The following is a 72,089-nucleotide window of genomic DNA, read 5'->3' as shown; positions in this document are numbered from 1 at the left end:
GTTATCATCTTTCCTATAAAATGTAAACTTCTTGTAGAAGAACGAATTACACACATAAAGTAAGTTATTAGTACACATGGATATGTCTATTTGAGATAAGATAGATGGACTAAAGATCTGAACCAACAACCTATAATAACACCTCTAAAAGCAAAATAGCGACTCCGTATGTGGCCCTTTCTTGCTCTTTTGTTGGAGGGGTGGTTTGAGCTGGTATCTTCACTTAGTTCTGCAGTGGCACGAAGCCCATATTTTGCCTGCCACTAGCAGTTTGGTCACTAATATGTTCAACTGCCACAATGTCAAAAATTAGATTACTTTACTCTAGTGAGTTAGGAGACTTCAGTGATGGCATTTTTCTTGCCGACAATAGGCACTGATAACTCCAGTAGGCTGTAATTTGTGTTGCCTGTTGCATTTCCCACAAGAAGCATTTCACCTCTTCTTGCTATTTAGACTCCCTGGGCTCTAAAATATATGATTGTCCGCAACCATGTATCTAGGGAAGCTTTATATATTCTATGGTTAGCTTCTGCAAAGTTAAGAGTAGGAAGAAGACTTCTAATAGTATTGCTGTACCTTGATCCTACGGTTACGCGTGAGCATTTCTTGCCCTTATATGCATCTCCGTCGGGGAATGTTCTTTTGCAGCATTTGGTGCAAGCTAGCTACCACCAGTTTTTCTTAGTGAAAAACTCAGCAAGTGTAACATTTAGTCTGTAGCGTGCTCCCTCAAACTTGCTTTTTTTTAAAAGTGAGTGGAGAAGGTTATCTGACCAATACATTGAACATAGGCAGGTAGGAAAGATGGAAGGCACAAAATTTCTTACCATGGAATCATCTAGCTGTTGTTCATTTAGGGCACAGAGTGTAGTGTTGGTTGTTTCATTTCTTCAGCGCCTTGATCCTTGCCATTCAAAATTGATGGATGATGTTTAACAATGGAACTGAAAATACTTGTCCATCAGGAAAGATGTAGATATGTTTAGTACTGGTCTAATTTTAGCAATACACTATACCTCTGTCAGATTGCTGTCATCTCTCGGACAGGGATAGTAAAGTAGTCCTGAAAGCGAGAATGCCTGAAATAGTTTATGCATTATTCCGGTAAATAAGATAATTTATTGGATCAACTAAAGTTCACCATATGCTTATTTACACTCTAAAATAAAAAAAGGTCACCAAAATAAGCCTATAAAAGGATTAAACTAAGGAAATTGGATGAAAATTTGATGAACCTGAGAATTAGATGAAAATCATATGGAAATTCATTCAGTAAATGTAGTTATAATCATTAAACTAAAACCAATTAGGAATAACGGAATTAAGAATGGATTCAGCTTGCTGACAAAATAGTAGAGTAAGAGGCAAATGATAGAGGACTGCAATGAAACAAAATGATCATCAATAAAAGATTAGGATGGATAGCAAGAAGAGTGCAATATTGTTGGCCTAGCAAGGGACGCAGCGGGAAAGCGAGCGGGCCAGGAGGTCCTGACCTTGATGTTGCCACAAATTTTGGATCCTTATTTGAGTGGAGTTAGCAAATAAAACTGGAAGTATATCTGAATATGACGATTCAAGTGTGTAATGTAATGGTACAGAAAACTAATAAGAAAAATGCACTATGGCAGCTGTATCAAAAAAACTTGAATCCATTATTCGATGATACAAAATCTATATACGAAATATAATATTTGTTTACATAGATTAGTTCGGAGAAGCTGAGTGTTCATTATTTCTCATGCAGTAGGAACTTGAAATACTGATTTCCCTTCCTACTACTTTTTCAGAGAAGAAAAGATAAACATGACGATGTGCTAATAATGGTTGTAGCTAAAGCATATCGTTAAAATCGTTGGCCATGTAGACATGGCTAACCCGAATGGTCTCCCATTCAGAAGACTGCCTTTCATTGTCAAAGCTAACAGTAAGTTTCTCTAAAGAACACGTGACTTATGAGCATGGGCATAGCTGCTTGTATGCAAGTAGAAGCAGCACACCTGAAAGTCACATACAAATCTTGAGAATTTAGATACACAATAATGAAGAACATCCCTACAATCAACAAGAACCTGAATGGAGGCTGAGTTTGTCCCTATTTTCTGAAGCTAAATGTCCTTTTTTAAGAGAACCTGACATAGGAGCATTAGTGTAGCTGCTAGTACGTATGTTGGTACAAAAGTCAGAGTTAAATGTCACTTACCAGCAGTAACTTTACTAATACGCGTACCATAATTTCCTCCCACCTGACTGAACAATAAACATGATAATTACTCTGAGGAAATCCCTTCCATTACTCTGAGGCATGATTACTCAAGTTAACAATTTGTCAAACACATAAAGTGCATCTTCTTAGTAAAGTAAGATAAGGAGCAGTGTAATTGCATAGTGATTAAACCTTGGAACAGATCAGGAAAGAGGGAGGAGCTGCCCGCGTCAGTGAGGAATGGGTACGATAGAGGAGCCGGGGATGGGGCTGGCCTTCAGCTCACAGGAGAGGAGGCCGATGGTGTCCTGGTGCATCTCACAAGGGGAAAGGACTTGGGGGAGGAGGGAGACGACAACCGACCTCTCCGTCGGGGTGTTGTCCGATACCGGTGGAGGAGCAACGTGGGAGGAGGTATAACCAGGAGATGGAGGTCGGGGGAGCCCGTCTGGCGCTGATTTCGCCCAGAAAACAGCGAACACAACAAAGCGGCGGCACCGGCCGAAGGGATCCCAGCAAGATGTGCCCCCAAATCGATGAATCCGCAGCTATCGCGCCACGCACACACGCATGTAGAGCCCAATCCCCCAGCAGCGACCGCACAAACTCCCACCCAAGGCACACAGAACACACCAGTCAACTATCCCCATAAAAACTGAGAGAAGAACGGAGGGCCAGCTCAGATAATCAGGCACGACGGGGAAGACCGGCGGGCACAACGACGCCGCTAAAGAACCGCGCGCTTCGCTGATGAACCGCCTGCCGCCGAAGCACCGCGCTAGCCACCGCAAATCCACGCCGCCGCAGCACCGCGCGCTGCCACAAAGCCACGAACGAAGAGGAGAAGCATAACAGAGCCAGTTGAGGAGAACTGCTGCCCCAAGAAAGAAAGACGAAGTCACGGTCAAAGAACCCCGAACCGACCCGCAGCCTCTTCGCGTCGTCGACACGTAAACACCTGCTAGACTCGATCCTCGAGGCGGCATCGTAACGACACGGACGCGACTCGCGACCGCGGGAACGGCGCAAATATCCTCCACGCAGACGCAGGGCCCGCGATAGCGATGGGCAGATCCATGAGAAGCGCTCCCAATACTGGGAGCTTAGGGCATCTCCAACGGGCGACCCATCCCGCGCCCGCGCGTCCGGATGGGTCCAGCCGGACAAAAACCCGGCCCAACGCGGGGACGCACCGCAAAAGCGGACGGCCGCGCGTCCGGGAACGACGCAAACCCGGCCCAACCCGGCCGGGTTTGCGTGGCCGCGGATGGCACGCGGCGTCCTCGCGTGTCCGCCCGTCCGCGTGGCTGGCCCACCTGTCGGTGCTCGGTCCCTATTAAATGTGGATCGGGAAGTGGACCGTCCCTATCCGGTCCCCACTTTCCACTCCGGCCGCACGCGCGAGCTCGAAGCTTCCGCGCCGCCATGGCCCCGAGCGCGAGTTCTCGCCATCCGCCAACGACCACGAGACCGGCGAGCCGGCCGGCCGCCGCGCGGCGCCGTTCGCCATGGGGCCGCCGGCGACGCCCGACGCGACCGGATCTACGTCCACCGTAGCGGTGGCGCGGATGTTCGGGACGCCGGCGTCCCAATGCCGTGGGGGACGTGCACCTCCCCACGGCCGGCACCCGAGCCCGGATCGGGTTCCGGTGCCGCCCATCCCGGCGTCGAGCCGCGCCCGCTACGCCGAGATCCGGAGGCGCGCGCTCGGCTGCCGGCGGACCTCCGCGAGACCCCGCGTAGCGGCGACGCAAGTCCCAACTGGGACTTGTGGTTCGAGGTGGAGCACGATGCGCGGCGGCGCACGTGCTTCACATCCGCGACGGCGCGGCCTCGCGCGCAGCCAGGCACAGCTGCTAGGCGGGCTGGCCGCCGCCCCGGCGGCCTCTACATCAACGAGGCCGCGCCCCGGCCCCAGCCCCGGCCGCGGCCGCAGCCCCGGGAGGAGGAGAACGACCCGGAGCCGCAGGCGGCGCTCGCGGCGTCCCGCGAGCGGCAGGACCTCGACGAGCTGGCCAAATGGCCGCTCCTCGCCGAGACGCTGCGCACCTCCGCGCTGGAGGAGGCGGCCGAGAAGGCCTGGGAGGACGCCCGAGCGGACGCGTGGGCCTTCCTCCGCCGGCGCGCCGTCGGGAGGAGGCCGCTACGCGTCGGGCGGCGCTCCGGGAGGAGGAGCGCCGGGCCGCGCGCCCGGCGGAGGAGGAGCGCCCGGCCACGCAGGGCGGAGGAGCAGCTCCGACAGGAGTCCGCGCGGAGGGCACGGCTGCGCGAGCCGGCGAGCCCGCCGAACGCGCACTCCGCTCGGGAAAGGGCGCGGTGGGACCCCCGGCCGGAGTCCCCGGTGCCCTCCGGCGTGTCGAGCCGGAACGGCGCGTCGCCGCCGGGCGGCGTCGTCGTCATCGACGCCGACGATGACGAGTACTACTGGGGTAGTATCGCCGGCGGCCATCGCGAGCTCGCAAACCCCGGCTAGGGTTTGCTTTTTTTTTAGTTTAAAGCCATATAGGGCTTTCTTTTGTGTAAAATTTGCCCAAAATAGGGCTAAGTTTAATGACCAACTAGTTTAAATTTATGTTTTGTTCTTTTCCTTTTTTATTTTCATTTCTGTTTTATTTTATTACCAATGCGCTGCGTCCGCGCGTTGGGCGCGAGCGTGCGACCCAAACGGACACGCGGACGCGGGCCGCTGTCCGGGTGTCCGTTCGGCCACGCAAACGGCCCAAAACGGACGGCCCAGCGCGTCCGTTTGGGTCGCGCGGTTGGAGATGCCCTTAGTGCTCTTAGAAGATGTGGAAACCTCAAACCAAAAGGTTCACACACCGTTCAACATGTGGATACATGGAAAACGGTAGCAGCAAAATACAGTCGTTTCGATTGGTGACGCTCATAACTATTAATTGGATACATGGAAACTATTAATGTGAATTGCGTAAACCAAAAACTTTGTTGCTCCAATTACACTACGTCGATAATGGATACCAGCCGAACTCCTCCATCATGCTCGAGATTGTTGCATCTCGCCACCGACTCCTCCATCTTCCACGTCCCAAAGAATACAAAAAGTATAAGAAAGCACCAATTTTTCTAGGAATTAATAACTAATTAGAGCAATGATCTAGAAATGCCTAAGTAAGTGGCACATGATCAATAATCTAATAAAATCACGTAATCTAGATAGAGAACATGAAAAATAATCTATAATTTTTTTCCAAGCGATCTCACTGGATCAAATTTCATTATCATGAGATAACGAAACACATCGTCACATGCTCAAAAGCCAGGAAAGCTGGAGGGGGAGCACCGCTTACTGCTAGCGTTCAAGATGGACTTAGAGGTTTTATATATTTACAAACTACATCAAAGCACCACCGCTATCTAACAGAATTACAGCCCAACTTTTCTCGCTAGAGTTTTTTCGCGCACCAACACTTGGAGCAAAACATCAACCAACATGTCGAGATAGGTGTATCAGGCGGTAGCATCCTCTTGTTCATCCTCTTCCATTGCCCTGGATCTCTCTTCATTTCTCTCTGTATCCATCAAACGGAGAGGGCGACATCGATCAGCCGTCGAAGAATTCCCATCAGTGCTGGTGGTAGCATCAGCAAGTCTCAGCAGTCCATCAGCTCCTGCTCGGATATCCTCTACATCTTTTCCCTCATGCAAACCTGCCCAATGTTTCATAAACATTGTACAATAGCTAATTAGTTCGAAGGAATTTTTTATCAGCTTGTGTTCAAAACAAGCCCTGTTTCTGAGCTTCCATATAGCCCCATATAGCAGCCAATCCAGCAATCTGGATATTTCTGCTGGCAGTAATGAATTGGAGAAACCACCAAAAGAACTGAGTGAAAGAGATGATGCACCAATTGCTTGTCCAACAATGCTCCAAACAAATTTAGCAGCAGGACAGTTAAAGAATAAATGGGATATAGAGTCATTTCCATTACAGAACTGGCAAACAGAGTTCCCCTGCCAATTGTGTTTCAGCAAGTTATCTTCGGTGGCAATAGCATCATGCCAAATAAGTCATAGCCATAATTTTATCTTGAGAGGAATCTTGCTCTTCCACATGTGTTTGAAAGTTCTGTCCATCCCACAGCCACACAAATGCTTGTACACATAACTGACAGTGAACTTCTAGAAATAATCTATAAATGCTTAATTAAGTAAGAAAAACTTCTAGAAATTCATCGGTAAGCAGCGCACGATCAACAATATAAACAAAGCACATGAACAATAATCCTGAAATGCATAAGTACACACATTTTCTGGAAATGCATAATATAAACAAATCATATAGGTTCAAACAAGCACAATAATTTAGTGATGCTTAATCTTAAAGAGGGCACAAAATTTAGAAGGACTAGGAAAAATGCCCGTGCGTTGCTACGGGTTAATTTTTACATAATTCAATCTTTTAATTACGAATCTTGAACCACATCACAGTAATAATCCATTACACGAAGTAGAAGTGGAAGCATACATTTTTGCTAGATTAGAAGGTTAAAATAAAGAAAAATACATTTGTCTAGAATCAGACCTTAGAGTAGCTTACTCCAAATGTCATATTGATGTATAATAACATGCAATTTGATTATAGCAGATGCATTCTACAACAAATATAAATTTACATAGTCAAAGATTTCAGTGTTGTGTTGATAACCACTGGTGCAAGTAAATCTTCAGTTTTGAACATGTACATCATCCATACTTGGATCTACCTTAATAAAGATAGTGTTGAGAAATAATTTTGATGCCAAAACGTTTTGATCTTTTGAGATGCAATAAGATGATTCCCTAGTACGATGTCAGGACAAAGTTCGTAAGTGAAAATGATGGGAAAAATAGAGAACGATTCAATTTTGTATGCAACATAATTGAAATCTCACATCAGAATTGTGCTTGTACTATTAAAACGGCATGGAGCACACACATATGTTTCTTGCATATTGCCATATACATTGTGTCTAGCCATGATCCTTACTCATGGATAGTAGGTGCTAATCTGATTTCGTCCGTGGACGCACAATTCCAATTAAAGTGACATGAATCCAACAATTAATTAGACAGAAGTCCTAAAGACACCATAAGAAGCATCAACAGGGCATTTGCATCAGCATCGCATAAGTGCACAACAGTTGGAGCTGCAAACAGAGCAATTGGAACCAAGGAATTCCCTCCCGCATGTGGAGGTTGACCAGCAGAACCAGCTTCTGGAGACCCAAGATGCTCATTCTGGTGCAATTTATGTTCACAAGGGCCATGTAAATGCGATTATGAGAAGCATGTCTTCACTTGCCGCCTGCCAGCATGGGAGCCATGGCCGCTAGCTCGGACGATTTTCATCAAGGCAATCGAACTTCCACACAGCCATACAGGCTACAGCAGACCGCATGGGACCATAGACATGGAACTCCACTAACCCATCAAAATATCCATGAGATAAATCCATCCGCCTGGTGGGCTGATGGCTGAGGGGAGGATCGAAACTCTACTCGTGGTGGCGTCCTCTCACTGGATCAGGCAAAGGATTGTTCAGAAAAAAAAAGGGAGGAAGTGGTGAAGCCAGATCAAGGAGCAACTCATCTTCCGCCTACACTCCTCCAGCATCCCATGGCACCATGAGTCCATGACCTCCACGTTGTTCCTCAATCGCCTCCCACCGGAGCACCTCCAGAGCAGCGGAACACCTCGGGACGGACGCACGTGCAGAGTAGCAAGGGCCGCTGCGCGGGTTCCTCCCAGCGCCCAGCGGCGGCGCGCGTCGAGAGCCAGCGGCGGCGCGGGAACAAAGACACGGGCGAGCATCGTCTTGCTGGTCCCGAAAGAACTGACAAGTAGGAATCGTTGGGGGACGTTGATGCTGCACTATCCACGCTCACTGCGCCTGCCCATGTTCGCGTCCACGTCCGCGCGAGGGGCACGACCGCAGGACGGGCCGGATCTCGGGGGCAGAGATAGATCGACGGCGGATGGTCTTGTTCCTCCGGCTGGATGTGTGAGGCGCCGCCGCTGGACGGAGATCGATGGGTGGCCGGGGATGGGGAAGACCCTGTCGAGCTCTGCTTTTTCTTTTTCATTCAGAGAATTTGCTCGATCGTCTAGGAGGAAAAATAGCGAACCGTTTTTTCTTACTCAGCGGTGGCAACTGTTGTAATTTAAACGAAAACAAAGGGCAAAAATAAAACGGACGAACAAGAAGTCTTATTTTCTTTATTATTAGGTATAGATAGCACATAAATGCCCATGCGTTGCAACGGGAGATTAAAAAAATGTATTGCATTCAGACGCCGTCGCCACCTCTGCCCGCCGCATTTATATTTGTTATTATGGCGTGGCATTAAACCAGGACCGTCCTATGGTAGTTTTGATTGTTTTATATTAAAATTCGAACCTCTGAATGATTCAGATACATGATATGTTGATTTGAAACAGAAGGTATAAAAGGAAAAGAGAAAGAAACCTAGAGTTAATTATTTGGCACAAAAGAAGCCGGCGATAGAAAATCCATGAAATAAAAAAAATCCAAGATCCAAGACTATTTTCTCTTTGTTGCCTTCTTTTTTCCTTGGACGCCTATAATTAGTGCACACGTTATAGATTTCCATAATCTGTTGATGGTGCACTCTGGATGTCATATTCTTCATGTGCTTTTTTACTACACTTAATGACTCGTCTCGATCAAAATTCTCTTAGTACCAGGCAAACCCCATCGATAATTATTTTTTTTGATTTTTTCATGCACACATCATAACCGACATGAAACCAAGTACTCAAGGCGAGCATGTAATAGGCAATTAGGATGGCATCCATCTGAATTATTCTTTCGGAGTTGCTTAATTAATTTTCCAGAGAATGTCCACATGACAAAGAATGGTATTGCAGCAAACTGTATGCAACTGCACGTTTTCAAACATACAGACGGAAATAAGATACTGAGACCTTCTCCCCGATTGTGGAGCTATCTTACCAGTAAAATTTCCAGATAATAAACTGAGATAGCATACAGATGTTAAAATGACCGCATTGGTCACTTTATACAGTGTTGTAGCCATTCGCTGCTGTAGACTCGAGCCTAACCAAGACCACCCGTCCTTCCATGGGGCGTCCTTGCCTCTTGCACTCCTTCGCATCTAGATGATGCTCTGCCGCCAGCATCCTTTATTCGATTCCCAGCATATCAGTGCTTCCCGGATCCCTTCTCTTCCTCCTCTGAATTCACATCCCACGATCTCGATCTGCTCCACCGTCCTGGACCTCCCAGGTCCCTCAGCTCCAGCGCTGGGCTGTGCTCTCTCTTCCATCGCCATCGGTCCATCAGCTCATGCAATTGCTCGCTGATGATTGGAATTTCCGAGCGTATATAAACAAGATGAAGCTGCTATAAAAAATCGATGTGGGACTATTCAGCCGAAAACATCAATACACCACTTCTGTTACTACGTTCTTAGGCCGGGAACCACCCTCGTTATTTTTAAAGCCCAAGTTTAGCAGCCAAATTAAAGCCCAAGGGCGCTTCCTCGTTTGTGGTGGGCAACCCAGGCTGCCTTTTCTTGTTCACGATGGACCGGAGCAGCCCGTCAAGGGCGCCGGGAGCGCGAGGTGTTCTCCTCTCGATGCGCTGCTACAACAAACCGTTTCGTTGACTTACCGGTGGCATTGCTTGTAATTTGCAGTCAAACTTAAGGGCAATTTTAAAACGGACGAAAAAAGTGGGGAGAAACCTTACTTCCTTTATTATTAGGTATAGATTTAGCTACGTATAAGCAAATTATACTAGTAACATGGTGTACATTATATAAATTTAACCTGATATAATCCGTAACTAGATCGTAACTTGTAACTGCAAATTTAACTAACTATATACAACTAGTAACTACGTATATCTTAGCCGTATAATTTATTAATACATCAAAACACAATTGAGGAAGAGTGAGTGGACTGAACATGCTCCGTCGTGCTGGCGTTCTGGCTCGTCGTGGACGCAATCGGCCCCGTGCTGCTCGTAGCGTCGGCAGTTGCAAAAGAACGGCTGTTCGTCGTCTGGTCACTTGTCAACGAGCGCCCACCGGTGCTCGAGGTGCCAGCAGTCGACGACGTGTAGTTCGGCCCGTAACCTCCGCGTGGCGGCGCGTACATCGCCACCGGTGGGAGATCCGGTGGCGACGCCTCGAACTGGAGCACGCTCATGGCTTGCCTGATGGACGGCCGGAAGCCGTAGTCCGAGTGCACACACCAGAGTCCGACGACCAGCGTGCGCTCCATCTCCGGCGCGTCGAAGTCGCCGTCGAGCCGGGCGTCCGCAGCGTCGAGCAGAGTGCCCGTCCGGTACAGGTCACGAACCCAGTCGACAAGCACGACCCTGTTCTCGTCCTGCAGCTCCGGGACGACGGGCCTCCGGCCGCAGGCGACCTCGAGGAGGACGACCCCGAAGCTGTACACGTCGGTCTCGGCGCTGGCCCGGCCGGTCACCACGGACTCCGGGTCCATGTACCCCTTGGTGCCGGCAATCATCGTCGTGTATCCGCCCCGGCTGTGGTCGACGAGGCGCGCGAGCCCAAAGTCCCCCAACTTGGCGTTGAACGACGAGTCGAGCATCACGTTGCTCGGCTTGATGTCCCTGTGCACCACACACTGCTCCCACTCCTGGTGCAGGTACATCAGCGCAGAGCCCATGCCAACAATGATCTTGTACCTATGCATTTCAGCAGGCAAATGTCAAAAGCAAAGTACGTGACGCAAGATATGTTCAATAGTGACTCGTCTAGATATGCTACGACCAAAATGTTATAAAAAAATCTTAAGTTTCATTTAAAGACTCCATCCATACACGAAGAAACAAAAAAAGATCAATCAAATCGGTAAATTGTGTCACTGGACAATTCAAAATTGTTGGCTCATCAGCCTAATTTTTCATTTTTGTTTTGCCATGTTTGTTTCTTGAGCTTCCAACGGAAGTTTGGTCTTGAAATTGTGTAAGCTGCATCCTGTATAAAATTGAATTTCCGTGGTTTTGTGGTTGCATCTAGAATGGTTGCTAATTGTTGGGCCACTATTGAAAGTGTGGTGTTTGCTGGTTGTGAGTTGTGACCTATTTGTCATAGACGATTTTTTATAGGTACTTATTTATGGACATGGCGTTTCGGCTCAGAGGTGTAGATACACCTATTAGGAAAATAAATTTTAAATTTATTTTAAAATGGTAAAAAATTTAAAAAAAATCTCAGTGTGCATCCGGAAATCCTATATTAACTCACAAGATTTTTGCAGGAAAGAAACATTTTATATGGCCTATGTAAAAAAGACAAATAAATGTCTCGTAAAAAAACTTTTTTGGAGCACCAGAAATTGTCCTTTTTTACACATGCCACAAAAAATAATATTTTTTCACGACACTTTGCATGCAGGCATAGAATGTGTGGAAGTACACCCTGAATTTTTCTTCTGATTTTTTAGACATTTTAAAATATGTTTTTTCAGCAAAAGGTGCATCTACACCTATGAGTCAAAATGGATTTCCCCTTATTTGACCTCTTCTTCTGTAAGATTGATACGTCTCTCAAAACATATCACTTTTGATGGGTTGCAATTCATGAACCCTACACTTGTACACGAACATTCGTGCAACTTTTTTTACACGAACATTCGTGCAGCTTTAGGTTGCACATAAAATTTAGAGTAGCACATAATTCATAAAATACCATTCGAAATATTCAACTTAAAAAAACAATTCGGCTAAGATACAAATACTCAATTTGATCATACTGTGTACCTGACTTGCCATGTTAGCATTTTCTTGGAATCGTAGAGATGGTCGTTGAGGCTGCCATTTTGCATGAGCTCATAGACGAGTAGGAGCTCCTCGGCCTTGTGGCACCAACCGATGAGTTGGACAAGGTTGCGATGCCTCAGTCGGCCGATGGTGGTAACCTCCGCAATGTACTCCCTCCTTCCCTGGTTGGACGTCTTGGAGATCCGCTTGATGGCCACATGGAGTCCCTGTTCGTGTAACAAACCTCGGTAGACTGCCCCAAACCCACCTTCGCCGAGCTTCTCCTTGTCCGAGAATCCTTGTGTCGCCCGTGATAGCTCGTTGTAACTGAATCTCCGAGGCCCATTGCCCGCGAACTCCTTGTCCATATCTTGGTCGAGAGGGACTGCGTCCGAAGCTTCTTGCTTGTGTATACCCTTTTTTTCCAGGTATTGGCGATAACTGAACCATCCGGCTACGGTGAGCAATAGGAAGATGCTAGCGGAGACTAGCCCGGCTATGAGACGTATGTTTTTTGTCTTTGGATATGTGACATCTGCCAATAAGGATACGGAGTAAGTAATCTCAATGTGATGCACAGTAAACTTCCCATAATAAACATTACAAATATCTCCCTAGAAAATTATGTACTCCCTTTCACTAGCGGATCTTGGCAAAAATGTTGGGCAGGCCAGCCCAAAGAAAAACCTATCTCTTTTTCTTTGATGGCCTATTTTGGCTTTCATCCTTCATTGTTTTGGGCTAGGCAGGGTGGGTCATGGTCCGCTTTTGCTTCAACATAGATCTGCCCCTGCTCCCTTTGCCTTGGTAGGCCCGAGAGACAATTCATCAGGACTACTTCTCACGGGTCAATCCTTCACTCTCTCCTAATGTGAGCATTTAAAGTGCAGCCCGGTAGTGTATGCTCCCCTCGAACGAAAGACATTCCAAATATAAAAAAAGTATGAACAAATTAATAAGTGTAAATTTCCATATCTTATGAGACAATAGTCTTTTAGTCATGAAACTTTTCATACATGTTACAGAAAAAAAATGTCAACAACTTTTAGGATGCAACGTTCTCGAATTTAGAGCTCTTTCGAGAGACGCCATTCTCCAGTGGAAGTCATGGAATAACCGTTAGAGCTCATTCGAGAGACGCCATTCTCCAGTGGAAGTCATGGAATAACCATGTGTGCATGCGTGCTTCAACATCATCATTAAAATCTGAGTGGTCCATTCTTTTCCAAATTAGGTAAAAAATTATTTTCCAAATTATATACATTTATAGGTTATTTCTCTATAGAGATACAATTATTATTCTTACATATTTCACATTCATTGGCCATATGTACTCTTTTTTTAGGAAACCATGAGTCATATGTCTGCACATATCCATGCAAAAAGTAGATATTTGCGTTTAGATATGCAAGTAAAAAAACCACTAAACCAAGTTTAGTATACAAAATTTAAGCACAACACGGTGAACAACTATACTATTTACTTTATATATATTTTCAATATAATTATGTTAACAACTAAAATTCATTTGGTAAAATTTAGTCATAGTACGCACAAAGTGTTTGCACTTTTGTTGAACAATAAGAGCTCTACGTGTTTTACTTTGTTTTCAATTGCGATTAACATGACATGATTAAAATAACTATATTTTGATTAGACGTGCCTCAAAAGTTTCATAAACTTATCGATTCCATTCCCTGCAACATCAACATTATTGCTCTGTCACATATATTTCCGGCAATTTTCGCAACAACGCACATAGTGATATTCTAGTATACCAAAAGCTGCATACACACATGTACGCTGTTTTTATGTGTATTAATTATTCAAGTTAACAGATTTGTCAGTACTTCTATTTTCCTTAACCGTTATATAAAAAAATTAAAATTTATGATACTACGCTTCACGTAAGAAAGCCATTATAACCATAGGGTAAGAAATAAGGATATACTCCCTCGGTTCCATAATTCTTGTCGGTTTTAGTTCAAACCATAACAATAATTTTGGAACAGAGCGAGTATTTGTTCGTGCATAGATATGGTAAAGAATTTGAAGATAGCTATAAACACGTGAAGCTACTTACCGGCCAGAGTGGAATTGAACGACCAAGAAAGAATCTGATGCTCCTCGACGAGGTCCCCGATCGCCGCCGAGAATCCGATTGACACATTTTGCGGCAGACCGACCTCAGCTCGAAGGTCGATATTTGCGTTGAGGATGTGTGCAGTCTCACCCGGTGGGTCGATGAACTGCAGGGTGGCTGAGAGCGTGGTTGCTTTGGCGTCGTACTTGATAGATACTGACATGGTCCCGTTGAAGCTCCCATCCGGCAATGGCGTGTACTCTTTTGATCTAATGTCGTTGACGTTGATGCCAAGGTGGTTGTTGGTACCATTAGGATCCCATTCGTTATGGAATGCATCAAATTCCACGCCGAGCGTAGGCGGGAATGCGTTTCCCTTATTGTCACGGTTGTTGAAAAGCGCGAGGAAGCCCCCGGTCGCGTCCATCGGCATAGTTGATGGGTAGGGCTCCACAAAGAATGCCATTCCATCACCTCCCTGTAGGGAAATCAACAACCCTTCAATTATTCTCGTTCGCTGATTTTTCCGTCTACCACAAACAAGATGGTTAAACCTAATTTGTAAAGGCACATGGAACATTTGTATGAATGTTCAACCGAGCAACTGCATATTTTTTGCTGGTTTCCTTGATTTAACCGCGCGTTGTATGGTTTTTGGGTTCGATTTTCCTTATTAACTTGATCAATTTTCCTCTTCTATAATGTAAAGGTAGAGCTCCTGCCGTTCGCCATAAAAAAAAACTTCATATTTCTTCACCCAAACAAATATTTGCTTTTCTTTTGTGCATCGATCATCTATCTTATACGGAGTAATGCACAACTTGATCGACTTAAAAAAAATAACATTTCTGCAGCGAAATTAGAAATACAAAAAGGACTGGTACTAAAACGCTGTCCATGCATCATAAAATTTCTACTTGCCGGACTGCTGCTGTTGACGGGCCTGACGAGGAAGGTGAAGTTGGTGGTGAAGCTGGCGGCCCTGCCGGTGCTGTCGTCCCAGAGACTCAGCGGCTGCCCGTGGGCTACCCGGCCGGTGCTCCAGCTCCTGGAGGAGTTGGTCAGGTCGATGCGGTCGATGGCGGGGGCAGAGTCGTTGAAGTACGTGAGGTTGGCGCCGGCGAGGATGTTGGGACCGGAGAAGTTGTAGTCGAAGCTGAGCGAGGTGACATGAGGAAGGCAGCTTGATATGAGTAAGATCAAGTAGGAGAAGCCGAGGAGGATAAGGCACTTGCTGGCTCTCTTCATCACCATGGCCATGAAAAATATATTTGCAAGCTCGTGGAGGTGCACATTGTGGTGTCTACGCTATATATATGAGCACTGCACGAGGTTCTACGAACGTGCCGAAAAAGAATTTGCGTGGAAAAACAGATCCAAAGGGCTTTGTCAATTGGAGAACAACTTCCTTTTTGAATTGCAATTCGACATTTTCAGCAGTGGCTGATCGGCAATAATTCAGGTGGCAGTAAATATGGTCGTGATAGACCTCGATTGGTACTAAACCACTGCCCTGCTTTCGTGGCAAAAGGGACATGGACAGTTGGTCATGGCCGCGTGTTCAGTAAGACGTATGTTTCCGGTGGTGGCAAAAACACGCCAAGTGAGCTAGACTAATATATAGAATTCGTGTCACGTCGTTTCAAAGAAGACTATCCTCCTTGGACATGACTCGCTGACTCTACCAGGCCGGGCTCCACCATGGATACTCTTGTTGGATACGGTGGAGAAGTTCTGTTGACGGCGGCTGAGTCGTTCGAGATCAACGCTGGGGTCATTTCTTCCAAACTCTACACTACAGAATGCTCCTCATTTTTACCTGCACCATCGAATCAATCATGCATATTGACCAGACTGTTTATCCACCGTGACCCGCAAGCTGCGTCTCGTTCGTCCTACCTGAACTTCTCGCCTGGACGTCTCAGAGCTCAGATGTGCACCGGGCAGTTTCACCCCCACTTTCTCCTTTCAGATCAAGCCAGACAATTCAGTTGCAGGGACTAGTGACGACAGAGACGGGGAGGACATGTCTTGAATCCAGATAAACTCTCAAAAAAAGGTTGTTAAGGGCCTGCTTGGATTCCGTGTAAAATCCGTGGGTTAACCGGTATTTCAAGTGTGAGCTATATACTTATTTTAGCTGACCGGTATTTCAAGTGTGAGCTATATACTTATTTTAGCTGACCGGTATTTCAAGTGTGAGCTATTTTAGCTGACCGGTATTTCCAAAAAAGAAATATTTAGACATATTTGAGCTGTCTCGCCTCTGCTCCTTATGGCCAAAAGGCGGCCCTCCTTCTTCAAACCGTCGGTTTCGTCCCTGGCGTCGGCGGCCATGGCGTGGAGCTCATCGACTCATCGTCTTCATCGGTGGAGAAAGATCGGATAGCAGTTCCTAATATTGCTGTAGGGTCCTTATTGTAATGCTTTGAGCCTTGGCTGTAATTTCGTTTTCTTGTAAGGGCATCTCCAACGCTGCGACCCAAACGGACGCGTTGGGCCATCTGTTTTGGGCCGTTTGGGTGTCCGCGCGGACACGCGGACAGCGCCCCGCATCCGCGTGTCCGTTTGGGTCGCACGCTGCGTTGGACGCGGCCACTCATTTGCCCATTTGACCTATTTCTTTGGGAAATATGCCATTTGGCCACACATACTTATAAATAATATCTTAAAAATATAGAATAATATCTAACAAATATAGAATAATATCGAATAACATAAAATTATATCAAATAAAATGTAGCATAATGAAGAAATGAAATGTGCCATAGTTTGAAAAAATATAAAAATTACAAATTGAGATTGTCAACTCAATTTGTGCGCTCTAGGATCTCCTTCCGCCTCTTCTCGAACCAAGCTCTCTTCGCCTCGCTCACGGTGGTCAAGTCGGCGTTCATGATCAGGTTGTCCTCGGCTTGCCGTTTGAGCTCAACTTCCTTCGCCTTCAACTCCACCTCTTTGGCCCTTGCCATTGCTATGAGCTCAATTTCTCTCTCTTTGAGCTCAATTTCTCTAGCTTTGGTCTTGGCCTTCACCTCTTCAATCTCAAGCTTCTTTTTTTGGACATCGAAGTTCTTCCTGTCCTCTTCTTTCTCCCGGCGCCTCCTCTCATCCCTCTTGTCCGTGGACACCTCTCTGTCAGCATGCATCTCCTTCAAAGTGCCAAACAATAGCATGGACGAAACATCACACTTCATGTCGGCTTTGGTTGACTTGTGGCCGCGTGGACGACTTGCACGAGAAGCGGAGCTACCGCAAGGCTTCCCACCATCAAGGTCAATGACCGTGCCATCTTTGACGGTCTTGTTGCCAGTCAAGGTCGCCATGTACCCGTCGTACCCCTCCTGAAACTTGGGGGTGCCATGGAGTTCCTTCCAACAATGAGGGAAGGCAAAGGTCTTTTGTTCATTATTACTTTTGTAGAATTCCAAAGCTTGCCACAGCTAGAGCAAAGCGAGACAACAATGATAAACATATGTGCAAACACCGAATGAACAAGTTGAGGTTAAGAATCATACCAAATCCTTTATGCCCATGCCGCTAACGGGGATCCGCTTTGAAAAGTTGTAAGCTATCGATGAGTAGGGGTATGGATCGCAAGCTGCGTCTTCCAAACTCTACACTACAGAATGCATTTTTTCATGCATATTGACCAGACTGTTTATCCACCGTGACCCGCAAGCTGCGTCTCGTTGGTCCTATCTGAACTTCTTGTCTGGACGTCGCAGGGCTCATATGCACCGGGCAGCTTCACCCCACCTTCTCCTTTCAGATCAAGCCAGACAATTCAGTTGCAGGGACTAGTGACGACAGCGACGGGGAGGTCATTCCTTGAATCCAAATAAATTCTCAAAAGGTTGTTAAGGGCCAGCTCACTGGAGGTTTGCTCAAAACGTGACATGAAGCTCAAAATGTGCATGAATGGTGGAGACTTTTTTGTGCAAAAGAATGGGCAATCAAGAAGAGTCATGGTGTCCCTAGTTATATATGCTTATGTCTTGGGTAGTTTGGAAGAAGAGAAATGGTCGTGTAGTTAGAAACCATTCGTCCACCTTTGTTATAATTGTTGCTAGGAGAAAAGAGGAGGTGGCTATGTGGTCTTCTCTGTCGTCTCCCCTCTTGAGGGCAGCGTTTTTGGAACACGAGATGCCTGTAGGGGGTCATCCGGCGGAGCGGTGTTCCATCTACTACATCGACGTTGGCGGATCTCGGCGGCATGGTGTAGTGCGGCCACGACAATGGACGCGGCTAGATGGACTCAAGCAGGTTGGTGGTGTTGTCTAGCGTTATGGTTGCGTTGATGGCAAGTCTAACGAAGTGTATGCAGATTTTTAACTTGAAGATGGCTTGGTGGATCGACGGCGGCGACGTCTTCTTTAACGTGCATCACAAAGGTGTTTGTTGAGGGTCTGCTGTACCGGATGTGAGCTCCCATTTCACCTAGAGGGTGGCCTGTGGTATGCGATAGTTCTTGGTACCTAGATGATGGTTTTTTTTCGTGTTTTCAGGGCACAAGGCCCCGATGACATGATCTTCTCTCATTGTCACGATTATTGGTGTTGAGTGGTGGCTTCGGGTTATCTTGATGTATGCTCTTCGTAAGACTTTTGCGAATAATTTAATAAATAAGGCCATATGCATTTTTTCGATGCAGAGGTTAGGGGTCATCCTCCATTTCGAAAAAAACTAAGGTCTTTGGTCGGAACCAAATCGTTGAGTCTTGTGATATCAAGAGAGTAGTTTTTGGATTTGGATCTTGTCTTCTTGCCTTGATCGGTTCGGGTTGTACCCTTAAACCTCTTTTCTATTAACAAAAATGGAAAATTATTTTGCCTTGTTTTTTTTTAAATGATATGGGAGAGGCATCCCCATGTATTTGATTGGGACCAATGTCGTGCGACATTGGAATATTTGTAGGAGGTCATCAGCATCTTCCACCTTGCAGCGACCGGGAACAAGTTCACTTCTTATTCAGGTAACTTCCAGAAAATATGCGGGTTTGTCCTTCGCCCATAACAGAGAGAAGTTCAGGTGTGGTGCGAGTATGGTACTCTCCGGCCCATAATCAAATAAATGATCCTGAAATCTTACTGGCTTGCGCGTGCCAGAACGACGCGCCGAGCGGGCGGTCGCGAGGCCACCTGATCCTTTTCAGGTGTTTTTTTGTCCGGGTGGTGCACGTGGGTGAGTTGTTTACTAACCGTTGCTTCTCGTCGTGGGTCTCACATGTCGGTGACTGGGTTGGTGGTTTTCCTCGTGAGAAAAATAGACAACCACCGCTGTTCGAATTTGGGGGATCGTGCCCACTTCTCGCCCTCCGCCCGCAGTTTCCCCATTCCCCTCTCTCGGCAGCGGCGGAGAGGCTCCCCCAGCGACGGCGATTGCGCGGCGATTGGTGGTTGCCGGAGGCTGTAGGGGGTCGGCGGGGTGGCGCTCCGCAACGGGGGCGACTGAATCGGAGACGCCGATCGCGGGATCTACTGCCGCGGCGAGGAGGCGGTGGGGAGCGATCTCAGCGGCGAGTAAATCAGCGCCGAGGAGGTGTTCCGCCGCCGTGTCGGAGAGAAGTTCGTGAGCATCTACTACTGCCGCCGCGCCGCCGTGCACTCCCGTGTCGCGGTAATTACCTCCTCCTCCCCTGCAGCTCTCTACCCGCGATTTGCTAGTAGTTGGTGTCTACCCGCGGCGAGGTGGCGCGGAACTCTAGGTTGAGGTCGACCGCGCCGAGGTGAGGTCAACCGCTGCGAGGTGGCGCGGCGAGGTGGCGCGGAGAGGTTGGGGGTGCTCGCCTCCCCGTTGATTTTTGCGATGACGGTGGGCGTGATGGCGATGACGGGCCTGGGCGGCCCGTTCCCGCGGCGGCTGCTACTGCGCTGCGCGGTCTGGACGGCGGCGAGGATGTGGTGGGCCTTGAGGAGCTCGCTGGGGTCGGGGTGGTGGTGATGGTGGTGGTGACGGTGGTGGTGGTTACGGTGGTGGATGTGGTTGTGGTGGTGGTGATGGTGGCGGTGGCGTTGGAGCTGACGAGCGTGAGCGGCGGGGTGACGAGCGAGACGAGATGTGTGGCGGGGTTGAGTGGCGGGGTGGGGAGGAAGAGGAGGAAGACGACGAGGCGGGAGAAGCGGAAGCCCACGGTCATGGATGTGGCGCAGAAGAGCGTGTGCAGGATGAGCCAGGTGGTGGGCAGCTACGGCTTGGCCAGCTCCGGCGCGGAGTCCGGCGAGGCCGCCGACAGCGGGAGCTTCATGTCGCCGGGCGGCGAGATTTCCTCGTGGCTGCTTCGGCCGGCGCGTGTGAACTCTGAACCGCTCAGCTTGCGAAGTGATTGCAGGTTGGGTTTGGGTCAGGCGAGAGGGGTCGAGGGAGTTTTGAGGTTTTTTTCTGGATAAGTTGATGTTGTAGTTGCTTTTTGTATTACTGTTATTGCTAATACAGGTGTGCTTGTTGCCTGTAGTGGTAGGAAACTTGCTTATGCACTGGTAGAAAACATGCTTATGCAGTTATGCAGTTATGCAGTTTTGCATAGTTTGCTTTTATTTGGGTTGTTATTGCTCAACTTTTCTATGTTTGTTGCCTGTAGTGCTAGTAAAGTTGCTATGTAGATTCAGTTCTTCCTCTTGTAAATTTTCATGTTGATAAGGTTACCTACTTATCATTTGTTTTTTTAGCAAATAGGTGTGCTAAAATGGTAGGAACTGATCCGTCTGAAGTAGCTGGGTCTTCTTCAGGTCACCAGCAAGTTCAGGTTAGTTTCCTTTTTTTAATCTCTTTTGTTTTTTTGCTTTTCTGCAATTTGTATTCACTTAAATGGTTGGGTCCTTTTTTCTCCTACAAACTTTTATATGTGTTTATATGTGTGTTGACTCCCCAATGCAGCCTACCAGTCATATTGCAATGAAACAGAAGGCTGCAGCCGGTAGAGGGCATCCTCCAAAAAGGAAGAACATCAACAAGGTGGTACCACAAAAGACTGGGGATGCTGGAGTTCAGAAGAAGACAGCAACGAAACGAGAAGAAAAGGAAGTTAAGAAAAAATGGATAGCGCGAGATGTAAGTTTACTCGTACTCACGATGCATCATTTCTTACACGGAGCATTTTTGTATAATTGTACTGTTCTTGGTAGGTTCTTTTGTAACATGCAGTAAATTTAAGAGTTGATGGGACTTTTAGGAGTAACTTTTTTCTTTTTCTTTTTCTTGTGCAACTTGGCTATGCAGGAAATAAGAAACAGGGCATCACCATCCCGTTTCTTTGCTCTAAATGGTGATCTTAATGCTGATCAAAGGATTGCCATACTTAAGATGGACTTAGGTGGTCTTCTCAACATCGGTGCATGCACTATGCCCGTTGATCTCAGCCAATGGGTGATGAAGTGTTATGATCATGCGAAGTCAGAGTTAGTGATACCCAACAGGGGGAAGATACCGGTTGACGCTGAAAGTGTTTCAAGAGTTTGGGGGCTACCGAATTCCGGGCTCAAAGTTTGCTACGAGATGAAGACGGACATCATCAAAGCAATCAATGAGGAGTACGGTTTTCCTGGAACGAATGCTCCTGAAAAGACTGCATGGTGTAAGATGATAAAAGATATGAAAGGTGCTTCTGATGATCGATTTCTCCGAGCTTGGGCTATTGTTGCTTTTGATTGCTTCCTTGCGCCGACTACCGGCCTTAAAGTTAGCCCACGCTGCTACCCTGCTGTAAATAATATCAAGCTTCTTCCACGGACAAATATATGCCAATTTGTTGCTGATCAGATCAGGGTTGCTTTCAGCGCATTGGGAAATAAGAAGCCTGTCTATTGCTGCGTATTTCATTTGGTGGTAAGTGTATTTTTTTCCTACGATGAACACAATACAGAGAATAGCATATATGAGGAAAATTATTGTTTACATTCAAACATTTTTAGTTGCTAGTTTTTGAGATATGACCAGCCTGTGTGTTAATTCATGTTTTCCACTGTTTTTAATCTCTGCAGTTGCTTTTTTGGTACATACTTTTTGCACATGTACTGCTGTTAGTTGCCTTGTTCAAGTCATAAATTGCCTCCCAACTATGTATTGCATAATCCACCAAGAGCTCTTTTTTGGGTTTTATCAATGAATTTGTTGCCTTCAATCCATATTTACTTGCTTAGAAATACAGTTTTTTAAGTTGCCTCACATGTAGTTTTTTGCTTTTTTCTATCTATGATGTTTTTGTGAGCCAACAAGATTTTCAGGTAATTCAATTCTGTTTTGTGAGCCAAAACAATTTTTTTCAGATTTCATATATATGTTTTTGTTGCCTATATTAGTTGTGAAGTTGCATGAATAGGAGCTGTAGTTGCCTATATTAGTTGTGAAGTTGCATGAAAGTTAGTACAAAGTTGCTATTCATTTCAGATATTTTTGATTATGAATTTTGCATGAAAATAGCTACTGTATTTGCCTTGAATTTTGCAGTCACTTTATAACCTCATAAAAATAGCTACTGTTTCTTGTTTCTCCAATGCTTCCTTTTGCCCCCTCACACATCCTTTTTTTTTAATGAGCAGATGTTGTACCTTGATTCACTAGAAGTTGATGAGGTTATAAGTGACTGCAATCCTCGTGTTGATGCACGGGACAGCTCATTAATTAGCAAGGTGAAGAAGAAGGATAGGATTAGCCCTGGAGTTTTCGTCAAATTACAAGTATGCAATAGACCATAAACTTCTTTTTAATTTTGCTAAGATAACTTTTTCATTTCTTAGAAAGTTCACGAGTCTTCTTTTTTTATTGCCCTTACATCGATACATTTTTTCCAATTTTCTTTTATGAATTTAAAAACCAGCTGAAGGAGAAGTACGGGGACACTCAACGGGGTGGTCTTTTTGGAGGATTGCTAAAGGCTGAACAGGTTCATTGCGTCTAATCTCGCCACGAGACTACGACCAAAGTGTGAGCACCTAAAACAATACTTATTTCTTAGTTATAGCATAGTTTTTATATCATTCTTTTTCCACAGCTTATAATTGTTAAGAATTTGTTTACTGATTTCAATTATTACAGAAGAAAAGGAAAATTTCTGCGTTGCTTTATGGTCTGTGCTCTGAATTTGAAGAGTCGATGGCAAAGTTTGTCCAGGGGATTGGCAATCTTGAGCAACGTCATCGTCGCTGGAAGCACTACCCGTGCCAATGTAGTACCGAAGGAAAAAACCACAGAGGCCAACGAAGAGGCAGCGTATGAGTCACGAAGAAGAGGCAGCACTTCAAGATGATACTGATGACTCCGCAAATTCTGATGACGATGAAGCTGACAACGTGGTATTGAATGATGATGATAGCGACGATGACAGAAGGCAAGTAATTATCAAAACTCAAATGCAAAACATGAAACATTATAACAGGCAACTTCATGATCATTTAGATGCAATTTTAATTCCTATTACAGGCAACTAAAAGTATAAAGCAGGCAACTTCATTACCATCTGTAGCAATTAATTTACCAGTACATGCAACTAGAACTGCATTTATCTGCAACTTTCCCAAATTTATTTTCCACTGCAATTATTTTTGTCTGCAAGTAAACTAATAAACACAGGCAACTTCATGACCATTTTCCGGCTATTTTTTTAATAGCCATTACATGCAACTACAACTATTCAAACTGCAACTTTTACCAAAATAAATAATCTATGCATAGTTTTTTGATTCCCCTTTTTCGTGTTAACAGGGAAGAAGATACCGAGGATGACGAGTGAGAATGATAACAACGATGACAACCGAGCTGACGCTGAGGATGATGGGGAACAACGTGATGACGCTGATGAGGAGGAGGTTGAAGGGAATGGGGACGATGACGAAGAGGAAGAGGAAGATGAAGAGGAAGAGGAAGAGGAACAGGGGAGATGATGATGAATTTGATGGTAAAGGAGGTGATGACGGAGATGATGACGAGTGATGGTGATGGAGGCAACAATGCTGCAGCCGGCGGTCGGGGGGACAAAACGACGATATGCATGATGACGAAGCTAGTGACGATTCTTTGACCACTTGCGCAGTACTATCTTAATACCAGGAGTAAAAGGGGCAGTACAGGTACGGGTGACAAGAGGAAAAAGAAAGATGATGCCGATGTTTTGCCAACAGCAACAATGGAGGAAGCATCAGTGCCTGACTTGTGCAGATTTGAGAAAAAGAGTAAGCTTGCAGACATCCCTCCAACGGAAAAACATGTTGTTCTTGAGGAAAGGTCACATAATATCAAAGAAAATGTGTCCAAAGAACATTCAACCCCCAATGCTGCACATGAGGATGGATTGGCTTTCATCAATGCTATGCAAGGTAGCCCGGGGGCATACATGGAGTTTCATGGTCGAACTCCTAGTCACAGGACAGAAGATGAGCAACATGATGAGCCCACATTGGGTAAACATGCAAGTGCCATGAAAAACATCAACAAACAGTCAACTACTGAAGCTGTTCATGCAAGTTTGCAGGGAGAACATTCAAATGCCGGACTGAAGGCAACATCAGTCACAGTTGTTGCAACTTCCAGTAGCATACATGCAACTAATGCTGGAACTGAGGCAACTACAGCTAGGCCAGAGACAACTGCAAATCCAAGAGCCTTTCAAAGATCTTCGTCAGTCCAGCTGCCTCATCCACCACATCAGGCAACTCCTACCACCATGCAGGGGAATACACCGAGATGCCGCGCAACTCATGATGCCGGGGAGGCAACAACACCGGACCTCGTTTGTACCTCACCAACCGATCATGCAACAAGTGTTGCAAACAAGGCAACTACCGAGTTCACTTGCAGCAACAAGCCCTTTGGAACATGCAACTCCAGCCCTACGAGTGCCGGTTGTGCCCAGCAATAGGGTGCGGTTTAGTCCTCCTACACGTCAAACATGCCCACCGCCATCTCCACACACGGCTCCTCGAGGGTCTTTGTCGCGAGGATGAGGTATACGGTTTGATCAACAAGAGCATCGCGTCACCGGTCATGCCCCAGCATATGCAGCGCAGCAAATCTGCTGAAACAAAGGGGAAGGAACAAAGCAATTATAAGATGAAACTCCCGAGGACCAGGTGCGGAAGTGAGCTTCTGGAAGGGTATTGCAACGCGCCAACATTCAATCTTGGCCTGGAATTCGATTTGACTGAAAATCAAAATGCTGCAACATGTGCTTCCGCAGATGAAGAGTATGATGCTTTGGAAGGAATTGATCCCGCAGAGATTGAGAGGATTTGTATTGCTGCCGAGCAAGCACGCAGACCTGTGCACGAGCAACAAAGAACTGAACAGAATTCAATATCTCCAAACAGCTTTCAAACACCTATGAAAGAAGCAGAGAATGTTGCAACTGAATCAATATCGGGTGGTACGGGAAGCTCAACGGTTCCTCATCAATTCCGGAGGAGGATAATCAAGCTTCCACCGTGCAAAAAATCTCCTTTTGTCAATGTTGATAGCACCAAACAGTTCCAGTGCTCAGCTGAAGTGAACAAACTGTATGCTATGGTAATCCAGTATGCAGGAAGAAGCACTAGGCAACAGAATTCAGATGACAAAAGGTTTTCTCCTACCTACAACATGCACTAGTTTTTCTTCCATGAATCAATGATGCATGCTTAGTTGCAAACACTTTTTTATTGCAACTTATCTAATTTGGGGTTGTCTTTCTCCCTTCAATTTCGTTTACAGCCTTCATATCGTGGACTTTGGTGGATACCATATTACGGCCAAGGAACTCGCAAATTCAATGAAGCCAGGTGGTTGGCTACATAGTGCAGTTATGGAAGTGGGAATTCAGGCAATCACAGAGAACATGAAACCATCATCTAACAAGGTCATCATGCCACTGAGGATAGGAGTAAGTACAAGTCATGTACAGTATGAGAAACTTTTTTTTGTGTTGGACATGAAAATGCTGATTACTATTTTTTGTTTTTTTTTTGTTTCGTTTGCAAAGACTTGGTTGCAGAACCTCGACTTTAACCGCCATGAAATGAAGGAGCTGTTCAGTTATGAAAGACGTTTAGATAAGAAAGACATGGTATAACTTCCTTTCTTTTTCTCTGTATTTTTTAAATTTTTTATTGTTTGCATTTTTTCATGGTTGGTGCTAACCATGCAATTCATGCTAAAAACAACTTCAGAAGCAACTTTCTTTACATACAAAGCAATTTCAATCCCATTCCAGGCAACACTCTACTGTTTAAGAAGCAACTACTTTAGTGACTCCAGTATTATTTATCACCAACAAAAACATTTTACAGGCAACATTCTTTTCTTTTTGTATAGCAAATACTTCCAAACAATAAGTAATTTCAAACCATACCCATCCAACATCCTTTATTACTACTACGTGTAATTTAGAACCAATTCAAGGCAAATACAGTAGCTATTTTTTCATGCAAACTCATAACTAATAATTTATTTTTTAAACATGTTTGTACTTCGGTGTTAAGATAGAATGAATAGAACTTTTGTACTAAATTTCATGCAACTTCAAGGCAAATATAGGCAACTACAGCTCCTATTCATGCAACTTCACAACTAATACGAGCAACACAGCCCATGTCTTCTCATGAATAACTTTTTTTTTACTAAATTTTTCCTCTGTTTTTATTTTAAGCTCTGACCAAACAGTAATTATATATGTCAAACTACCAGGTCATGATACCTGTCTGCGAACCACTAAACAAGAAGACAAAAAATGAACCTCTCGTTAACCACTATTGGTTGTTAACTGTGAACATGAGGGACAAGAGGTATCAAGTGCTCGATTCATGGAGGACATTCAATGACAAAGCTCTAAGGGAAACTTACAAGAAGATCCGCACTACTTTGTCCATTCTATGGGAGGAGAACTACAACAAGTCTAAAATCAAAATAGACGATTTCATGTTGCAAGAAATAGCAGTGCCAAAGCAAACCAATAAGTAAGCAATACCACTTGTTTTATAACCTATGTTTTTATGCTTTCTTTTCCACTTTGTGTTTAACATTCCATGGTCTTTTACTCACTGCCTTTTTATTTTCCTTGTTCTTTCTTTCTGTCGCGTCTTATGGTGTTGCAGCCATGATTGTGGGGTTTGCACGCTCATGAATGCGGACGGCTGGGGAGGGAGATTGCCACCAGAATATAAAGCCGAGGATATCCCAAAGATAAGGAAGTTGCTGACGCACAGTTGGGTTACTTCAGAAGATAACAAAGGAAACTGGAGGCAAATTCTAAACATTTGAAGAACAAGTATGCAGACATCAATTCCTTTTTATTGGTTTCTACTTTTTTATAAACTAGCATTGTGGCCCTCGCAAATGCGAGGGCATCACATGTAGTTGACTTTTAGCTCATGTACTTCAAATTATGCTATAAAAAAGAATACATCATATAGCCACCATCTATACATGTGAAATATATATCACATGCATAGAAGACATCCTTAATCATACTTCATTCATGGATGAAAGATTATTAGTGTATTTTCAGAGGACATGCTGTTTCTGCTTCCGGGAGCACATGCACCTGGTTTTTAAAATTAAATTTCAACATATTATATAATGTCAAAAAAATCCGATAAAAAATGTTACGGATACATCTTGATGTTCTATGTGTTTGCAAAGTCGTTTCACGGAAAATCGATATTCTTGTGTCATGTGTAGAAAAGTTAAAATTTAGTGCTAAATATAAGCTCTTCACAAGACGTTTTGCTTGTCATTTTTACACAGGACACCAAACCTACCGGTTTCGTGCGAAACTTGGCATACACATATGGATTGTTGACATATACGCGTGAAATTTGTGTTCGTATTTTTTGTGATATTTAAAAAAAAAATTCTCTGTAGCAGGAGCATATGCACCTGAGATCAAAATTGCATTTCCGTAATGAACACACGTGCATGACATTAAAATGGTACTATGCAATTAAAGTTTAGCCCATGATCTAGCTAGCTAGCTGGTAATTTTAATGTGATGTTACATAGGTATGCTAGAGGATTTCCTCGAGCAATGATCATACTACGGTTTATGCCACTCTGATGGAACCAATTTTTTATTTCTTAATATAAGGTAAAGCAAAAGGCATATCTCATCATTAGCATATAGGTCGACTAACTAAAGAGTAGGAGTTTGTCATTGTACTTTTATATGATAGTTCTACCTCTTGTTCCCTTCATTTGGTGAAAAATTATATGTGGCACTCTCATGTTGTTGTGCCATACATAACTTCTTAGACATGGATAACCAACAATATACAACATTGGTCATTACTACTTTAATTAAACAAATAGGTGATACCTTTTTTCTTAAATTTATGGATCTTACTTCCTTTGTCAGGTCTTAGTAATATATTTTACATATCAATAATAATAACATATTAGTTATTTCGAATGGATGCAATATTATGTTTAACAAATTAATAAAACTCTCTCAGTGTTAACCATACTCTTCAATCCATTCATTTGGAGCTCTCGCTCAATTGTATGTGTCATGTGATGTAACACAACTAAGCTGTCATGGACACCATACTTAAGGCATTTTAATGGGTGGCCATTTTTTCTACATGATTATAAATTCCAATGATGTGAGGCGAGGAGTGTGTTTCTTTTTTTGTGTGTGGAAGAGGAGTGTGTTTCTTCATCACGGTCCGGCGACTTAGATTCTGTTTCTCTAAAGTCAATGTCTCATATGCATTTTCAAAGCATTTGAGGTTAATTTTAAAAAAAATATGATTTAAGTTTTGTATGTATTTGGTTATTTGTATTTTATGGGAACGTATTCAGTGGTATTGATATATAAGTATGTATAAACACTCTGATTTTAGATCCTCTCGGGCTACCACCCCATATCTACGTAATACTCCTATATATGTCGTCGCACACACGCGTGAGTAAGCAAAAAACCAGATCATAGCGACCTACTTTGGAACTTTCTTTTTTCTCATCACCAACCAGTTTTAAAGTTGGCTTCACGCATGCATGGATCTGTTTTAGAGTTTTTATTTTCTGCAACCTATCAACTTTATAATTAGCTTCTTTTACTTATGTACCTAGCACATATCGCATAGACACAAATTTTGTCAATATCAAGAAAAATCATCCCATATCGTACATAATACTCCTATATATGTCGTCGGATGAATGAGTGAGTAAGCAAAAAACAGATCGTAGTGGACTACTTTGGAGTTTTCTTTTTTCTCACCACCAATCAGTTTTAAAATTGGCTTCACATTTGCATGGATCTGTTTTAGATTTTTTATTTTCTGCAACCTATCAGGTTTAGAGTTAGCTTATTTACGTATGTACCTAGCACATATCGCATAGACACAGATTTTTTCAATTTCAAAAAATTATCACACAAAAGAAATCACATCGGTGTTGTATATGGCTCTAGATTTTTAGTTAAATCTACGCTCATGGTTCTTCCCTGTTACACGTAAATGTACAGTACTTTACAACCTTTTTCTTTGCATTCAGCCCATTGGTTTTCTTTCTTTTACAATAAAGCTAGCGTGGCCGGTTAGGACTCTTTGATCTCTTTCCTTGTACGTGAACTGTCCACAACGACGTTCATACTACATACGTTTTTTTTTCGGGAACACCCATACGTTACGTGGTTAGTCAATACATCCCATATGCACATGTACGTGACAAACAATGTTTGTTTGTACATATTTACGTGAACGTAAGTCTGTTAATCTCAGCCGTTATAATTAGGTCCCACCACAATCGGACGAATTAGATAATTTTAGTGATGTGGATTAACCTCGTGTCTCTATTTAAAACCTCTGTATTTTGCTTTTAATATATAATAGATGTTATCAGTGCATCATTTTTACTACTTACATGTTATAATTCATCTCCTAATTCAGTTTTTTCATACTCGCCAGTACATGTCTGATATCAATGTTATCATAGTTGCTTCATTGTCATCACAATTTGCTTGCACTAGTACTGCATTTTGCATCGTTTTAACCTAAAAGTTGCCACAACACATAACAGCAAGGAAATTTTGTCATATTTCAGAGTTGCACACTAGACTACAATAAGGGAGGCAAGACTTTTCTTTGATTTTTCAATAAGTCACAACTAATGTAGGCAACTAAAAGAGACCTAAGCTCGCGGAGAACTACAAAGGACTTGTGTTTCTGCAGTACTACAGAAACCTAAGCTTGCAAGTTGCAGAATTGTGCTCGAACGAACCACAAGTGTGACACTGAACTTTTTTCTTTGGATGCAACTCAAGAGCTGAAACTGTACGGTGCTCCTTAGTCCTCCCTTTAGTCGTTGTTTTTGCCGGGTCCCTAGGTTTCGTAGGCTGATCAGGTGCACTAGTGGACGGGACTGCTGACACAGGCTTCTTCTTCTTGAGCGACTTGTTCAAGTGAGATATCTCTGTTGCTGCAGCTCTCAAATGTTTGTTAACAATGGCAGTAGCTGCGTCTTTTCTACTAGCAATACGGGCAAGTTTTGTGAATCCCATATTGAGGTTCGCGTGCCGCAATTGCACTTGTGATTCTGGAGGCATAACATCTGGCTGTTCAGCAACTGCTGCTGGCACATAACCACTCAAAGCACCTTGAGTCCACCTTTTTAGGATATACCTATCTGGTATCTCATCAACACCAAGGTGGGTGAAGATCTTTAAGATGTGGCAACAAAGTATACCATCCCTGTCCATCTTGGAGCACTCACAGTAATACGTCCCTTCTTCCTTATTAGCGGTTACCAGGTAGGTCCTAGTACCATATTTTGCGCACCATCCCCTGTTTGGCTCAAGCTTGTAAAAGTTGCAACCAAATGGTAACACATTGTACCTCCCAATCAGCTCAAACTCGTTACGGAACCTCAAATATATGTCTCTGGCAGTAAACTTTGAAAGCATGTTCCTCAACAGGGAATGGTGACCATGGAGTAAGTTCCAAACAATCCGTCCTGTAATCATTACCCCCTTCTTTCACAAGTACATGAGTCTGCAACTTCTCATACTGTTGTACAAAGTGTAGTATAGACTTTTTTGGGTTCGTATAGCGTTTGAGAATGGCATTAAAGCCCTCACTTCGTTGCGTGGACTGCAGGAATGGGAAGAATCGTGCTTGAAGTAGCATGGTACCCACTTAGCACGATTAGCATAGAGAGTCGTAAAGTAAGAATTTGCACCACCAACAACTGGCCACTTGCCTACAAACAGAGCCCATTTTGCCTCAAACTCCTCTGGTGAAAAGCTGAAATCGATGCAATCATTGAAATCTTCAGCTAAACCAGGGTTCCTGCCCAGTGTAGGGCCACATTTCAACTGTGCGTTCTGCATTATGTGTCAGCGACAATTACGGTGAACAGAGGATGGGAATAATCTGCTAATCGAGACCGCCATAGCACCATCTTGGTCTGTGATAATATTGTCCGGGGCAAGACCGTTCATGGCAATAAGGAAACTCTCAAATAACCAATCATATCTTGTTGCCAATTCTTGCTTAACAAATCCACAACCCAGCATGATGGACTGCCCATGTTTATTTATCCCAATGAATGGCGCAAAAGGCATACTGTACTTATTTGTCAAGTAAGTTGCATCAAAGGAGACACAGTCGTGGTAAGCCTCTGCATATGCCTTCCGGGCAGCACCATCAACCCAGAAAATGTTTTCTACCCTGTCTTCGTCGTCCAATTTTAACCGGAAATAAAAGTCTGGATCCTTTTCTTCTTTAAGCTCTACAAAGTAGCTCACAACTTTAGCCAGATCCCCATCTTTTGTTTCTTCTCTAGTCAGAGTTGCACAGTAGTTGGTGATTGTTTTGGTTGTGTATGGCACAAGCAACTCTGAACCATAAAATTCTGACATGATTTCCATCATTTTACCTGTTATTGAAAACAAAGTAGGAAATGGTTAGTTGGTTGTATTATAGTCCACAACTATTTTGCCTCACATTTTCGAGCATTACTTTCCAAACTATTTTTACACGCATTTTTTCAATGACAACTTGCACAACATATCCTGGAATTTGACAAGTAAAACAGGCAACTACCTAAACAATCCATGAAATCATAGAACCATTCCAGGCTAGTACCAATTCAAGTGTCTGCAAGTAAATTAATAGAACAGGCAACTTCATGACCATTTTGCAGCAACTTACTAACCATTACATGCAACTAGTTATTCTTTTCATGCAACTTTACAAATACTACTTTCACATTCTTTTTTTACTTTTCCAAATGATTCTTACCAGCTGAATTTTTTTCCACATGCAACATACACAAATTTGCAGTATCAAAACTGAAAAACTTACCAGCTGTCAAATTTGTATTGTGAAGATTCTTCACAAATTCCTTTTCCTCCTTTGGCATGCCTTGGTGTGACCTCGGATACTTTGTGAGCGATGGTTTGTGGATAAGTGGATGGTTATGCTCGAGGCACAAAGTGGATAACCTCCCACCTTCCATCAATTAACTTCACAACCATCCGGGCCTTGCAAAACGTGTGCACAATATTTTCTCTTTTACGCTTCTTGGGCGCCTTTTCTTTTCGCCCTTGAGCAGCAAGATCAGCCACAACGGAAGCAAGCTCTGCATTTTCAATATCAGCCTCATCTTCAGACACAGAATCATGAATTGGCCCCACATCAACCTGCAACTCAGCACCACCATCATCTTTCCTTGGTCTCCTGAATTTGTTGCAAGTGAACTGCTGTTTCTGTTTTTCTCCGGTGATTGTAGACCTCCTGTTACTATTTACTTTCACAGAGAAACCTTTCCTTGCAGCATGTGCATTGTAGTGCTCCTTAGCACCTTCCAACGTATCATAGCGCATGCCAACATGGGGGTCATTTGGCTGGGACGAAGCCTCATCTTCATTTCCATCTTGTGCAATTGAAGTAGTGTCTGTAGGAGCAACAAAAGGACCTGTGTATGTATTTGTTGCAGCAGGTTCTACATTAACAACCGGGGCGTGAGTGTTCACAGGTGGCTGTGGAGACTCGTCAATTGCCTCATCCAACAGTTGTGTAAAATAATTGGGAGGTAAGATACCAGGTTCCTCATTAATATCAAAAGGAACCTCATTTAGATCAAGGAAATCCACTCCATGAGTACCAGGGACCTAGAAACAAATGACCCTTTAGCAATTACAACAACACAAAATGTAACTCAGGCAAATAGTTAGTGAAAACAAGCAACTAACATGGGCATGGAAGCAACTAACATGCACAACCAAAGCAACTAACAACCACAAACAAAGCAACTAACATGCACAAACATGTAGCAAAAAACAGGTGGATTTTTGTAGGGAAGATGATGATGATGACAGTGAGTACTTTTTTGTTGCTATCAACATAATACTAATTTTTATGTTCATGCCTTACTACTTATGTATTGCATCTGCAATATTTACTTCTTACAACTACATTTTTGACTTGGAACTAACACCTTGTTCTATAAACACATAGGCATCGTTGACAGAGAAGATATAAAGTGCAACGGGAATTGCAAAGGACAACATCATGACTTCCTCAACATCGATTGCTACTTTTACCTAGAACAGAGTACACTTTTCTTGGCTAGGTGCACGCTCTAGTTTGCAGATATGTGGATTTGTACATAGCATGGAGTTCTTCTAGATGTCAAGACCACTTGTTGAATATGTGTTCCATTTCATCGTTGATGGATCCTTACTTCTATTTTCTACTATGTGCCGTAGTGCAGACCTGCAAATTACTTGTTGCCTGGAAACATTTACTTGTTGCTTCTATTAAGCATTGAAGTTCCATGCATGGTTTACAAAGTTACCTGCTTCTACTTTTGTGTCATCCTACATTACTTGTTGCCTAGGAAACATTTTTTGTTGCTTCTCTTATGCATGAAAGTTGCATGCATAGGCTAAAAAGTTGCTTACTCTACTATTTTCACCCTATTTTTTACAAGTTGCACAGGAAACATTACTTGTTGCTTGTACTAGGCAAGGAATTTGCATGCATGGGTAACAAAGTTGCTTCCTTTTGCTTGTTCTTCCTAGAATTATTACCAGCTTGCGAGTTCCTCATAGTACTTGCTTCAAATTGGCTACCAGTTGCATATTCTGCCCAGATTTTTTGCCTGTTACTACATGGGCACATAGTATGCATGGCTAAAAAGAACAAAAGTTGCCTGATAGTTTCCAATCTAGATGGGAAACTTCAATCTAGATGCAGGAGCAAAATCCTACTACTGTATAGGCAAGAAACTTCACAGGCAACTAGCAGGTATGTCCCCATAGCTTCTCTTTGATGAAAAAAGAAGGCTATCAGGAGAGGAATAGGAGGATCTATAGGCAATTTCTGAAGGTTTCTGTTCAGTTTTTGTTACCTGATCTGAAGATCCCACTGGAAATCTTCCTGCTCTGGAGATGCCTGGTTCTTGGTTCGTAGACATGGAGAGCTGGGAGGTTGACGAAGGGATTTGGGAGCTTGACGAAGGGAGCTTGGAAGGTTACGAAGGGAGATGGGGAGCTGGAGGCAGACGAACGGCCTGAACGGAGCTGGGAGCTCCAGGTTGACGAAGAGCTGGTGGTTTTTCGTTCTGTTTTACGACAGATCTGGGCGTTGGGCGTTATATTAGATCTGGGATCTGGGGGAGCTAGGTTTGGGCGGGGATTGGAGGGAGGATCTCCCGCCCTGTTTTTTCGGGATGCAGTGCGTGCCGAGAAGAGCCAACCGGGCACGCATGTGGTGGACCAGGTGGCTTTCCTTTTTCAGCCAACCCGACAGGTACTTTCCTTTTTGGGCCGGCCGCTCGGTTTGACAATTGGGCATGCGGCCGCCCGCTAGCCGCGCCCATAAATGATCGGGGGTGTGGGGAGGAGGGGGGATATGGGTTAACTTATTTAGAAAAGTTTTGTGATCCTTTCATATTAAAAATTCAAAATTGTATTTTAAATTTTAAAAGAAATGAAAACAGTTCTGGACATTGTCAATGATATATCCTACAAACATGCAAAACCACAATGTGAAATTCATTTTTGTTATGGGCTACACACAAAAATGACAAAATCTGATACTTTTTTGGAGATTTGATAATGTGATACTCAGATCCACACTTTTATCATTTCGGTGTAGATCAATTTCACATTGTTTCCGTTGATACTTTGCAGGTTTATGGTCTGCATCACTGGCAACAACCTTTTTTTTTCAGAATTTGTTGATACTTGCAAATATGATATCGTTTTTTTCTTGAAAAATGGGGATTGGTGGTGCCCATGTGCATTAAATTTCCACTCAACTTATTTGCACTAATTTTTTTGTTAGTATGTCCAAACATGCAGAGCACGTACTATGTGTGTAGTACAACTGCTGTAGGAGTGGTCTAGTGGGTGAGTATACAAGTCTTAGTTAACATTTGCCATCTCCTTTGATTATATAAGAACAAGGGCAGATCTACTATACGACATTTGTGATCTCCATCAAAGAAAATATGGAGCAAATTGTGAACGAAGTTTTGAGAAGGGCCAAGTTCATGTGCCGAGAGCTCTATGATGCCGCCCTTTCTGGAGACGAAGACAAGCTGTATCGTCTTCTTTCAGTAACAGGTAGAATTTCTTCCTAACGCACGCATACTTTTTCACCGTCTACATCTCAACTGATGACCGTGAGCTATTTCGTGTATCTCAGCATGGCATAGGGACAACGTCAACGGCCGAACGTGCAGTCTGGAGGAGGTCACCGCTGGATGGAACACGGTTCTACACATAGCTGCCGGCCAGGGCAACGTCGGTCTAGTCACAAACCTCCTCGCAGGCGCAGGCGCAGGCGCTGACGCACTTCTGCGACGCCGGAATGCCAAGTCCGAGACGGCGTTGCACCTCGCCGCAAGGGCGGGGCATCCCGTGACGGTGACCAAGCTCATAAATCTGATCGGAAATCAGGTTTCGTTGCAGGAGCAGAACAGATGGGACACCGCGTTGCATGTGGCGGCGCGGCATGGGCGCCATCCGGTGGTGCAGAGGCTGATGAATCATGCTCCGGCGTTGTCCGGTGTTATGAACCACGCTAGGGTGTCGCCGCTGTATCTCGCCGTGATAAGCCGGTCAGTAGATGTCGTGGAAACTTTGGTCAATAGTACGAATCCAATTGTCTCCGCGTCTGGCCCCAAGGGGCGGAATGCTTTGCACGCAGCTGTCCTACAAAGCGCAAGTTAGTCCTCCTTCACCCACTGAAGTGATATCTCCGGCCACTTCAGGTCGTGAAAGTTTCGTCGTTGAAAGAAGGTTGTCCCTTTAAGACTTGAGTAGAAATAATTTTCAGTTTTTTTTTGCAGAAATTACACGGTTAATATTGGCGTGGAATCTTGAACGGAATCTGAATCTGCATACACAAACTGATGAATCGGGAAGCACTCCGCTGCATTATGCTGTGTCCGACGGCGACCCGGACATCATCAGAAAGCTTATTGGGTCAGTGCCACTGCGATCCGCTCTGTATAAACAAGACCAACAAGGTTTCACGCCTCTGCATATCGCGGCATGGATGGGCCATGTCGACGTCATCCGCGACATCTTGAAGAAATGCCCGGATTCTGCCGAGGTTAGCGACACCAATGGCAGAAACTTCCTCCATGTTGCCATCGAGCGCGGCCATGAATCCGTAGTCAAGTATATCGTCGGCAGCCAATTCGCCGGTGGACTGGTGAACGAACAAGACAATAATGGGAACACGCCGCTGCACTCGGCCGTGATTGCTGGGAAGCCACAGCTTGGAATTCTGGAGAGTGAGTTCGTTGAGTTGAACATTGCTAACTGTAGAGAAGGGTATTGGAATTGCACAGCACCAATAGGGCCGGCTGCTCATATATATATAGGCGGACACATGTACAATTACAGGTACAACCCTGAGAAAACACGGGGACCTATATCTATACAATATGTTACTCAACACCCCCCCCCCGCAGTCGAAGGGTCGGCACCGACACACAGACTGGAGCGAAACTCAGGAAAAGTCGTGGATGGCAATCCCTTCGTCATGATATCGGCAAATTGCTGAGACGTCGGTACGTGAAGAACCCGAACGCGACCGAGGGCAACTTGCTCACGAACAAAGTGGATATCCAGCTCGATGTGCTTGGTGCGCCGATGATGAACGGGGTTGGCGGAGAGGTAGACAGCCGACACGTTGTCGCAGAAAACCACCGTAGCCTTGTCAACAGGACAAGATAGCTCGGACAGAAGCTGACGAAGCCATGTGCACTCAGCCACAGAGTTGGCCACGGCGCGGTACTCAGCCTCAGCACTGGAGCGGGACACGGTGGGCTGCCTCTTGGAGGACCAAGAAACAAGCGACGAGCCGAGGTAGACACAGTAGCCGCTGGTGGAGCGGCGCGTATCCGGGCAACCCGCCCAGTCCGCGTCAGAGTAGGCAACAAGGTCAGTCGACGTCGAGGGCGAAGCATGCAATGTCAAGCCGTAGCCCATGGTACCGCAGACGTAGCGGAGAATCCGCTTCACCGCGGCCCAATGAGCATCCCGAGGAGCATGCATATGCAAGCACACCTGCTGCACGGCGTCTCGGAGCTCCGGTCGCGTCGGTGTCAAGTACTGAAGAGCACCGACGATGGAGCGATAGAACGGCGCGCGGACGCCAGCGACCCATCACTGGCGGAAAGCTTGGCCTTCGTGTCGACGGGAGTAGGCGCAGGGTTGCAGTTAAGCATCCCAGCACGCTCGAGAAGCTCGTGAGCATACTTCCGCTGATGGAGGAAGAACCCGTCCGCACGTCGGACAACCTCGATGTCGAGGAAGTAGTGAAGCGGGCCAAGATCCTTCAACGCGAACTCAGCGCGAAGGCGGTCGGTGAGCTGTCGAAGAAGACTAGCGGTGGAGGCCGTCAGAATGATGTCGTCGACGTACAGCCAGCGAGGTATGCCATGTCGTTGCCGGTCCGGTAGACAAACAGGGACGCATCGGAACGCGTGGAGCGGAAGCCCAGCTGATGCGGGAAGCCGGCGATGCGCTGGTACCGGGCGCGGGGCGCTCGCTTCGATCCATACGGGGACCGAGAGAGCAAGCACACGTCATCGGGGCGCTCGGGGTCGACGAAGCCGGTGGGTTGCCGACGGTACACCCGTTCCTGCGGATGGCCATGAAGGAAGGCGTTGGAGACGTCCATCTGATGCACGGGCCACGCACGAGACGCGGCGAGGTGCAGCACTGTGCGGATCGTGCCCGGTTTGACAACCGGGGCAAACGTATCCGTGAAGTCGACGCCAGCGCGTTGCCGAAAGCCGCGCACCACCCAGCGCGCCTTGTAGCGCTCGAGAGTACCGTCGGAGCCGAGCTTGTGCTTGAAGACCCATTTGCCGGAGATGACATTGGCGCGAGGGGCCGGGGAACGAGCTCCCGGGTCCTGTTGCGCTGAAGCGCGTCGTACTCCTCCTCGCATGGCGGCACGCCAATGCGGGTCGCGCAAGGCAGCGCGAGCCGAGGTGGGCACCGGCGAAGGAGCGGTCGCCGAGCCGGTGGGAGAGCCGGTCTGGCCGGCCTGATGACCAGACAGGCCGGGCGACGGTCCGGTCTGACCGGGAGCTTGGCCGGGTCGGCTGGTGGAGGGGACGCCGCCGTCGTGCTGCAATATGCTGTTGCCGCTGGCCCAGAAGGCAGACGCAGTAGACGGAGAAGCCGCGCAGACATACTGGTCGGCGGGGTAGCGTGTAGACGGCCGCCGCACGCCTGCGCGCGGCGCGGGTGAGCATGGGCTCGGGAACCCCGGCGACGGGTGGCGAGGCGGACGGCGAAGAGGCGGCCGCCGCGGGCGACGGGGGCACCGGGGACGCCTCGGACGTCGCGGGCGATGGCGCCGCGGGCGAGGGCACCGCAGGCGACGGAGGCGCCGCGGGCGAGGGCGCCGGCGCGCGACGGGGGCGCCGCGGGCGAGGGCGCCGCTGGCGACGGGGGCGGCGGGGCGCCGCGGGCGGTGCGGACGCCGAGGGTCCAGGCGGGGAGTCCACCGCGGTCAGGCGTCGGCGCGCGGCCGCGAGGAGGGCCAGCGGGCGCCGGGGACGCCGAGGGACCAGGCGGGGCCGGCGCCGGGGGGCCACCGCGGTCGGTCGTCGGCGCGCGGCCGCAGGAGGGCCAGCGGGCGCCGGGAGCGTCGTCGGAGGGGTCGCCATGAGTCCCTGCTGAAACGGAAAAACCAACTCGTCAAAGTACACGTGTCGGGAAGTGATGACACGATGAGAGACCGGGTCGTAACAGCGGTAACCCTTGGTGTTGGAGGGGTAGCCGAGAAACACACAAGGGAGAGAGCGCGGCGCAAGCTTATGCGCGGCGGTGGCAGCAGTGTTAGGAAAACACCGGCAGCCGAAGATGCGGAGGTCATCATAGGTGGGCGGCGCACCGTAAAGGAGATGATGCGGCGTGTAGGACCAACGCACACGACACGGGCGGATGTTGACGAGGAGAGTCGCCGTGGCAAGGGCATCCGGCCAGAATCGCGGGGGCATGGAGGCATGGAACAGAAGGGTGCGGACGCAGTCGTTGAGGGTACGAAGCATCCGTTCGGCACGGCCATTCTGTGAAGAAGTGTATGGACACGTGAGGCGGAAGATGGTGCCGTGGGTGGCGAATAGTGAGCGAATGGTGATGTTGTCGAACTCCTTGCCGTTGTCGGTCTGGAAAGCGTGAATGGGGCGACCAAACTGAGTGGAGACGAACGCGAAGAAGGCGGTGAGGGTGGTGGCAACATCTGACTTACGGCGAAGTGGAAAAGTCCATACAAAATGCGAGTAATCATCAAGAATCACAAGATAATAATTATAACCGGAGTTACTCGGAACCGGCGAGGTCCATACATCACTATGAATGAGTTGAAAGGGAAAAGATGCGGCTGTGGAGGACGAACTAAACGGAAGGCGAACATGTTTGCCTAGACGACATGCTTCACAAGAGTGGGCATCCGTTTTATTACAAGTAAAGGAGAATCCTTGCATTATTTGACGCAGAGTGGCGGAGCTAGGATGGCCAAGACGGGCGTGCCAAAGGTCGACACCGGCGGAGAGGGCGAGTGGACGGCCGGTGGTGGTGGAGGCCGCGCCAACGGGGTAGAGATCGCCGGGGCTGTCACATCGGTGGAGGAGCATCCGGGTACGACCATCCTTGACAGAGAAACCAAAAGCGTCAAATTCCACAGTCACAGAAAGATTTAACAGAAACAAGGTTTTTGATCAAGTCAGGAGAAACGAGAACATTATGGAGAGAGAGGGGAGTGGAGGTGGAAGGAAAAGAGACAGAACCAGTGTGAGTAATAGGAAGAGCATGACCGTTGCCAACGATGATGCGAGAAGAAGTGGAAGCGGGTGTGGAAAAGGAGAGGTTACCGGGATGCGCCGCCATATGCGCGGAAGCGCCGGTGTCCATGAACCAATCGCCACCGCCACCATACGCCCCAGCGGAGGGCGCCTGCGGAGGGCGGTCGGGAGCGCGGGATCCCACGGGGTCGCACCCGGAGGGGCGGCGTAGGCCGGGGCAGGCTGGGGCGCCGCGTAGAACGCTCGGTGGGAGGGCTGGACGCGGCCCCATAATGCCCGGGTAGGGGCGCGCGGCACGGGCATGGAGTAGGCGTGAACAACCCCGGTCCACGGGTTGTGACCGGCAGTCCATGGCGGAGGGGCGGTGTACTGCGGGGGACGAGGCGCAGGGGCGGCGGCATTGGCGCCACCGTTGCCGCCACCGTTGCCACCGCCACGGCGACGACGGCCACGGCGGCCACCACCGAGGAGGAGCCGGCTGGCCGGTCCGGGGACCGGTCCGGCCGGCCGGGCGCCGGCGGGCCCGGTCCGGGGGCCGGTCCGGCCGGCCTGGTGACCGGTCCGACCGGGCGGCGGGCGGCGGCGGGGAAACCCGGCGGCGGACCCGGGGGCGAGGCGCGAGGGCGCGGGGCGCGGGAGTCCGGGCGCCGCGGGAGAAGCCAGCGGCGAGCGGTGTGGGCCGCCCGAGCCCGGAGGTGCTGAGGCGGCGCTCCTCGAGGCGCGGGTACGCCACGGCCTGCTCGAAGGTGGGCGTGGTGAGGAGCGTGAGGTTGGAGGCGGCATTGCTGAGATCCTCGCCGAGACCCGCCGACGGGGTGGAGAGCATGATCTTGTCATCGATCGGGAACTCCAAGTCACGGAGCTCATCGGAGAGGCTCTTCGGCTTGAGGGCGTAGTCATCGAGAGACAGGTCGTTACGGTGGGTGCCGAAGAACTCCTGTTGGAGGAAGGTGACCCGCTGGATTTTGTTGTCGGTGAAGAGGCCGGTGATCTTATCCCGGACCGTGTGGGCGGAGTCGCCGTCGCGGACGACAGTGCGGAAGATGTCGTTGGAGACGGTCTGGTAGAACCAGCGGATGATGGTGGCGTCGATGGCGAGCCACTCGGGGTCGTGCGGCATGGCGAGGAGGTCGATGGTGCCGTCGATGTGATCAAGGAGATCATACTCGCGGAAGAGCAGCCCAAAGTACGTCTCCCACGGGAAGAAGTTGGCAGCGGTGGTGGAGAGCTTCAGCGGCACGCGCTCGGCGATGGGGATGTCGCGGATGACGGCGACGGAGGGGCCGGCGAAGGGGTTGCTGCTGCCGGAGCCGGAGGATGAGTCGAAGCGCGCCATGGCGGAAGCGGTGGCGGTGGGGAGGGCCGGCGGCGCCCTAGATGAGAAGGGCGGCGGCTAGGGTTGGAAGTGGGGAGGGCCGGCGGCGCCCTAGAGAGGAGGGGGGCAGCTAGGGTGGATGGCGGAAGCGGTGGGGGTGGGGAGGGCCGGCGGCGCCCTAGAGGAGGGGGGCGGGGGCTAGGGTTGGGGAGGGCCGGCGGCGCCCTAAGGAGGAGGAGGGCGGCGGCTAGGTCAGGACCCGAAGGGTCTACGATACCATGTAGAGAAGGGTATTGGAATTGCACAGCACCAATAGGGCCGGCTGCTCATATATATATAGGCGGACACATGTACAATTACAGGTACAACCCTGAGAAAACACGGGGACCTATATCTATACAATATGTTACTCAACACTAACAATGAAGGGAGAACGCCATTTGACCTCGTGTCGGATACTAAGAGCTTCCTACCCATGGTAATGCGCTAGTTGAGAATGTGAACACTGTTTGTTCTTGTCAAGATTGACAAAACTGCATATTTTACCGTACTTGTCCTGCCTGTTTTCTGTTCCAGATCGGCTTCGTGCTCAAGCTGTCAGCACGCGAAGCTTGGATCGGGACGCAACGCCAGGATCTCATACCCGCGTGGACGGGAAACGCGATGAAAGAATGGACCAACAAATTATCCAAGAACCTAGGCATCGTTGCGCTGCTCATCGCCACCATCGCCTTGAACGCCATGGCCAACGTGCCGGGCGGCTACGACTCGGAGGGAGTGCCAAACCTCTGGGGAACGAGTCACTACAAAACCTTTCTGGGGCTCGATACCACGGCGGTCGCTTGCTCCATGATCGCGACGATGCTCCTGATCTATGAAAGGGGCGCGTCGAGGTCGAACACGGCGTGGATATGCTTGGCCCTCATCTTCCTCTGGAACGCGCTCATGTGCATGCTCCTGGCTTTCATGGCGGCCGTGGTCCCGGGGCTGCATAAGTCCACCGGCGTCAAATTGTTCGTGTGGAGTATCTTCGCGTTGCCGTTCGGCTCCATGGTCGCGCTCAGCTTCGTGTGGGCTATGCCGGCGCCGACCGTCACCAGTCTGCGTCTACTGTTCCGTGCCCGAACCAGAGAAGACCGTGTGCGCATGAGGAGGCACAACGGGCGTCGTTTCCCACTGGTGGGATTCTACCTCTTCATTCTCTACTTGTTCTGGCTCTTGAATATTTTAGCTTTTGTAAATACCGTGCATGTCATGGTGATCACAATTTGATTTGTGACTATACACTCATACTAGTTCCCTCTGATTTATAATGCAAGTCCTTTTATTTTGCATCAATAATCAAAATGTATGTCCTTTGCATATTCAATATATCCATTCGTGCTCATGTTTCTATTTAGCCTCATTTACTTTACTAAACAATTGAATTTTGTTGTTGCTTTAACTAGCATGCTGGTGCAAGGCCATCACTATTATTGTTTAGTGTTTAGAGAGAGATGATCATCATCTTTAGTGTGTTGAAATTGACTGAAAAATAATTAGGTGTCTCTAAGACTCAGTCGACTGAGACTTAACTTATGACTCAGTCGAATTACATTAGTGTGTTTCAATGCCGATCTAAATAAAGTATAAATAATAGCAAACACGAATCTTCAAGCGGAAACAAAATCCAACGGTGGAGCACGTGACTGAGACTTAAGGTACGTCTCAGCTAGCTGAAACTTAGCAATTCCGAAAATAATTTACATATGCATGGAGATTCATGTCCAGTGATAATTCATCTTTAATGTGGCGAAATTGACCAAACAAAGATATATTATTTCTAATCAAGCATAAATACATAAAAAAAAAGCAGAGAGATTTCTTTTACGCAAATTTCCAGGTATATTTACAAGAGCTAGAGATGAAAAGGATAGATATAAGCATGAAAGAAGAAGAAAAATATATGATGAAGGTACTTGTGAGTTTTATGATGGCATCTCTGCTGGATAACTTAAAAAACAGTATTACCGGAGCAAAAGCACTGTCCAATTGCTTGAGGTACGCAAACACAAATCTGGCAAGCTTTTGCCGAAATACAATCTTCCAAACCTTTCTGCCCTTTATATATCACCGCTTCAATTCTTATTTCATGTTGTTACATACAACTAGCATGGGGACCGTCGCAAATGCTAGGGCATCACCTGTAGTTTATTTTATCCAAAAGTTTGTCTTTAATTAGTAGTATGCTAGAACTGATCGGCAATATTAATACATTCACCTATGAAGTTGAGTTCAGAGTTTAGACCGTGAGCTAGTTGGTAGTTTTTATGTGATGTTAGATAAGTAGGCGACAGCAAACCTTGGTATTGATAAAAAATTTAGGGTTTGCTTGACCAATTATCTTATAATGTCTATACATTCGGATGGAACAATTTTTTTTTGTTGATATAAGGTAAAAAACGACTATATCCTCTAATATATAGGTTGATGAAAGAGTAAGAATTTTTATTTTAATTGATACGATCTATCTATATTTTGTTTCCTTCTTTTGTTGTAGAAATAAGTGTCACTCTCATGTTCTTGTGAAATGCATGGCTGCTTAGAAATGGCAATCTACAATAGAAAATGTTGACCATCTTTTATTTTAAACAGATAAATAAGGTAATACTATCACTCTTTCTCACTTGTCTATTTTGTGGTTTTATGTAATTGGACGGCATAGTTTTGGCATCTTAGTCTATCACAATTTTGCTACGTACAAGATTGTAGATCTAATGACGTATGGCGAGAAGTGTGTCTTTAGCATCGTTGTCCGTCTTTTTTTTTACGAAACACAGTCAAAGACGCTCACACATACACACATACACTCACCCCTATGAACGTACGCATGCACACCATAGCCTCCATGAGCACCTCCGAGAGACTGCGTCCAAGAAACTGATCCGGCGGGTCTTGAGATTGACGAAGTCACCACACGCACCTCGTTGTTGATGGGGAATGTCTTCTCCCACTTAAAAATATTTCGCCTTTATAAGACACTAAAATATCAAATATATGAGATTTGAACTCTGGTGAGCTTGGGGGTGTCACTGCCCTCCTAACCATCCAACCACAGGTTGGTTCTCAGCATCGTTGTCCGTCTGACGACTTAGGTCCTAATCTCCGAAGTCAATGCCTTGTATGCATTTTAATAACATACAAGGTTAATTAATGTTTAACTTTATATTATTGAGTTATTTTATTTTTTGAGATAATATATTCAGTTATATTGGTATATAATATGTATGTACAAATAAGTATTTTGGGGCCTCTTTTTTTCCTCTTGGACTATAACTACTCCCGTGTAGTACGTAAATACTCACGTGTAGTACATAAATATTTACATTTCACTTGTGGGTGTGTCTAAGTTAAAATTCAATCATATGTACGTAAATACTCACATGCCGTAACACCTATGCGCATGTAAGTTTACTATGAGAGAGTAGATTTTTAGGAGCATTTCCCGTTGGGGCACATTATAGAACTGCCTCTAAAATGATTTTTAGAGGGCATTTAGATAAATGTGTCGTTGATGATGCTATCTTTAGGGACATTTTAAGTGAAGTGATTCTAAAAATACCATATTTAGGAGCATTTAGGGGAAATGTCCCTAAAAATAGGTATATTTATAGGCACTTGTCAATGTGCCTCTAAAAATAGTTGAGACATTTTAAGTGAAGTGCCTCTAAAGATAACATATTTAGGGGTATTTAGTTGAAATGCCTCTAAAAATATATATTTAGATGCATTTTACTTTATACCTCTAAAAATAGTATCTTTAGAAATATATCTAGGTTTGATTTAGTATATAGATGTACAACGAAGGATCGCGACAAATAGCTTAAGAGATCCGATCGATCCTAACCAAATCTGACTGATCCCTCCTAGGCAGGCAAGCGGAGAACAACAGACAAAATCAAACACGTGTACTAGTAGGTAACTAGGTGCAACGACACGTGAAATTGTAACTTGCACGCTGATACACTCCAAAATTACTATACTAGATGACCTGTTGCGCTATCGTGTAAATGACAGAATCAAGTCATAATTTAAATCATAACTTTTAGCTTATTTAAATCATAATTAAGTCATATTTTAGTATATTGCAGACACACCATCCCATCGAGGTTCTACAGTAAGATATGACAATTTACTAATTCCAAGAAGAATGTTTCTGCTTACTGTGGGTAGAAAGATAAAAAAAGGTTGGTTCGAGATTTAAAAAAAAGTTGAAACCAAAAGCCATTACAAGTGTTTGCCCCGCGAAAACAATGTCCACCGCTAGTCTCAGCTCTCTTCCTCTTAACTATCTCCCTACCCTTCTGCCTTGATCTACTACACCTTTCTACTATGTGCGCTTTGCGAGCTGGAGATGGTGATTCTAGGAAGTTGAAATCTGCAATTACCGAGTTAGGATGTAAGAGCACGCTATTCTAGTTTCTTGCATGTCTTGTTTGGGTTGAAAATTTGGAGAACCGTAGACCATAGCTTAGTGAAAACTACTTTTGAGAATTTTGTTGGTTCCATATTTCTTGGCCTTGTAAGATATGTTTATATCTGATTTATATGCTTTAAATTAACTTTGTGATCCATAACAGCAGACACAACACATGCTAGTTAAGATGATGTGACCATATAATTGTGAAGTATGTATATTGCTTCATTGCAAATTAATTATCGTTATTGTCTGCAAATTATAGATCTTAATGCGACTATACTACTAAATGCCTATATATATGTTTAAAGGCGCATTTGAAACTGCCACTAAAAATGGGTAGAGGCATTTTGCCAAGTGTGGCTAAAAACATGCTATTTTTAGGGGCAATCTGCCAAAGTACGTCTAAAGATGTATATGGGTAATTTGCCAAAGTGCGGCTAAAGATGTATAGGGGCAATTTGCAGAACTGCAGCTAAAAATATATAGAGGCAATATGCCAAAGTGGGGCTAAAAGTATATAGAGGCACTACGCTAAAGTGCGGCTAAAAATATATAGAGACATTTATAGAAGTGCCTTAAAAAATATATAAGGGCATTTATAGAAGTGCCTCTAAAAATATATAGGGGGCAACTAGAAAAGTGCCTCTAAAAATACTATTTTTAGAGGCATTTTTTCAAAGTGCGGCTATAATTTTTAGCAACATGTTTTAATTAAGCATTTTTTAAAGTGCCTCTAAAAATAATTAGAGGCACTTTTACTATTTTTAGACGCATTTTAAAGTGCCCCTAAAAATCAGATCTCCCATAGTTGTTTAAATCTAATTTTAGAAATTTAGTTTGGCGATTTTTTTCTCTCATACTATAACTACTCCCCGTGTCGCATTTTAATACTCTCGTGTAGTAGTAAATATTTACATTTCATCTGTGGACATGTGTAAGTTAAGATCAAATTGCATCGTGTCGGATGTACGTAAATACTCACATGTCGTGGCACATATGTGCGTTTAAGTTTAAATCTGATTTTAGAAATCTATTTTGGAGAATTTTTCTCCATCGCCTATGAGTTTTGGAATTGGATTCAGGTGCATATCGATCATTTTTTTAGATATTTTTTCAATGACTCGTCAGCTTTCTTCGTGCACACAGATAGCATAGGAATAAATCTTGTCAACACTGAAGCCAGGTGGTTGTATTTGTTTTCAGAAACAGAGTAAACAACTCTTGTATATTGCATGCCATAGGATTGCACGACCGCCATTCAAGAATTCGCAACGGGATCGGCTTAGCAGAATGGGATGGGGCGGGGCGTGAGGCGGATCGCGGGTGTAAACATCTTAATGTTGACCTTCTAGTATAACCACAGTTTTTTTTTCTTTGCGGGATCGATCTTTTTTTTTTACAGTAAAAACCTCTCTTTATTCATTCAAAACCAAAGTTACATCTTTAACTAGAAAAGGTAAAATAAAATCGGGTGGCTCCTCAAGCCACACTTGCTGATCATTATTCCGGGCATTCCTAGCAATTTCGTGAGACATAATTTGCTTCAGGGAAATTATGCTCAAAACGAATATTTGAGAATTCTGTGGCTAGGTGGTAGCAGTCATCAAGTATTGCTGTTGCCGTTCCGTTTGAGTAGCCTCCATCCTCCATTGCCTGAATCACATCCAAGTTATCCGAATAGCATATGATCCTGTTACAGCCGACAGAATGAGCAAGCATCAAGCCGTGCTTCAGTGCCCAGAATTCAGCTGAGAGAGCATCATGGACGAACTCCTGTTTGTTGCTACTTGCTGCGATAAAAGAACCATGACAATCTTGTAGTACCGCACCCGTGGTCCCTCGTAGCTCATCTGCATCAAACGAAGCATCCACATTGAGCTTGACGAAGTCATGTAGGAGTTTTGACCAAACCACTTTTCTCGCTTTAGGTTTTGGAGAATATGAGGCAACAAAATTTGAGTACAAAGCGCTGATAGCCATTGCCGATTGAGCCGGCTCTTTTACTTTCTCCCCATGTGAAGCTTGTCTTCTTTCCCACCATAGATACCAGCACGCGATACCGACCAATTCTGGAATTTTTTATTGCCCTAGGATGGGCGATATTTCATGTTGGTTACAGAGAAGATACTCGAGAACAGCTTGGCCTGTCCGGTCCACTTCAGAGGCTTTGTCGATTAGGTCCTCTAGGCCCAGCTTCTTCCATATCAATTTCGCTCTAAAGCACTGAAACAACATATGTTTTGTATCCTCCACTCCGATCTCACATATGGGGCATTGTGCACTCACTGGCACATGCCTATTTGCCAAAACAGCTTGACATGGAATTTTCTCCTGCATAAGACTCAATAAAAAGATTTTAACTTTTGCCGGGCACTTTAGTTTCCAAATTGTATCCCACATAGGGTGAGGGTTCATTGATACAGCCCTAGAACCTCCACGAACCTTAGGGCCAATTTGATATTCCCATTCTACTTTGTATGCTGAGCGAACAGAGAAAGTACCTGTCTTCGTTAGACTCCACCCCACAAAATCCTCCATCTCATGCTTGTCAACTTCCCAAAAAGTTTGGTTGACTAGCTCCTCATCCCAGAAATTAGTGACCGGGTTGATTAACTCGGAGACCTTTGTCAGAACATTCCTCCCTTTTGGAGTCAATATCTTTCTTGAGTGGTAACTGATGGCGTGTATTTCACACGTTCGTTGGGCAACCCCAAGAGGAAGGTATGATGCGCACAGCAGCAAGTTTTCCCTGAGAAAGAAACCAAGGTTTATCGAACCAGGAGGAGCCAAGAAGCACGTTGAAGGTTGATGGCGGCGGGATGTAGTGCGGCGCAACACCAGAGATTCCGGCGCCAACGTGGAACCTGCACAACACAACCAAAGTACTTTGCCCCAACGAAACAGTGAGGTTGTCAATCTCACCGGCTTGCTGTAACAAAGGATTAACCGTATTGTGTGGAAGATGATTGTTTGCGAGAGAAAACAGTAAGAACAAGTATTGCAGTAGATTGTATTTCAGTAAAGAGAATTGGACCGGGGTCCACAGTTCACTAGAGGTGTCTCTCCCATAAGACGAACAGCATGTTGGGTGAACAAATTACGGTTGGGCAATTGACAAATAAAGAGAGCATGACAATGCACATACATATTATGATGAGTATAGTGAGATTTAATTGGGCATTACGACAAAGTACATAGACCGCCATCCAACTGCATCTATGCCTAAAAAGTCCACCTTCGGGTTATCATCCGAACCCCCTCCGGTATTAAGTTGCAAAGCAACGAGACAATTGCATTAAGTATGGTGCGTAATGTAATCAACAACTACATCCTTAGACATAGCATCAATGTTTTATCCCTAGTGGCAACAGCACAACACAACCTTAGAACTTTCTGTCATCTGTCCCAGGTGTCAATGCGAGGCATGAACCCACTATCGAGCATAAGTACTCCCTCTTGGAGTTAAAAGCATCTACTTGGCCGGAGCATCTACTAATAACGGAGAGCATGCAAGATCATAAACAACACATAAGCATAACTTTGATAATCAACATAACAAGTATTCTCTATTCATCGGATCCCAACAAACGCAACATATAGAATTACGAGATAGATGATCTTGATCATGATAGGCAGCTCACAAGATCCGACAATGATAGCACAATGGGGAGAAGACAACCATCTAGCTACTGCTATGGACCCATAGTCCAGGGGTAGACTACTCACTCATCACTCCGGAGGCGACCATGGCGGTGTAGAGTCCTCCGGGAGATGATTCCCCTCTCGGCGGGGTGCCGGAGGCGATCTCCGGGATCCCCCGAGATGGGATCGGCGGCGACGGCGTCTCGGTAAGGTTTTCCGTATCGTGGCTCTCGGTGCTGGGGGTTTCGTCACGGAGGCTTTAAGTAGGCGGAAGGGCAAGTCGGGAGGGGGCACGGGGGCCCCACACCACAGGTCGGCGCGGCCAGGGGGGGCCGCGCCGCCCTAGGGTTTGGGCTCCCTGTGGCCCCACTTCGTCTCCTCTTCGGTCTTCTGGAAGCTTCGTGGAAAAATAGGCCCCTGGGCTTTGATTTCGTCCAATTCCGAGAATATTTCCTTACTAGGATTTACGAAACCAAAAACAGCGAGAAAACAGACAAGCGGCACTTCGGCATCTTGTTAATAGGTTAGTTCCGGAAAATGCACGAATATGACATAAAGTGTGCATAAAACATGTAGATAACATCAATAATGTGGCATGGAACACAAGAAATTATCGATACGTTGGAGACGTATCGGCATCCCCAAGCTTAGTTCTGCTCGTCCCGAGCGGGTAAAACGATAACAAAGATAATTTCCGGAGTGACATGCCATCATAATCTTGATCATACTATTTGTAAAGCATATGTAAAGAATGCAGCGATCAAAACAATGTGTATGACATGAGTAAACAAGTGAATCATAAAGCAAAGACTTTTCATGAATAGTACTTCAAGACAAGCATCAATAAGTCTTGCATAAGAGTTAACTCATAAAGCAATAATTCAAAGTAAAGGTATTGAAGCAACACAAAAGAAGATTAAGTTTCAGCGGTTGCTTTCAACTTGTAACATGTATATCTCATGGATATTGTCAACATAGAGTAATATAATAAGTGCAATAAGCAAGTATGTAGGAATCAATGCACAGTTCACACAAGTGTTTGCTTCTTGAGGTGGATAGAAATAGGTGAACTGACTCAACATTGAAAGTAAAAGAATGGTCCTCATAGAGGAAAAGCATCGATTGCTATATTTGTGCTAGAGCTTTGATTTTGAAAACATGAAACAATTTTGTCAACGGTAGTAATAAAGCATATGCATCATGTAAATTATATCTTATAAGTTGCAAGCCTCATGCATAGTGTACTAATAGTGCTCGCACCTTGTCCTAATTAGCTTGGACTACCTGGATTATCACCGCAATACATATGCTTTAACCAAGTTTCACAAAGGGGTACCTCTATGCCGCCTTGTACAAAGGTCTAAGGAGAAAGCTCGCATTTGGATTTCTCGCTTTTGATTATTCTCAACTTAGACATCCATACCGGGACAACATAGACAACAGATAATGGACTCCTCTTTTAATGATTTAAGCATTTGACAACAATTAATTCTCATTAGAGATTTGAGGATGTTTGTCCAAAACTGAAACTTCCACCATGAATCATGGCTTTAGTTAGCGGCCCAATGTTCTTCTCTCACAATATGCATGCTCAAACCATTCAACTCAGTGTAGATCGCCCTTACTTCAGACAAGACGAACATGCATAGCAACTCACATGAAATTCAACAATGAGTTGATGGCGTTCCCCGATAAACATGGTTATCGCACAACAAGCAACTTAATAAGAGATAAAGTGCATAATTACATATTCAATACCACAATAGTTTTTAAGCTATTTGTCCCATGAGCTATATATTTCAAAGGTGAATGATGGAATTTTAAAGGTAGCACTCAAGCAATTTACTTTGGAATGGCGGGAAAATACCATGTAGTATAGGTAGGTATGGTGGACACAAATGGCATAGTGGTTGGCTCAAGTATTTTGGATGCATGAGAAGTATTCCCTCTCGATACAAGGTTTAGGCTAGCAAGGTTATTTGAAACAAACACAAGGATGAACCGGTGCAGCAAAACTCACATAAAAGACATATTGAAAACATTATAAGACTCTACACCGTCTTCCTTGTTGTTCAAACTCAATACTAGAAATTATCTAGACCTTTGAGAAACCAAATATGCAAACCAAATTTTAGCATGCTCTATGTATTTCTTCATTAATGGGTGCAAAGCATATGATGTAAGAGCTTAAACATGAGCACAACAATTGCCAAGTATCACATTACCCAAGACATTTTTAGCAATTACTGCATGTATCATTTTCCAATTCCAACCATATAACAATTTAACGAAGGAGAAACTTCGCCATGAATACTATGAGTAGAAACCAAGGACATATTTGTCCATATGCTACAGCGGAGTGTGTATCTCTCCCATAAAGTGAATGCTAGGATCCATTTTATTCAAACAAAACAAAAACAAAAACAAACCGACGCTCCAAGAAAAAGCACATAAGATGTGGCCGAATAAAAATGTAGTTTCAGGGGAGGAACCTGATAATTTGTTGATGAAGAAGGGGATGCCTTGGGCATCCCCAAGCTTAGACGCTTGAGTCTTCTTGATATATGCAGGGGTGAACCACCGGGTGCATCCCCAAGCTTAGAGCTTTCACTCTCCTTGATCACGTTGCATCATACTCCTCTCTTGACCCTTGAAAACTTCCTCCACACCAAACTCGAAACAACTCATTAGAGGGTTAGTGCACAATATAAATTGACATATTCAGAGGTGACACAATCATTCTTAACACTTCTGGACATTGCATAATGCTACTGGACATTAGTGGATCAAAGAAATTCATCCAACATAGCGAAAGAGGCAATGCGAAATAAATGGCAGAATCTGTCAAAACAGAACAGTTCGTATTGACGAATTTTAAAATGGCACCAGACTTGCTCAAACGAAAATGCTCAAATTGAATGAAAGTTGCGTACATATCTGAGGATCATGCTCGTAAATTGGCGTAATTTTCTGAGCTACCTACAGGGAGGTGGACCCAGATTCGTGACAGCAAAGAAATCTGGAACTGCGCAGTAATCCAAATCTAGTACTTACTTTTCTATCAACGGCTTAACTTGGCACAACAAAACACAAAACTAAGATAAGGAGAGGTTGCTACAGTAGTAAACAACTTCCAAGACACAAAATAAAAACAAAGTACTGTAGGTAAAAACATGGGTTGTCTCCCATAAGCGCTTTTCTTTAACGCCTTTCAGCTAGGCGCAGAAAGTGTGTATCAAGTATTATCGAAGGGTGGAGCATCAACATTACCTTGGGCTTTACCCTTACCTTTCTTATTGTTTTTCTTTCCCTTTGGTTTAGTAAATATACGAGTTTCTCCCGGTATAGAGGTGAATTTCAAAGTGCCTTCTCCAACATCAATGACTGCTCCCAATAGTTTCAGCGGGGATCTTCCGAGTGTGAGTTTTCCTGTTTCAACAACAAGATAATCAATAGATATTGTTCTTCCACAAATAGTTGTATGCACACCTGCAGCTATTCCTTTAGGGATTATAGTAGAGTTATCAATGAGAGTTATCTCTTCTCCTCCTTCCTCAACTCCCCAAAGTTTCAAAGATTTATAAATACTTTCAGGCATAAGGCAAAATTCATACATAATATTGATGTCTACGTTCCCCCTCCTTTCCTGTAGACAGTGTTGGGCCTCCAAGTGCAGAGGTTTGTAGAACAGCAGCAAGTTTCCCTTAAGTGGATACCCAAGGTTTATCGAACTCAGGGAGGAAGAGGTCAAAGATATCCCTCTCATGCAACCCTGCAACCACAAAGCAAGAAGTCTCTTGTGTCCCCAACACACCAAATAGGTGCACTAGTTCGGCGAAGAGATAGTGAAATACAGGTGGTATGAATATATATGAGCAGTAGCAACGGTGCAAGAAAATAGCTTGCTGGCGTGTAGTTGATGGTGGTAGTATTGCAGCGAGTAGTAACACGATAGAAACGAGTAAACAAGCGAGTAGTAACTCAGCGGTATTTAGGAACAAGGCCTAGGGATTACACTTTCACTAGTGGACACTCTCATCATTGATCACATAACGAACAGATAAATGCATACTCTACACTTTTGTTGGATGATGAACACATTGCGTAGGATTACACGAACCCTCAATGCCGGAGTTAACAAGCTCCACAATAATGCTCATGTTTTAGTAACCTTTAGTGTAAGATAGATCAACGAGACTAAACCAAGTACTAGCATAGCATGCACACCGTAACCTTCATGCATATGTAGGAGGAATAGATCACATCAATATTATCATAGCAATAGTTAACTTCATAATCTACAAGAGATCATAATCATAGCATAAACCAAGTACTAACACGGTGCACCCACTGTCGCCTTTACACACGTGCGGGGAGGAATAGAACTACTTTAATAACATCACTAGAGTAGCACATAGATAGTAGTGATACAAACTCATATGAATCTCAATGAGATCATTGTATTGAAGTACATGGAAGAGAGATGAACCACATAGCTACCGGTACAGCCCCGAGCCTCGATGGAGAACTACTCCCTCCTCATGGGAGCAGCAGCGGTGATGAAGATGGCGGTGGAGATGGCAGCGGTGTCGATGGAGAAGCCTTCCGGGGGCACTTCCCCATCCCGGCAGGGTGCCGGAACAGAGTTCTGTCCCCCGAATTGGAGTTTCGCGACGGTGGCGGCGCCCCTGGAGTCTTTCTGGAGTTTCGTCAATTGGTGTCGGGTTTTCTGATCCAGGGGCTTCTTATAGGCGAAGAGGCGGCGCAGGGGGGTCACCAGGGTGCCCTCACCACCAGGTGGCGCGGCCAGGGCCTGGCCCGCGCCCAGGTGTGGTGTGGGGCCCCCCTGGCCCATCTCTGGCAGCTCTCGAGTGTTCGGATGGTTCCGGGAAAAATAGGAACTCGGGCGTTGATTTCGTCCGATTCCGAGAATATTTTGTTACTAGGATTTCTGAAACCAAAAACAGCAGAAAACGAGAACCGGCACTTCGGCATCTTGTTAATAGGTTAGTTCCGAGAAAATGCACGAATATGACATAAAGTGTGCATAAAACATGTAGATAACATCAATAATGTGGCATGGAACACAAGAAATTATCGATACGTTGGAGACGTATCAGCATCCCCAAGCTTAGTTCTGCTCGTCCCGAGCAGGTAAAACGATAACAAGGATAATTTCTGGAGTGACATGCCATCATAATCTTTGATCATACTATTTGTAAAGCATATGTAGTGAATGCAGCGATCAAAACAATGTGTATGACATGAGTAAACAAGTGAATCATAAAGCAAAGACTTTTCATGAATAGCACTTCAAGACAAGCATCAATAAGTCTTGCATAAGAGTTAACTCATAAAGCAATAATTCAAAGTAAAGGTATTGAAGCAACACAAAAGAAGATTAAGTTTCAGCGGTTGCTTTCAACTTGTAACATGTATATCTCATGGATAATTGTCAATGCGAGCAATATAACAAATGCAATAAGCAAGTATGTAAGAATCAATGCACAGTTCACACAAATGTTTGCTTCTTGAGGTGGAGAGAGATAGGTGAACTGACTCAACATTGAAAGTAAAAGAATGGTCCTCCATAGAGGAAAAGCATCGATTGCTATATTTGTGCTAGAGCTTTGATTTTGAAAACATGAAGCAATTTTGTCAACGGTAGTAATAAAGCATATGCATCATGTAAATTATATCTTATAAGTTGCAAGCCTCATGCATAGTGTACCAATAGTGCCCGCACCTTGTCCTAATTAGCTTGGGTTAACACTGATCATCATTGCATAACATATGTTTCAACCAAGTGTCACAAAGGGGTACCTCTATGCCGCTCTGTAAAAGGGTCTAAGGAGAAAGTTCGCATTGGATTTCTCGCTTTTGATCATTCTTCAACTTAGACACCCATACCGGGACAACATAGACAACGAGATAATGGACTCCTCTTTTAATGCTTAAGCATTCAACAACAGTTAATATTCTCATAAGAGATTGAGGTTTTATGTCCAAACTGAAACTTCCACCATGATTCATGGCTTTAGTTAGCGGCCCAATGTTCTTCTCTAACAATATGCATACTCAAACCATTTGATTGTGAAAACCGCCCTTACTTCAGACAAGACGAACATGCATAGCAACTCACATGATATTCAACAAAGAGTAGATGGCGTCCCCAGGAACATGGTTATCGCACAACAAGCAACTTAATAAGAGATAAAGTGCATAAGTACATATTCAATACCATAATAGTTTTTAAGCTATTTGTCCCATGAGCTATATATTGCAAAGGTGAATGATGGAATTTTAAAGGTAGCACTCAAGCAATTTACTTTGGAATGGCGAGAAAATACCATGTAGTAGGTAGGTATGGTGGACACAAATGGCATAGTGTTGTTTGGCTCAGGATTTGGATGCATGAGAAGTATTCCCTCTCGATACAAGGTTTAGGCTAGCAAGGTTGTTTGAAGCAAACACAAGCACGAACTAGTACAGAAAAACTCACATAAAAGACATATTACAAGCATTATAAAACTATACATCGTCTTCCTTGTTGTTCAAACATCTTACTAGAAAATATCTAGACTCTAGAGAAACCACTCATGCAAACCCAATTTTAACAAGCTCTATGTATTTCTTCACTAATAAGTGTAAGGTATATGATGCAAGAGCTTAAACATGAGCACAACAATTGCCAAGTATCACATTACCCAAGACATTATAGCAATTACTACATGTAGCATTTTCCAATTCCAACCATATAACAATTTATCGAAGAGGAAACTTCGCCATGAATATTATGAGCTAAGAACACATGTGTTCATATGAACCAGCGGAGCGTGTCTCTCTCCCACACAAGCATGATGTAATTCAATTTATTCAAACAAAAACAAAAACAAAAACAAACAGACGCTCCAAGTAAAGCACATAAGATGTGGCCGAATAAAAATGTAGTTTCAGGGGAGGAACCTGATAATTCGTCGATGAAGAAGGGGATGCCTTGGGCATCCCCAAGCTTAGACGCTTGAGTCTTTTGATATATGCAGGGATGAACCACCGGGTGCATCCCCAAGCTTAGAGCTTTCACTCTCCTTGATCATGGTATATCATCCTCCTCTCTTGACCCTTGAAAACTTCCTCCACACCAAACTCGAAACAACTCATTAGAGGGTTAGTGGACAATAAAAATTAACATGTTCAGAGGTGACACAATCATTCTTAACACTTCTGGACATTGCATAATGCTACTGGACATTAATGGATCAAAGAAATTCATCCAACATAGCAAAAGAGGCAATGCGAAATAAAAGGCAGAATCTGTCAAAACAGAACAGTCCGTAAAGATGGATTTTATTAGGCCACCAGACTTGCTCAAACGAAAATGCTCAAATTGAATGAAAGTTGCGTACATATCTGAGGATCACTCACGTAAATTTGCATAATTTTCTGAGTTACCTACAGAGAATTAGACCCAGATTCGTGACAGCAAAGAAATCTGTTTCTGCGCAGTAATCCAAATCTAGTACTTACTTTACTATCAAAGACTTTACTTGGCACAACAAAATACAAAACTAAGATAAGGAGAGGTTGCTACAGTAGTAAAAAACTTCCAAGACACAAATATAAAACAAAGTACTGTAGCAAAATAACACATGGGTTATCTCCCAAGAAGTTCTTTCTTTTTAGCCATTAAGATGGGCTCAGCGAGTTTTAATGATGCACTCGCAAGAAATAGTATTTGAAGCAAAAGAGAGCATCAAGAGGCAAATTCAAAACACATTTAAGTCTAACATGCTTCCTATGCATAGGAATCTTGTAAATAAACAAGTTCATGAAGAGCATAGTAACAAGCATAGGAAGATAAAACAAGTGTAGCTTCAAAAATTTCAGCACATAGAGAGGCATTTTAGTAACATGAAAATTTCTACAACCATATTTTCCTCTCTCATAATAATATCCAGTGGTATCATGAGCAAACTCAACAATATAACTATCACATAAAGCATTCTTATCATGAGTCTCATGCATAAAATAATTACTCTCCACATAGGCATAGTCAATTTTATTAGTTGTAGTGGGAGCAAATTCAACAAAGTAGCTATCATTATTATTCTCATCAAGTGTAGGAGGCATAGTATAATCACAACAAAATTTACTCTCCATAGTAGGTGGCACCAAAAGATCACTATCATTATAATCATCATAAATAGGAGGCAAAGTATCATCAAAGAAAATTTTCTCCTCAATGCTTGGGGGACTAAAAATATCATGAAAACCAGACTTCCCCAAGCTTAGAACTTTCTATATCATTATCAACAATGGTGTTCAAAGCGTTCATACTAATATTACTACCAGCATGCAAATAAGATTTCATAGGTTTTTTAATTTTCGCATCAAACAATCCAAGTTTTAAATCAGGAAATAGAACAAGAAGCTCACTCTTATACATTATGCCAAACTAGTGTAAACAAGAAACAAAAAGATGCAATTGCAGGATCTAAAGGAAATAGCTTTGAGCACACACACAACGGCGCCGGAAAAATACTTTACCTAGGACCGTAGTATGAGTGCCTTTTTACCTTTCCTCCCCGGCAACGGCGCCAGAAAAGTGCTTGATGTCTACGTTCCCCCTCCTTTCCTGTAGACAGTGTTGGGCCTCCAAGTGCAGAGGTTTGTAGAACAGCAGCAAGTTTCCCTTAAGTGGATACCCAAGGTTTATCGAACTCGGGGAGGAAGAGGTCAAAGATATCCCTCTCATGCAACCCTGCAACCACAAAGCAAGAAGTCTCTTGTGTCCCCAACACACCAAATAGGTGCACTAGTTCGGCGAAGAGATAGTGAAATACGGGTGGTATGAATATATATGAGCAGTAGCAACGGTGCCGGAAAATAGCTTGCTGGCGTGTAGTTGATGGTGGTAGTATTGCAGCGAGTAGTAACACGATAAAACAATAAACAAGCGGTAGTAACTCAGCAGTATTTAGGAACAAGGCCTAGGGATTACACTTTCACTAGTGGACACTCTCATCATTGATCACATAACGAGAACAGATAAATGCATACTCTACACTTTTGTTGGATGATGAACACATTGCGTAGGATTACACGAACCCTCAATGCCGGAGTTAACAAGCTCCACAATAATGCTCATGTTTTAGTAACCTTTAGTGTAAGATAGATCAACGAGACTAAACCAAGTACTAGCATAGCATGCACACCGTAACCTTCATGCATATGTAGGAGGAATAGATCACATCAATATTATCATAGCAATAGTTAACTTCATAATCTACAAGAGATCATAATCATAGCATAAACCAAGTACTAACACGGTGCACCCATCGTCGCCTTTACACACGTGCGGGAGGAATAGAACTACTTTAATAACATCACTAGAGTAGCACATAGATAGTAGTGATACAAACTCATATGAATCTCAATGAGATCATTGTATTGAAGTACATGGAAGAGAGATGAACCACATAGCTACCGGTACAGCCCCGAGCCTCGATGGAGAACTACTCCCTCCTCATGGGAGCAGCAGCGATGATGAAGATGGCGGTGGAGATGGCAGCGGTGTCGATGGAGAAGCCTTCCGGGGCACTTCCCGTCCCGGCGAGGTGCCGGGAACAGAGTTCTGTCCCCCGAATTGGAGTTTCGCGACGGTGGCGGCGCCCCTGGAGTCTTTCTGGAGTTTCGTCAATTGGTGTCGGGTTTTCTGATCCAGGGGCTTCTTATAGGCGAAGAGGCGGCGCAGGGGGGTCACCAGGGTGCCCTCACCACCAGGTGGCGCGGCCAGGGCCTGGCCCGCGCCCAGGTGTGGTGTGGGGCCCCCCGGCCCATCTCTGGCAGCTCTCGAGTGTTCTGGATGGTTCCGGGAAAAATAGGAACCCGGGCGTTGATTTCGTCCGATTCCGAGAATATTTCGTTACTAGGATTTCTGAAACCAAAAACAGCAGTAAAACGGGAACTGGCACTTCGGCATCTTGTTAATAGGTTAGTTCCAGAAAATGCACGAATATGACATAAAGTGTGCATAAAACATGTAGATAACATCAATAATGTGGCATGGAACACAAGAAATTATCGATACGTTGGAGACGTATCAAATATCACAGTAGGCATGGAGGGTTCGATCACCGATAGCAATTTTAACAGCAGGATCCCACAATGAGAGTTTAGAGTTCACTAAAACTTGTTCAAGACGATTACGAACGTGGCAATAGTTATCATTCAAGCGAGATGTACTTATCTCCGAGTATTTAATCTACTATATATGCTAGCGAGGACTGAATCAAAGTTATTAGCTGAATCATATGATGCAACCAACTTCTTTATGGCATTAAAAGCTTGATCCCCATTGCAATGAAGGAAATCTCCTCCCACTAAAGTATCCAAAGCATATCTATAGCGAACCATAAGACCAAAATAAAAATTACTAAGGAGCAAATTTAGAGTCATTTGAGGTTCAGTTTTACAATAAGAAGTAAAAATTCTAGACCAAGCATCCTTAAAACTCTCCTCATCTCCTTGTTTAAAAGTGAAAACTAATTCTTCAGGCGAAGAAGTAACAGGTTCAGAGCTAGACATGGTAACAAAAGTAACTAATTTTTTTTTTTGTATTTTTAATATAGAGTGCAAGACAATGAAGTAAACTAGATGAAGTAAATGCAAGTAAACTAATTTTTTTGTGTTTTCGATATAGCAAACAAGATAGCAAATAAAGTAAACTAGCAACTAATTTTTTTGTATTTTGATTTAGTGCAGCAAACAAAGTAGTAAATAAAACTAAGCAAGACAAAAACAAAGTAAAGAGATTGAGAAGTGGAGACTCCCCTTGCAGCGTGTCTTGATCTCCCCGGCAACGGCGCCAGAAAATGTGCTTGATGGCGTGTATTTCACACGTTCGTTGGGCAACCCCAAGAGGAAGGTATGATGCGCACAGCAGCAAGTTTTCCTCGAAAGAAACCAAGGTTTATCGAACCGGGAGGAGCCAAGAAGCACGTTGAAGGTTGATGGCGGCGGGATGTAGTGCGGCGCAACACCGGAGATTCCGGCGCCAACGTGGAACCTGCACAACACAACCAAAGTACTTTGCCCCAACGAAACGGTGAGGTTGTCAATCTCACCGGCTTGCTGTAACAAAGGATTAACCGTATTGTGTGGAAGATGATTGTTTGCAGAGAAAACGGTAAGAACAAGTATTGCAATGAGATTGTATTTCAGTAAAGAGAATTGGACCGGGGTCCACAGTTCACTAGAGGTGTCTCTCCCATAAGACGAACAGACATGTTGGGTGAACAAATTACGGTTGGGCAATTGACAAATAAAGAGAGCATGACAATGCACATACATATTATGATGAGTATAGTGAGATTTAATTGGGCATTACGACAAAGTACATAGACCGCCATCCAACTGCATCTATGCCTAAAAAGTCCACCTTCGAGGTTATCATCCGAACCCCTCCGAGTATTAAGTTGCAAAGCAACTGATAATTGCATTAAGTATGGTGCGTAATGTAATCAACAACTACATCCTTAGACATAGCATCAATGTTTTATCCCTAGTGGCAACAAGCACAACACAACCTTAGAACTTTCTGTCACTTGTCCCGGTGTCAATGCAGGCATGAACCCACTATCGAGCATAAGTACTCCCTCTTGGAGTTAAAAGCATCTACTTGGCCGGAGCATCTACTAATAACGGAGAGCATGCAAGATCATAAACAACACATAAGCATAACTTTGATAATCAACATAACAAGTATTCTCTATTCATCGGATCCCAACAAACGCAACATATAGAATTACGGATAGATGATCTTGATCATGATAGGCAGCTCACAAGATCCGACAATGATAGCACAATGGGGAGAAGACAACCATCTAGCTACTGCTATGGACCCATAGTCCGGGGGTAGACTACTCACTCATCACTCCGGAGGCGACCATGGCGGTGTAGAGTCCTCCGGGAGATGATTCCCCTCTCCGGCAGGGTGCCGGAGGCGATCTCCAGGATCCCCCGAGATGGGATCGGCGGCGACGGCGTCTCGGTAAGGTTTTCCGTATCGTGGCTCTCGGATGCGGGGGTTTCGTCACGGAGGCTTTAAGTAGGCGGAAGGGCAAGTCGGAGAGGGGCACAGGGGCCCCACACCACAGGTCGGCGCGGCCAAGGGGGGCCGCGCCGCCTAGGGTTTGGCCACCCCGTGGCCCCACTTCGTCTCGTCTTCGGTCTTCCGGAAGCTTCGTGGAAAAATAGGCCCCTGGGCTTTGATTTCGTCCAATTCCGAGAATATTTCCTTACTAGGATTTCGAAACCAAAAACAGCTAGAAACAGGAACTGGCACTTCGGCATCTTGTTAATAGGTTAGTTCCAGAAAATGCACGAATATGACATAAAGTGTGCATAAAACATGTCGATAACATCAATAATGTGGCATGGAACACAAGAAATTATCGATACGTTGGAGACGTATCAGTAACTTGGGATCCACTCATCTTCCCAAATATTGATATTATTGCCTCTGCCAACACGCCAGATATGACCTTTTTTAAAGGTCTGAACTCCAGCCCATATACTTTGCCAAGTGAAAGAGCTTCCTTTCTTCATTGGTGCATTTAGAAGATCACCATTAGGGAAATACTTGGCTCTAAGAACTCTTGCACACAGGGATTCATGTTCCTCTATAATTCTCCAAACCTGTTTAGCAAGCAAAGCCAGGTTAAAACAATGGATATCTTTAAACCCCATGCCGCCTTTATCTTTTGGAACACAAAGTTTTCACCAAGCTAGCCAGTGCATTCTCTTGCGATTAGCATCGTCGCCCCACCAGAAATTGGACATCGCTGATTCCTTTACAAATTTGTTTTGGAATCTTGAAAACCGACATCGCATACACTGGTATTGCTTGGATAACCGCTTTGATCATCACTTCCTTTCCACCAGAAGATAACATCTTCTCCTTCCACCCATTAATTCTTTGACATACTCAGTCTACTAAAAACTGAAAAGAGTCCGACCGATCAGCTCCCACAATCGCCGGTAGCCCATGATATTTGTCAGTAAGGGCCTTTCATAATGTCCAGGCTAGTGGATATAGTAGCCCTTTATTCCACACAGGTATTGGGACTGAAAAACACACTAGATTTAGAAATGCTCACCATCTGGCCAGAAGCCTGACAGTATTCATCTAGGATACGTTTTAGACATGTTGCATTAGCCTTGTCTGCTTGCATTAAAATCAGAGAGTCGTCAACAAACAGGAGGTTTGAGATTGCGGGTGCATCCCTACAAACTTTTACACCAATTATTTCCTCTTGAGCCTCTGCTTGCGCGATTAGCCCCGTCAGTCCTTCAGCACAGAGGAGAAACAAATAAGGGGACAGGGGGTCACTCTGGCGAAGTCCCCTAGAGGGCGTGATAATGTCACTCTCCTCTGAGTTCACACGAACCCTATAACGCACTGAGTTCACGCATGTCATGATCAGCTTCACCCATCGCTGGTCAAAGCCTAACTTCAGCATTATTTTCTCAAGGAAATTCCACTCCACTCGGTCGTATGCCTTATTCATGTCAAGTTTGACCGCACATAAACCTTTCTTGCCTTGTCTTCGCTTTTTAATATGATGGAAACATTCATATGCTACCAAGATATTATCAGTAATTATGCGTCCGGGGACGAAGGCGTTCTGGGTAGGACTAATGATCTCAGGTAGGAGTCCCTTCAATCTAGCTGCTAGCATTTTCAAGATCACTTTGTAAACCACATTGCACAAGCTAATGGGTCTCAGCTGTGTGACTTTTTCTGGAGCTTTAACTTTTGGGATGAGAACAACTCTGGGATTTGGCAGGAGGTCACTGCAGCTAGAACCTCATGGACCAGGTAATCACTGAGGAGATGCCAAAACCTCTTATAGAAAATTACATGTAGACCATCTGGCCCTGGGGCTTTCAAATCACCAATATCAAACAAAGCCTTCTTCACTTCTTCGGTTGAGAATGGAGCCGTAAGCATCTCATTCATTGCTGGCGTGACCCTTGAGTGTACTGCATCGAGGACACCTTGGTTATTGCCTATATCTTCAGTCGTGAATAGATGAGAGAAATAGTCCACCACATGGGTCTTTAGGTGTTCTCCTTCTTTCCAAACTCTTGTGTCATCTAACAACCGCCTAAGCTGGTTTCGTTTCTTTCGGGCAGTAGCTGCATTATGGAAGAAAGAAGTGTTCCGATCCCCATGCATAAGCCAGTTAGTTCTACCTCGCTGCAGCCAGTATATTTCCTCCTGCTCCAAGAGATTCTCAATGAGCACCTGGATTTCCTTCTATCTTCCATTGGATTCTCGAGACATCACTCCTTTCCTCAGATTTTCTAGTTCTTTTTTCAAAGTGTCAATGCGTTTCTTAGGACCCTTAAGTGTCATCCTGTCCCAATCATGCAAACTCATATGAACAGCCTTGGTACGCATTGAGATTTGCGTCGTAAAACTCAGTATCAATTTCAAGCCGACTCTTCCGCCAGCCATTGTTACAATTTCATTAACCGACTCTTCCACCAGCCATCTGGCTTCAAACTTTCTATCGCCGGACCTTCTACAGATGAGATTTGCATCATAAAACTCAGTATCAACCAACACGGGACGATGATCAGATCTGAAGTGCGGTTCATTGCTCACTGACACGAGAGGAAATAACAATTTCCAGTCGGAGTTGCACACTGCTCTATCCAGCCTCTCACGTACCTCCGCATGGCACCATGTGAACTTGTCTCCCGTGTACCCCATGTCATGCAGTTCGCATGCTGATAGACAGTCTCTGAATTCTTGCATCATGCGTGGTGACCTAGGATTACCACCCTCCTTCTCCTCCGAGTATGAAATCACCAATTACGAGCCACGGAAGTGCAGATCTAGCGCATAGATCACGCAGGCAGCTCCAAGACAGGTGCTTCTCATCCCAGGCAGGTTCCCCATAGAAACCTGTAAATCTCCATATCGAACCAACACTGGATTCAAAGACTATATCTATGCAATTAGCACACACATATTCAGAAACTAGTTTATTATCTTTGTTCCAGAACAGAACAAGGCCTCTCCAACGGCCATCACTTTCATCACAAAGAAAAAAAAGCATACCCCAGCTTACAACGGAGACTTTCCGCATTCTCTTTATTCAGATGAGACTCGGATAAAAACAGGATATCTGGCTTCAGGTGCTCCCGAAGATCCGAGATCGAGCGAACTGATGCGGGTGAGTTTGCCGCACGACAATTCCATCCGCATATTCTCATTGTTCCCGGCAGTAATACCAAAACCTCTCATAGCACGGAAGCTTCAAACTTGCTCGCAGATCAGGTCCAAACCAAATAGACCAACAAAAAACTCGGAACCTCACCGCCTGACGAGTACTGTTGCACCGCCGGGGAGGGAAGAAAACTTGCCGTCGCTGTTGCCGGCGCGGAAGAACCACATAACTCCACACGACCACCGTCGGGGCGGAAAAAGTTGATACCCTAGGCGTGAACCTTAGGGGATGAACTGGGCGTCTATCTCAACAATAAAAAACGCCAAAAAGCTTGAGGAAAGTCACGATCTATTCATTTGGATGGAAAAGGTAGAGGAGCCAGCGTCTGAACCTTGCCGCGGGCGGCGGGCGGCGGCGACACCCCGAGATAGATCGCCTTCATAATCGCCTAAGCCACGTGGAGATACAGAAAGAGCACCAAGTGTTGATGGTCAACAAGACCACCAGTTTCAAGAAGCAGGGCAAGCCTAACAACAAGGGCAAACTTCAAGAAGGGCGGCAAGAGAGTTGTTGCGCCTCCTGAGAAGCCCAAGGCTGGCCCTAAGCCTGATACTGTGTGCTATTACTGCAAGGAGAAGGGGTACTGGAAGCGCAATTGCTCCAAATACTTGGCTGATCTGAAGAGCGGCCTGATGGCGTGTAATTCACACGTTCGTTGGGAACCCCAAGAGGAAGGTATGATGCGCACAGCAGCAAGTTTTCCCTCAGAAAGAAACCAAGGTTTATCGAACCAGGAGGAGCCAAGAAGCACGTTGAAGGTTGATGGCGGCGGGATGTAGTGCGGCGCAACACCGGAGATCCGGCGCCAACGTGGAACCTGCACAACACAACCAAAGTACTTTGCCCCAACGAAACAGTGAGGTTGTCAATCTCACCGGCTTGCTGTAACAAAGGATTAATCGAATTGTGTGGAAGATGATTGTTTGCAGAGAAAACAGTAAAAACAAGTATTGCAGCAGATTTGTATTTCAGTATTAAAAGAATGGACCGGGGTCCACAGTTCACTAGAGGTGTCTCTCCCATAAGATAAAAGCATGTTGGGTGAACAAATTACGGTCGGGCAATTGACAAATAGAGAGAGCATAACAATGCACATACATGTCATGATAAGTATAGTGAGATTTAATTGGGCATTACGACAAAGTACATAGACCACCATTCAAGCTTGCATCTATGCCTAAAAAGTCCACCTTCGGGTTATCGTCCGAACCCCCTCCGGTATTAAGTTGCTAACAACGGACAATTGCATTAAGTATGGTGCGTAATGTAATCAATAACTACATCCTCGGACATAGCATCAATGTTTTATCCCTAGTGGCAACGACACAGCACAACCTTAGAACTTTACGTCACTGTCCCAGGTGTCAATGCGAGGCATGAACCCACTATCGAGCATAAATACTCCCTCTTGGAGTTACTAGCATCAACTTGGCCGAGCCTCTACTAATAACGGAGAGCATGCAAGATCATAAACAACACATATGCAATAACTTGATAATTAACATAACATGGTATTCTCTATCCATCGGATCCCGACAAACACAACATAGAGTATTACGGATAGATGATCTTGATCATGTTAGGCAGCTCACAAGATCCAACAATGAAGCACAATGAGGAGAAGACAACCATCTAGCTACTGCTATGGACCCATAGTCCAGGGGTGAACTACTCACTCATCACTCCGGAGGCGACCATGGCGGTGTAGAGTCCTCCGGGAGATGAATCCCCTCTCCGGCGGGGTGCCGGAGGAGATCTCCAGAATCCCCGAGATGGGATTGGCGGCGGCGGCGTCTCGGAAGGTTTTCCGTATCGTGGTTTTTCGCCTCGGGGTTTCGCGACGGAGGCTTTAAGTAGGCGGAAGGGCGAGTCGGTGGGCTGACGAGGGGCCCACACCATAGGGCGGCGCGGGCCCCCTTGGCCGCGCCGCCTTGTGGTGTCGCCACCTCGTGGCCCCACTTCGTATGCTCTTCGGTCTTCCGGAAGGTTCGTGGCAAAATAGGCCCCCGGGTCTTGATTTCGTCCAATTCCGAGAATATTTCGTTACTAGGATTTCGGAACCAAAAACAGCAGAAAACAAGCAATCGGCACTTCGGCATCTTGTTAATAGGTTAGTTCCAGAAAATGCACGAATATGACATAAAGTGTGCATAAAACATGTAGGTATCATCAATAATATGGCATGGAACATAAGAAATTATCGATACGTCGGAGACGTATCAAGCATCCCCAAGCTTAGTTCTGCTCGTCCCGAGCAGGTAAAACGATAACAAAGATAATTTCTGAAGTGACATGCCATCATAAGCTTGATCATACTATTTGTAAACATATGTAGTGGATGCAGCGATCAAAACAATGGTAATGACATGAGTAAACAAGTGAATCATAAAGCAAAGACTTTTCATGAATAGTACTTCAAGACAAGCATCAATAAGTCTTGCATAAGAGTTAACTCATAAAGCAATAAATCAAAGTAAAGGTATTGAAGCAACACAAAGGAAGATTAAGTTTCAGCTGTTGCTTTCAACTTGTAACATGTATATCTCATGGATAATTGTCAACATATAGTAATATAACAAGTACAATATGCAAGTATGTAGGAATCAATGCACAGTTCACACAAGTGTTTGCTTCTTGAGGTGGAGAGAGATAGGTGAACTGACTCAACATAAAAGTAAAAAGAATGGTCCTTCAAAGATGAAAGCATCAATTGCTATATTTGTGCTAGAGCTTTTATTTTGAAAACATGAAACAATTTTGTCAACGGTAGTAATAAAGCATATGAGTTATGAAAATTATATCTTACAAGTTGCAAGCCTCATGCATAGTATACTAATAGTGCCCGCACCTTGTCCTAATTAGCTTGGACTACCGGATCTTTGCAATGCACATGTTTTAACCAAGTGTCACAATGGGGTACCTCCATGCCGCCTGTACAAAGGTCTAAGGAGAAAGCTCGCATTTTGGATTTCTCGCTTTTGATTATTCTCAACTTAGACATCCATACCGGGACAACATGGACAACAGATAATGGACTCCTCTTTAATGCATAAGCATGTGGCAACAATTATTATTCTCATATGAGATTGAGGATATATGTCCAAAACTGAAACTTCCACCATGAATCATGGCTTTAGTTAGCGGCCCAATGTTCTTCTCTAACAATATGCATGCTCCAACCATAAAGGTGGTAGATCTCTCTTACTTCGGACAAGACGGACATGCATAGCAACTCACATGATATTCAACAAAGAATAGTTGATGGCGTCCCCAGAAGCATGGTTATCGCACAACAAGCAACTTAATAAGAGATAAAGTGCATAAGTACATATTCAATACCACAATAGTTTTTAAGCTATTTGTCCCATGAGCTATATATTGCAAAGGTGAATGATGGAATTTTAAAGGTAGCACTCAAGCAATTTACTTTGGAATGGTGGATAAATACCATGTAGTAGGTAGGTATGGTGGACACAAATGGCATAGTGGTTGGCTCAAGTATTTTGGATGCATGAGAAGTATTCCCTCTCGATACAAGGTTTAGGCTAGCAAGGTTTATTTGAAACAAACACAAGGATGAACGGTGCAGCAAAACTCACATAAAAGACATATTGTAAACATTATAAGACTCTACACCGTCTTCCTTGTTGTTCAAAACTCAATACTAGATATTATCTAGACTCTAGAGAAACCAAATATGCAAACCAAATTAGCAAGCTCTAAGTGTTTCTTCATTAATGGGTGCAAAGTATATGATGCAAGAGCTTAAAACATGAGCACAACAATTTCCAAGTATCAAATTATCCAAGACATTTTAGAGTTACTACATGTAGCATTTTCCAATTCCAACCATATAACAATTTAACGAAGAAGAAACTTCGCCATGAATACTATGAGTAGAGCCTAAGGACATACTTGTCCATATGCTACAGCTGGAGCGTGTCTCTCTCCCACAAAGTGAATGCTAGGATCCATTTTATTCAAACAAAACAAAAAACAAAAACAAACCGACGCTCCAAGCAAAGTGCATAAGATGTGACGGAATAAAAATATAGTTTCGAGGGAGGAACTTGATAATGTTGTCGATGAAGAAGGGGATGCCTTGGGCATCCCCAAGCTTAGACGCTTGAGTCTTCTTAGAATATGCAGGGGTGAACCACCGGGCATCCCCAAGCTTAGAGCTTTCACTCTCCTTGATCATATTGCATCATACTCCTCTCTTGATCCTTGAAAACTTCCTCCACACCAAACTCGAAACAACTCATTAGAGGGTTAGTGCACAATAAAAATTCACATGTTCAGAGGTGACACAATCATTCTTAACACTTCTGGACATTGCATAAAGCTACTGGACATTAATGGATCAAAGAAATTCATCCAACATAGCAAAAGAGGCAATGCGAAATAAAAGGGCAGAATCTGTCAAAACAGAACAGTCCGTAAAGATGGATTTTATTAGGCCACCAGACTTGATCAAATGAAAATTCTCAAATTGAACGAAAGTTGCGTACATATCTGAGGATCATGCACGTAAATTGGCTTTATTTTCTGAGCTACCTACAGAGAGGTAGACCCAGATTCGTGACAGCAAAGAAATCCGGAACTGCGCAGTAATCCAAATCTAGTACTTACTTTACTATCAAAGACTTTACTTGGCACAACAAAACTCAAAACTAAGATAAGGAGAGGTTGCTACAGTAGTAAACAACTTCCAAGACTCAAATATAAAACAAAAATACTGTAGTAAAAACATGGGTTGTCTCCCATAAGCGCTTTTCTTTAACGCCTTTCAGCCTAGGCGCGAAAGTGTATCTCAAGTGTTATCAAGAGGTGAAGCATCAACATCATAAGCTCCCCCATCCGTAGTGGTACTAAGGGCTTTGTCAATTTTAGGCCTATAATAATATTTCTTTGGTTTAGGCACTTTAGAGACATACATAAACTTTTGCTCCTTTCCCACATAAGCTTTCTCTCTAAACTGTAAAGATGAAAAGGTTGAACCCAAGGTTCCCATAGTTTTTTCAAGTTTGCCAATCCTATTAATTTGATTATTATGGTCAACACAAGTTCTTAGGACACTAATTCTTTCATCAATTCCTCCTAAGGATTTATCAAGTTTATCAGTTTTATCAAGTAACATCTCCAACTTAGTTTCAACACTAAAATTTTTCTCTATGGTTTCCAATTTTTTCATAACATCCTCAAGGGAGGTTTCAATTTTAATTTCATTAACAGGTGGTGTTCCAAATAAACTCTCAATAATGCAACTAGCTTCTAAAGCGGGAGTGCCTAGGAAGTTACCTCCCGCGAGACAATCAAGAACATATCTATTCCAGCTAGAGATATCAACATAAAAATTCCTGAGTAGGATAGTGGTGGAGTGTTTCTTAGTACACCTATTATGGGCATCACTAATTCTATACCAAGCATCTTTTAAACATTCTCCCCCTTGTTGCTTAAACGAACGAACTTCAACTTCAGGATTACTCATTTTAGCAGTAGTAAATAAAGCAAACTAGATAAAGTAAATGCAAGTAAACTAAATTTTTTGTGTTTTTGATATAGAGTGCAAGACAGTAGATAAAGTAAAACTAGCAACTAATTTTTTTGTGTTTTGATATAAGTGCAGCAAACAAAGTAGTAAATAAAATAAAGCAAGACAAAAACAAAGTAAAGAGATTGAGAAGTGGAGACTCCCTTGCAGCGTGTCTTGATCTCCCGGCAACGGCGCCGAGAAAATATGCTTGATGGCGTGTATTTCACACGTTCGTTGGGGAACCCCAAGAGGAAGGTATGATGCGCACAGCAACAAGTTTTCCCTCGAAAGAAACCAAGGTTTATCGAACCAGGAGGAGCCAAGAAGCACGTTGAAGGTTGATGGCGGCGGGATGTAGTGCGGCGCAACACCGGAGATTCCGGCGCCAACGTGGAACCCTGCACAACACAACCAAAGTACTTTGCCCCAACGAAACAGCTGAGGTTGTCAATCTCACGGCTCTGTAACAAAGGTTAATCGATGTGTGGAAGATGATTGTTTGAGAAAACGTAAACAAGTGTTGACGTTATCCCGATAGGATTAACCGTATTGTGTGGAAGATGATTGTTTGCTGAGAAAATAGTAAAACAAGTATTGCAAGCAGATTTGTATTTCAAGTATTAAAGAATGGACCGGGGTACACAGCTTCACTAGAGGTGTCTCTCCCATAAGATAAAAGCATGTTGGGTGAACAAATTACGACGGGCAATTGACAAATAGAGAGGGCATAACAATGCACATACATGTCATGATAAGTATAGTGAGATTTAATTGGGCATTACGACAAAGTACATAGACCGCCATCCAACCGCATCTATGCCTAAAAAGTCCACCTTCAGAGTTATCGTCCGAACCCCTCCAAGTATTAAGTTGCTAACAACATGACAATTGCATTAAGTATGGTGCGTAATGTAATCAACAACTACATCCCTGACATAGCGCCAATGTTTTATCCCTAGTGGCAACAAAGACAACACAACCTTAGAACTTTTCATCACCGTCCCATGTGTCAATGCAGCATGAACCCACTATCGAGCATAAATACTCCCTCTTGGAGTTAAGAGCAAAAACTTGGCCGTAGCCTCTACTAATAACGGAGAGCATGCAAGATCATAAACAACACATATGTAATAACTTGATAATTAACATAACATGGTATTCTCTATCCATCGGATCCCGACAAACACAACATAGAGTATTACGGATAGATGATCTTGATCATGTTAGGCAGCTCACAAGATCCAACAATGAAGCACAATGAGGAGAAGACAACCATCTAGCTACTGCTATGGACCCATAGTCCAGGGGTGAACTACTCACTCATCACTCCGGAGGCGACCATGGCAGTGTAGAGTCCTCCGGAGATGAATCCCCTCCCGGCAGGGTGCCGGAGGAGATCTCCGGAATCCCCCGAGATGGGATTGGCGGCGGTGGCGTCTCCGGAAGGTTTTCCGTATCGTGGTTTTTCGCATCGGGGGTTTCGCGACGGAGGCTTTAAGTAGGCGGAAGGGCAGAGTCGGAGGG

General features: G+C 44.8%; 1 protein-coding gene and 1 pseudogene across 1 annotated transcript; both read right to left on the bottom strand.

Moving 5' to 3' along the window:
- Positions 1-10,123: 10,123 nt before the first annotated feature.
- On the bottom strand, positions 10,124-15,321 carry LOC124656690 (L-type lectin-domain containing receptor kinase IX.1-like). Its single transcript, XM_047195392.1, has 4 exons — positions 14,946-15,321; positions 14,068-14,565; positions 11,985-12,519; positions 10,124-10,907 (listed from the first exon to the last, which is right to left on the bottom strand). The coding sequence occupies exons 1-4, from the start codon at positions 15,319-15,321 to the stop codon at positions 10,124-10,126; spliced, it is 2,193 nt and encodes a 730-aa protein (XP_047051348.1).
- A 14,881-nt stretch (positions 15,322-30,202) lies between these two features.
- Positions 30,203-33,809, bottom strand: LOC124656689 (annotated as a pseudogene).
- Positions 33,810-72,089: the final 38,280 nt, after the last annotated feature.

Source organism: Lolium rigidum, chromosome 5 (assembly GCF_022539505.1).
Source record: "Lolium rigidum isolate FL_2022 chromosome 5, APGP_CSIRO_Lrig_0.1, whole genome shotgun sequence".
NCBI classification, from domain to species: domain Eukaryota; kingdom Viridiplantae; phylum Streptophyta; class Magnoliopsida; order Poales; family Poaceae; genus Lolium; species Lolium rigidum.
The sequence above is the reverse complement of the archived record's forward strand: the minus strand, read 5'-3'. Positions and strand labels throughout refer to the sequence as shown.

Coding starts and splice junctions, on each gene's coding strand:
- LOC124656690 (XM_047195392.1), bottom strand. CDS start 15,321: ATGGTGATGAAGAGAGCCAGCAAGTGCCTTATCCTCCTCGGCTTCTCC. Junction 14,566..14,945: donor TGGACAGCGTTTTAGTACCA/GTCCTTTTTGTA, acceptor GAATAATTGAAG/GGTTGTTGATTTCCCTACAG. Junction 12,520..14,067: donor GTTCAATTCCACTCTGGCCG/GTAAGTAGCTTC, acceptor CCTTATTGGCAG/ATGTCACATATCCAAAGACA.